The sequence below is a fragment of the Gadus macrocephalus genome, chromosome 5 (assembly GCF_031168955.1).
Source record: "Gadus macrocephalus chromosome 5, ASM3116895v1".
Taxonomy (NCBI): Eukaryota; Metazoa; Chordata; class Actinopteri; order Gadiformes; family Gadidae; genus Gadus; species Gadus macrocephalus.
Genome location: NC_082386.1, coordinates 10610496 through 10675091, shown reverse-complemented (window position 1 = coordinate 10675091; position 64596 = coordinate 10610496). Strand labels below are relative to the sequence as shown.

Genomic DNA, 64596 nt, shown 5'->3' with positions numbered 1-64596 from the left:
CACTGCATCCCCTTCTGGGTTGCATGTAGACGCCACTGTTATCGCATGTCATTTGTCTGGGGGTGAAAAAGAATCAGGAAATAAACGGAACCTTTTTTTCAGGTTTTCTTCTTCCTTTTCAGCAGACTTTCCTCTCAGAACCTGACACCTTTGTGGCCTAGCATGGCTCACCGACCTTGGGCGTTTCTCTCCAGAGCAGCGCAGAGAGCCCTGACAAGGGATGGAAGCATGAGTCAGGAAGTAGCGGCAGGAAGGTGTAGCAGAGAGGAGCACTCTGGGGACAAATGCTCTCCTGTGGTGTTTAAAAAAGGATTGCTGCTCTGGGTTAAAAAAAAAGAAGCAAAGAGGATGTGTGTGTGTGCGTGTGTGTGTGTGTGTGTGTGTGTGTGTGTGTGTGTGTGTGTGTGTGTGTGTGTGTGTGTGTGTGTGTGTGTGTGTGTGTGTGTGTGTGTGTGTGTGTGTGTGTGTGTGTGTGTGTGTGTGTGTGTTTGTGTGTGTGTGTGCGTATGTGTGTGTGCGTACCGGTAACACTTTTTACCCGAACCCTCCTGGTCGTCTCAAGTTTAGTCTCTGTGTTTGGCGAGAGGCCAAACAAGCTGTCACCCAGTGCGGTGCCTCTGCGCGTTACCTCACGTTATTGCTATCAGGCGCCCTTCCCTAATCGATTTCTGGAAGGTGAAGTCATAACAGCGGGAATGACGGCTAGACACATCCGTCACCCCGTTCCACTCCTAAATGTTCGATGGTCTTCTCCGGGGGGGGGGGAGGTCTTATACACACACAGGAAGGTTGAAAGGCGTAGGCGTAAACAATGTACCGGAATCGCCAATCGCTCACATGACACGTCTGTATCTGAAAATAGTGAAAATATTGTGCATCAAGTGTTCATGTATAATTGTAAAAAGAAAAAAGAAAAAATCGACTGATGATTTGATACAAGGCTAGGTCAGCGTACCTTGCTATTCCGGGCACAGTCCACAGTGTCCGAGTTCGGAGATGACACATCCATCAGGACCTTCTGACTCTGAGACGTCCCAGCCAACGCCCACGCTCCCCAGCTACCGGGGCGTACATCTGCCCGTGACGCACGCCTCCTAATCTTGCCTCTCCTTCATCTGACACATGGATGAATGGAGCCCCACTACAAAGACCTTCCACCGCATCACATCGTAACGTCTAGGGACCGGAGATGAAAACTGCAGACTGCTGCTGCAGCAAACATTTAGAACCCCCCTGCGCATGCCCGCTGCGTCCCCGGCCTACGTGTTCGCTTGGACGTCGCGCGGACTGGAAAGCAAAAACACAAACGTCGGGAGGTGATTGACAGAAGCTAACGACTATCACTAACTTGTTCAAATTGACTGTGGCAGTGACTGCGAGGGCCAGTGGGGCTTGTTTGGGGAGGAAGGCCGAGCTCTCTGAGTGGCCAACGACGTGCGTCGCGTCGTAGGTCGCATTGGTCGCGTCGTAGGTCGCATTGGTCGCGTCGTAGGTCGCATTGGTCGCGTCGTAGGTCGCATTGGTCGCGACGTAGGTCGCTCGTCTGGCTGCTTTCAGTCGCTGTGGTCGCTGGCTGGCTTGGTCGCTCAAAATCTATGGGCGGTCATTTATCAGTTAATTTGCATGTTAAAGTAACTTAACAGGTTTTTTGAGACAGTTGGAGTACCAGAAAGCCATGCTCTCTGGCGAAAGCTGCCTACAGCTCTTTATTGCAAATATTATTTTTATATTTTTATATTGAAGTAGGCCTACAGTTTAAAATGATGAAATCGTTTGTCTATCAGTGTCAATAAAATATATTAGTTGTAATTTGGGGCGGATTCAAATAATGTATTTTAGATATTATATAACCGATTTGTTTTGTTAAATGACAGTAAGCCTAATAAGGTATATAATACACGAAGTTCTTCGTTATAGAGTGATATATTAGTTGTAATTTGGGGCGTATTCAAATAATGTATTTTATACATTATATATAGTCTATTTGTTTTGTTAAATGTCATTAAGCCTAATAAGGTATGTTATGCACAAAGTTCGTCGTTATAGAGTGATATAGGTTAATATGAGTGCAAAATGTAGAAGAATTTGTTACAGTGGTTCAAGCGGTAGTGACGCCTGGTTAGTAATCAAGATGGCGGTTGTTCGATTCTCTCCGGGGTCAGATACATTTCTGCTCTTTTAGTCAAACTTACTGACGCAATCGGCCTCTTTCACTTTAACATTTTTGTATGATTTAGTACGATGGTATGATAATTATACGACGTAATGACGGGCTGCGACGCCTGGCTGGTAACGGCTGGCTGGCTGCGACGACAGGCCAGCCATGGCTGGCCGCTGTCTGCCGCTGGCCACTGGCCGCTGGCTGCGGCTGGCAGCTGGCTTTGGCAGGCTGACCGACTAGGTCGCGACCATAAAAGCGTCGGTATGGTATGACTGAATGAGCGACCTGTGGCAGCCAGCCATTGTCACCATGGCTGCTACCATAACAAAAAGCCTATATGTTATCAGTTAACATCTCATTGAACAGAATAAATACACGTGCGTCAGTATAATAAAAACGTACATACAATAATATATAGGCCTATTGGTCTATCCATCTATATTTAATTAATTTTAAATTAACTTTGCAATACAGTGATGTGTACAAATTTATATTGATTATATTGTATAGCCTATTGATTTGTTAAATGTCAAAGATTAATAAAATATCCTATGAAGAAAGTTATAGTGTAATATACAACACTGTCGAAATGTATCGAATAAAATATAGGGGGTAACACCAGGGACGCGGGAAGTCAGTCCCAGGGGGGGGTGCTGAGAGAGAGTCTATATAATGACGTCATAATAAATGCAGCGCAACATCCATTGTTTACAGAGACGAGATGACGGGTGACGTCACATTCAGGGCTCCGCTCTGATAAACACTCTACTGGTGTGTAAAAAGAGTTCTGCCAACTAGCCACTGTTATTCACAAACCTTAGCGAGTAAACAATGTGGAAATTATGCCTAACCCACTGGAGACCGCGGCTCAATTTCTGTGGAAAACACAATATCTTTAATTTTAAACGTAACGCTATAATGTCGTATAACCACAGACATATTTAAGTTGCAAATCTCAGTGGGAAGTGGAGAGAAAAAAAAAACGTAAAAACTGCAAAAACGTAGACAGGGGTACAACTGTAGTTTTTTATTGGTCAACATGGAAAAAACATGAGGGGTAACTCTGTCGTTTTTTTATCGGCCGTCATGAAATAAACATAAGAGGTAACACTGTCGATATTGATCAAATAAAACATAGGGGGCAACACAGTTGTTTTTCTTCGGTCGTCCTGAAAAAAAACATAAGGGTTGAAAAAAAACATAACTGTTGTTTTTTATTGGTCGTCATGAAAAAAAACATAAGGGGTAACACTGTTGTTTTTTATTGGTCATCATGAAAAAAAACATAAGGGGTAACACTGTTGTTTTTTATTGGTCGCCATGAAAAAAAACATAAGGGGTAACACTGTTGTTTTTTATTGGTCGTCATGAAAAAAAACATAAGGGGTAACACTGTCGTTTTTTGTTGGTCGTCGTGAAAAAAAACATAAGGGGTAACACTGTTGTTTTTTATTGGTCGTCATGAAAAAAAACACAAGGGGTAACACTGTTGTTTTTTGTTGGTCGTCATGAAAAAAAACATAAGGGGTAACACTGTTGTTTTTTATTGGTCGTCATGAAAAAAAACACAAGGGGTAACACTGTTGTTTTTTGTTGGTCGTCATGAAAAAAAACATAAGGGGTAATACTGTTGTTTTTTATTGGTCGTCATGAAAAAAAACATAAGGGGTAACACTGTCGTTTTTTATTGGTCGTCATGGGAAAAAAACATAAGGGGTAACACTGTTGATATGTATCAAATAAAACATAGGGGGTAACACTGTTGTTTTTCTTTGGTCGTCATGAAAATAAACATAAGGGGTAACACTGTGGTTTTTTATTGGTCGTCATGAAAAAAAACATAAGGCGTAATACTGTTGTTTATTATTGGTCGTCATGAAAAAAACCACAAGGGGTAACACTGTTGTTTTTTATTGGTCGTCATCCAAAAAAAAAAAAGGGGTAACACTGTTGATATTTATCAAATAAAACATAGGGGGTAACACTGTTGTTTTTCTTTGGTCGTCATGAAAATAAACATAAGGGGTAACACTGTTGTTTTTTATTGGTCGTCATGAAAAAAAACACAAGGGGTAACACTGTTGTTTTTTGTTGGTCGTCATGAAAAAAAACATAAGGGGTAACACTGTTGTTTTTTATTGGTCGTCATCCAAAAAAAAAAAAGGGGTAACACTGTTGATATTTATCAAATAAAACATAGGGGGTAACACTGTTGTTTTTCTTTGGTCGTCATGAAAATAAACATAAGGGGTAACACTGTTGTTTTTTATTGGTCGTCATGAAAAAAAACATAAGGGGTAACACTGTTGTTTTTTTATTGGTCGTCATGAATAAAAACATAAGGGGTAATACTTCTGTTTTTTATTGGTCGTCATGAAAAAAAACATAATGGGTAACTTTGTTGTCTTTGTCAAATAAAATATAAGGGGTAACCCTGTCGTATTTTATTGGTCGTAATGAAAAAAAACATATAAAAAAATAAATAAAATTGTCCTTCTCAAATAAAATATAAGGGGTATCACTGTTGTTTTTCTTTGGACGTCATGAAAAAAAATATAAGGGGTATCACTGTTGTTTTTCTTTGGACGTCATGAAAAAAAACATAAGGGGCAACACTGTTGTTTTTTATTGGTCGTCATGAAAAAAACCACAAGGGGTAACACTGTTGTTTTTTATTGGTCGTCATGAAAAAAAAAAAAGAGGTAACACTGTCGTTTTTATTGGTCGTCATGAAAAAAAACATAAGGGGTAACACTGTTGTTTTTTGTTGGTCGTCATGAAAAAAAACATAAGGGGTAACACGGTTGTTTTTTATTGGTCGTCATGAAAAAAAACATAAGGGGTAACACTGTTGTTTTTTTATTGGTCGTCATGAATAAAAACATAAGGGGTAATACTGTTGTTTTTTATTGGTCGTCATGAAAAAAAACATAATGGGTAACTTTGTTGTCTTTGTCAAATAAAATATAAGGGGTAACACTGTCGTATTTTATTGGTCGTAATGAAAAAAATATATAAAAAAATAAATAAAATTGTCCTTCTCAAATAAAATATAAGGGGTATCACTGTTGTTTTTCATCAGTCATCATGGGAAAAAAACATAAGGGGTAACACTGTCGATATTTATCAAATAAAACATAGGGGGTAACACTGTTGTTTTTCTTTGGTCGTCATGAAAATAAACATAAAGGGTAACACTGTGGTTTTTTATTGGTCGTCATGAAAAAAAACATAAGGGGTAACACTGTTGTTTTTCTTTGGTCGTCATGAAGAAAAATATAAGGGGTAACACTGTAATTTTTTATTGGTCGTCATGAAAAAAAACATAAGGGAAATAATAGAAATACACTGATACATTTTAATGTCATTTATATCCTCTTTATTGATGATTGATTATTGTGTAATGTCATCGCCTCAGTGGTGCAGTGGAGTACACTCTGCCTAACCCACTGGAGACCGCGGCTCAATTTCTGTGGAAAACACAATATCTTTAATTTTAAACGTAATGTTATCATGTCTATTGTCATATATAACCTAAGACATAATTAAATTACCAATCTCAGTGGGAAGTGGAGAGAGCTGTGAGCTTTCCTACTGGAGACCGGGGTTCAAGTCCGGTTGATGTCTTCTGTTGGAAGACTCTTATCTCTATTTCATGCGAGTTATAAAGTCAAGTATAACCTTTGTGATAATTTTATTACGTGTCTTGATGGTGCATTGATAAATTCGGAGGTTTACACTCTAAACAGCTCAGGTTCGGATCCCTGCAAAAACGTCGACAGGGGTACCACTGTCGGTTTTTATCGTCCGTCATGAAATAAACATAAGGGGTAACACTGTCGATATTTATCAAATAAAACATAGGGGGTGACACTGTTGTTTTTCATGAAAAAAAACATAAGGGGTAACACACTGTTGTTTTTCATTGGTCGTCATGAAAAAAAACATAATGTCATTCATATCCTCTTTATTGATCCTCACTGTTGTTCTTTATTGGTCGTCATGAAAAAAACCACAAGGGGTAACACTGTTGTTTTTCATTGGTCGTCATGAAAAAAAACCTAAGGGGTAACACTGTCATTTTTTGTTGGTCGTCATGAAAAAAAACATAATGGGCAACACTGTCGACATTTATCAATTAAAACATTGGGGGTAACACTGTTGTTTTTTTATTGGTCGTCATGAATAAAAACATAAGGGGTAATACTGTTGTTTTTTATTGGTCGTCATGAAAAAAACATAAGGGGTAACACTGTCAATATGTATCAAATAAAACATAGGGGGTAACACTGTTGTTTTTCTTTGGTCGCCATGAAAATAAACATAAGGGGTAACACTGTGGTTTTTTATTGATCGTCATGAAAAAAAACATAAGGGGTAATACTGTTGTTTATTATTGGTCGTCATGAAAAAAACCACAAGGGGTAACACTGTGGTTTTTTATTGATCGTCATGAAAAAAAACATAAGGGGTAATACTGTTGTTTATTATTGGTCGTCATGAAAAAAACCACAAGGGGTAACACTGTTGTTTTTTATTGGTCGTCATGAAAAAAAACACAAGGGGTAACACTGTTGTTTTTTCTTGGTCGTCATCCAAAAAAAAATAAGGGGTAACACTGTTGTTTTTTATTGGTCGTCATCCAAAAAAACATAAGGGGTAACACTGTTGTTTTTTTATTGGTCGTCATGAATAAAAACATAAGGGGTAACACTGTTGTTTTTTTATTGGTCGTCATGAATAAAAACATAAGGGGTAATACTTCTGTTTTTTATTGGTCGTCATGAAGAAAAACATAAGGGGTAACACTGTAATTTTTTATTGGTCGTCATGAAAAAAAACATAAAGGGTAACACTGTTGTCCTTGTCAAATAAAATATAAGGGGTAACACTGTAATTTTTTATTGGTCGTCATGAAAAAAAACATAAGGGAAATAATAGAAATACACTGATACATTTTAATGTCATTTATATCCTCTTTATTGATGATTGATTATTGTGTAATGTCATCGCCTCAGTGGTGCAGTGGAGTACACTCTGCCTAACCCACTGGAGACCGCGGCTCAATTTCTGTGGAAAAAACAATATCTTTAATTTTAAACGTAATGTTATCATGTCTATTGTCATATATAACCTAAGACATAATTATTTTAACAATCTCAGTGGGAAGTGGAGAGAGCTGTGAGCTTTCCTCCTGGAGACCGGGGTTCAAGTCCGGTTGATGTCTTCTGTTGGAAGACTCTTATCTCTATTTCATGCGAGTTATAAAGTCAAGTATAACCTTTGTGATAATTTTATTACGTGTCTTGATGGTGCATTGATAAATTCGGAGGTTTACACTCTAAACAGCTCAGGTTCGGATCCCTGCAAAAACGTCGACAGGGGTACCACTGTCGGTTTTTATCGTCCGTCATGAAATAAACATAAGGGGTAACACTGTCGATATTTATCAAATAAAACATAGGGGGTGACACTGTTGTTTTTCATGAAAAAAAACATAAGGGGTAACACACTGTTGTTTTTCATTGGTCGTCATGAAAAAAAACATAATATCATTCATATCCTCTTTATTGATCCTCACTGTTGTTCTTTATTGGTCGTCATGAAAAAAACCACAAGGGGTAACACTGTTGTTTTTCATTGGTCGTCATGAAAAAAAACCTAAGGGGTAACACTGTCATTTTTTGTTGGTCGTCATGAAAAAAAACATAATGGGCAACACTGTCGACATTTATCAATTAAAACATTGGGGGTAACACTGTTGTTTTTTTATTGGTCGTCATGAATAAAAACATAAGGGGTAATACTGTTGTTTTTTATTGGTCGTCATGAAAAAAACATAAGGGGTAACACTGTCAATATGTATCAAATAAAACATAGGGGGTAACACTGTTGTTTTTCTTTGGTCGCCATGAAAATAAACATAAGGGGTAACACTGTGGTTTTTTATTGGTCGTCATGAAAAAAAACATAAGGGGTAATACTGTTGTTTATTATTGGTCGTCATGAAAAAAAACACAAGGGGTAACACTGTTGTTTTTTATTGGTCGTCATGAAAAAAAACATAAGGGGTAACACTGTTGTTTTTTATTGGTCGTCATGAAAAAAAAACACAAGGGGTAACGCTGTTGTTTTTTATTGGTCGTCATGAAAAAAAACCCAAGGGGTAACACTATTGTTTTTTGTTGGTCGTCATGAAAAAAAACACAAGGGGTAACACTGTTGTTTTTTCTTGGTCGTCATCCAAAAAAAAATAAGGGGTAACACTGTTGTTTTTTATTGGTCGTCATCCAAAAAAACATAAGGGGTAACACTGTTGTTTTTTTATTGGTCGTCATGAATAAAAACATAAGGGGTAACACTGTTGTTTTTTTATTGGTCGTCATGAATAAAAACATAAGGGGTAATACTTCTGTTTTTTATTGGTCGTCATGAAGAAAAACATAAGGGGTAACACTGTAATTTTTTATTGGTCGTCATGAAAAAAAACATAAAGGGTAACACTGTTGTCCTTGTCAAATAAAATATAAGGGGTAACACTGTAATTTTTTATTGGTCGTCATGAAAAAAAACATAAGGGAAATAATAGAAATACACTGATACATTTTAATGTCATTTATATCCTCTTTATTGATGATTGATTATTGTGTAATGTCATCGCCTCAGTGGTGCAGTGGAGTACACTCTGCCTAACCCACTGGAGACCGCGGCTCAATTTCTGTGGAAAAAACAATATCTTTAATTTTAAACGTAATGTTATCATGTCTATTGTCATATATAACCTAAGACATAATTAATTTAACAATCTCAGTGGGAAGTGGAGAGAGCTGTGAGCTTTCCTCCTGGAGACCGGGGTTCAAGTCCGGTTGATGTCTTCTGTTGGAAGACTCTTATCTCTATTTCATGCGAGTTATAAAGTCAAGTATAACCTTTGTGATAATTTTATTACGTGTCTTGATGGTGCATTGATAAATTCGGAGGTTTACACTCTAAACAGCTCAGGTTCGGATCCCTGCAAAAACGTCGACAGGGGTACCACTGTCGGTTTTTATCGTCCGTCATGAAATAAACATAAGGGGTAACACTGTCGATATTTATCAAATAAAACATAGGGGGTGACACTGTTGTTTTTCATGAAAAAAAACATAAGGGGTAACACACTGTTGTTTTTCATTGGTCGTCATGAAAAAAAACATAATATCATTCATATCCTCTTTATTGATCCTCACTGTTGTTCTTTATTGGTCGTCATGAAAAAAACCACAAGGGGTAACACTGTTGTTTTTCATTGGTCGTCATGAAAAAAAACCTAAGGGGTAACACTGTCATTTTTTGTTGGTCGTCATGAAAAAAAACATAATGGGCAACACTGTCGACATTTATCAATTAAAACATTGGGGGTAACACTGTTGTTTTTTTATTGGTCGTCATGAATATAAACATAAGGGGTAATACTGTTGTTTTTTATTGGTCGTCATGAAAAAAACATAAGGGGTAACACTGTCAATATGTATCAAATAAAACATAGGGGGTAACACTGTTGTTTTTCTTTGGTCGCCATGAAAATAAACATAAGGGGTAACACTGTGGTTTTTTATTGGTCGTCATGAAAAAAAACATAAGGGGTAATACTGTTGTTTATTATTGGTCGTCATGAAAAAAAACACAAGGGGTAACACTGTTGTTTTTTATTGGTCGTCATGAAAAAAAACATAAGGGGTAACACTGTTGTTTTTTATTGGTCGTCATGAAAAAAAAACACAAGGGGTAACGCTGTTGTTTTTTATTGGTCGTCATGAAAAAAAACCCAAGGGGTAACACTATTGTTTTTTGTTGGTCGTCATGAAAAAAAACATAAGGGGTAACACTGTTGTTTTTTCTTGGTCGTCATCCAAAAAAAAATAAGGGGTAACACTGTCATTTTTTGTTGGTCGTCATGAAAAAAAACATAATGGGTAACACTGTCGACATTTATCAATTAAAACATTGGGGGTAACACGGTTGTTTTTTTATTGGTCGTCATGAATAAAAACATAAGGGGTAATACTGTTGTTTTTTATTGGTCGTCATGAAAAAAACATAGGGGGTAACACTGTCGATATGTATCAAATAAAACATAGGGGGTAACACTGTTGTTTTTCTTTGGTCGTCATGAAAATAAACATAGGGGGTAACACTGTGGTTTTTTATTGGTCGTCATGAAAAAAAACATGCGGGGTAATACTGTTGTTTATTATTGGTCGTCATCCAAAAAAACATAAGGGGTAACACTGTTGTTTTTTTATTGGTCGTCATGAATAAAAACATAAGGGGTAATACTTCTGTTTTTTATTGGTCATCATGAAAAAAAACATAATGGGTAACTTTGTTGTCTTTGTCAAATAAAATATAAGGGGTAACCCTGTCGTATTTTATTGGTCGTGATGAAAAAAAACATATAAAAAAATAAATAAAATTGTCCTTCTCAAATAAAATATAAGGGGTATCACTGTTGTTTTTCATCAGTCATCATGGGAAAAAGGGGTAACACTGTCGATATTTATCAAATAAAACATAGGGGGTAACACTGTTGTTTTTTTTTGGTCGTCACGAAAAAAAACGTAAGGGGTAATACTGTTGTTTTTTATTGGTCATCATGAAAAAAACCACAAGGGGTAACACTGTTGTTTTTTATTGGTCGTCATGAAAAAAAACACAAGGGGTAACACTGTCGTTTTTTATTGGTCGTCATGAAAAAAACATAAGGGGTAACACTGTTGTTTTTTGTTGGTTGTCATGAAAGAAAACATAAGGGGTAACACTGTTGTTTTTTATTGGTCATCATGAAAAAAAACGTCATTTTTTATTGGTCGATATGAAAAAAAACATAATGGGTAACACTGTCGATATTTATCAATTAAAACATAGGGGGTAACACTGTCGTTTTTATCAAATGAAACATGAGGGGTGACACGCTCATTTTTCTTTGGTCGTCATGAAAAAAACCATAAGGGGTAACACTGTTGTTTTTTATTGGTCGTCAGTGTAACAGTATTTAACATAAAAGCCACAGTGGTGTAAGTGGTCGTGATGCTATGGTAGTAATCAAGGGGTTGCGTGATTGATTCTCTCCACGGTCAGATCGATTGTTGCTCTTGTAGTCAAACTTTGGCCTTGGCAAAACGTGCGTATCTATTCATTCCACCTTCCTGAATTGTGCTCCCTGGTCCCAGGAATACATAGTGCCTATAATATGGAAAATGGTTGGATTCTATCATATGCTGTACATCAGAGTATATTACAGTTTTTGTTTTTGGTCTGTTGGCTGCAAAACATTCTGAGTTAGCATACATACTTGATGATTGGGCCACTTTACACACACTTTTTTTTATAAACTATAGATTTGTATAGTCACTGGCCCCCTTTAAATTGTGCATTTATGCTATTACTATAGCCTACTATTATCATTGACACTTTAATTTTTTTAACTTTAATTTCAATTTTCATATTTTGTTCTTTGGTTTATACATTTGAATACTTGACTATCATGATTCGTGACACATTATATATTTATTCATACTTTTTTTTTACGGTATTGGGTCTGTGAAATAGAGTTTTTATTTGTTTTGTTACACTTATATCAAAGTATATTACACTATAACTTTCTTCATAGGATATTTTATTAGTCTTTGACATTTATCAAACCAATAGGCTATACAATATAATCAATATAAATATTGTAAACATCACTGTGTTACAAAGTTAATTCAAAATTAATTGAATATAGATGGATAGACCAATAGGCCTATTTATTTATATATATTATAAAAAGGCCTATTGGTCTATCAATATCTAAGCTAGGTATATATTATTATTTTTTATTATACTGATGCACGTATATTTATTCTGTTCAATGAGATGTTAACATTTAGGCTTTTGGTTATGGTAGCTGCCACAGGTCGCTCATTCAGTCATACCTCTGGTTGGTTGCGACCTATTTGCCGCCAAAAGGGTCGCGACGCTTTTATGGTCGCGACCTAGTCGGTCAGCCTGCCAGAGCCAGCTGCCAGCCGCAGCCAGCGGCCAGCGGCTGGTCTGTCGTCGCAGCCAGCCAACCGACACCAGCCAGTGTCGCAGGCTCGCAGCCCGTCATTACGTCGTATAATATCATACCATCGTACTAAATCCTACTAAAATGTTAAAATGAAAGAGGCCAATTTGCGTCAGTAAGTTTGACTAAAAGAGCAAAGATCTATTTGACCGTGGAGAGAATCAAACACACCCCTTGATTACTAACCTAGCATTACTACCACTTACAGTGCACTGTGGCTTTTGTGTTGAGTATTGCTACACTTATATCAAAGTATATTATACTATATCTTTCTTCATAGGATATTTTATTAGTCTTGGACATTTAACAAACCAATGGGCTATACAATATAATCAATACAAATTCGTACACATCACTGTATTACAAAGTTAATTTAAAATTAATTATAGATGGATAGACCAATAGGCCTATTTATATATATTATAAAAAGGCCTATTGGTCAATCAATATCAAGCTATATATTATTGTATGTACGTTTTTATTACACTGACGCACGTACATTTATTCTGTTCAATGAGATGTTAGCAGATAACATAGGCTTCTGGTTATGGTAGCAGCCATGATGACAATGGCTGGCTGCCACAGGTCGCTCATTCAGTCATACTTCTGGTTGGTTGCGACCTATTTGCCGCCAAAAGGGTCGCGACGCTTTGTGCACAAAGCGGAACTTTGTGCATAATATACGTTATTAGGCTTAATGACTTTTAACAAAACAAATAGGCTATATATAATATATAAAATACATTATTTGAATACGCCCCAAATTACAACTAATATATTTTATTGATACTGATAGACAAACGATTTAATCATTTAAACTGTACTTCAATAGAAAAATATTAAAACAATATTAGCAATAAAGAGCTGTAGGTATAGGTTTCGCCAGAGAGCATGGCTTTCTGGTACTTCAACTGTCGCAAAAAAAAACGTTAATAATATGCAAATCAACTGATTATATAGACTTCGTCGCGACCAATGCGACCTACGTCGCGACTCACGTCGTTGGCCACTCAGAGAGCTCGGCCCCACTGTGTTTGGGGGACAGGACAACAGCAAGAGATGAGGGTGATTACCAGAGTTATATAGGCTGGTGTCTCGCGTGGTTTGCAATCTCTTGTAGCGAGGCAGAATTATGGAACTTGTGTTGCCCGTTTCCATTTGAAAGGGTCCGGTAGGTTATTGATTCAATGGATATAAAAGTGCTTTTATCTTTTTGGTCATTCCTCCCTGGAGTCAGGAGTTGTCTCATGGTTATTGGTAGAGGGGATTTGAGAGTGGAACCTTGGTGTTTGCTGCTGGAATGATATTCAGGTCTTAAGTGGGCCGTGCTATTGATAGCAGAATCTCAGATTAACTACTGGTCCATATGACTAAGACTGAGATTCTAGGCTGCGATAGAAAAATTGGATTTTCTACCGCAACCGGAACCTAAATTCATATTTTATTTCAAGATCGAAATAATGGAAAAAGTGTTGACTAATGATACAATGAAAATCCAAAAGGCAGACATCATTTGCTCAATAACAATCAATTACTAAATATCCGTTTTGTTATTCGTGTCATTTATATTTTGCTACAAGTAATATTTTCTACGCTATTCTATGCGATTGACACAGTGCTACATGAGGTCATTAAGGCCAAGTGAGGCATGACTTGGCCGGCAGTTTAATCGCTGCTGACCAGGCAGTGCCTGCGACTGTAAAGGTTCCCCTAACGGGACAAACCCCATCATCTCCCATAAGCAGCGAGGGGAAGAATCTAGGACTTTTTTATAACCAAAACATGGCCATTTAAACCCCCTGGAGCTTGACCTGCAGGATAAGCTGTGGGAAAATGGTATTCCTAGTAATTCTGAACGTAGCACACATAAAAGGGTAGATACAAAGCAGATATACAGGCAATGTCTTTGAAATAAACCAAATAACTCACATCCTTAGTGAGTGCAATGCAGCGGCGTATTAACTCATCTAATATTAGTTCAAACTGGCTGGTCAATCTTCCCTAACCATGTGCCCTGGAACAAAGTGTGTAATTCATTGTCCCAAAATGACGTTTTTGTGGTTTTGTGGTTTTGTGGTATTGTGGTATTGTGTGGTCTAGCAGGGTGATTAATTAGCATGCTAGCAGGAGAAGGCATTTCAATACGACGAGCAGGTAGGATGCTGTGCCTTCTCTACGCTGTGCCTCCTCTCCTTCTGGATCTCTCTCTCTTTCTCTCTTCCCCTCAAAGAGCAGCAGATGGAGACGGGAGGCGGGCGGTCTTGGTTTAGAGTAATTAAACGGACACAGACGCCCCTGCCCTGCCTGCCCATCGCCAGCACAAGATGGTGCCCAGACAGGGTCGTAAGCAGGGGGTAAAAAGAAAAAAGATAGTAAGGGAGGTGAAACGAGACGGCAAAACGCACACACACACACACACACACACACACACACACACACACACACACACACACACACACACACACACACACACACACACACACACACACACACACACACACACACACACACACACACACACACACACACACACACACACACACACACACACACACACACACACACACGCATGCATAGGGAGCGCAGTCAGGTGTCAGAATAATCATTATCAAGGATTTTCGCTCGATTTTCGCCCTTATCGTGTCCCACCGTGACGAGGGAGGAAGTGGAAGTTATTTAATGTGTTATCTGTACGGCCGGCTGCTGATACAATCCCCCGATGGCCGGAGCTGGCCCGCCTCATTTGAATCCGCTGAATCCCCTCTTTATTCCTCCTTACCTAGCACACCAACTGGACAGCCGGATAAGGACTCTCCACTATGGTTAGTTAAGTATGCACACCAAGTAATAAGGCATGAACATCAGTCACGCCTGCTTGGCGTTCACTCTGTCGCACTACCTGTCTCACGGTAAACACAGGAATACCTTGGCAACGATGCCATTGTTTTTCTTTGCATTTGATTGTGAAAATGAGTAGACTGGCACGCAATAAACGTGCACATGAACACGTGCATGCATGCACAAACACACACACACACACACAAACACATTGACACACACACACACACACACACACACACACACACACACACACACACACACACACACACACACACACACACACACACACACACACACACGCACACAGATACACACACACACAAACATACACACACACCGAAACAAACACACACACACATTCACCAACACACACAGACACACACTAACAAATGCACACATACGCACACACACACACACACTAAACCATACTGTGCGCCGGCAGTCCAGGCGGACAAGGTCAGCGTTGCTGACGTGCGGCTGCCCATGCAGCAACAGTGTTAGGTGTCCACACAGCGGTGTGCGCGTGATGTCAGAGCGACCTAATCTTCCTTCTGTCCAGCCAGCATTAAAGTTGCATCGATGAGGCGGGTTCATGCGCCGCACGACCACTCCTGATTGGTGCCCAGTTCTTAGAGTTCTGATGTGCGTCCTCACCTGAATATTTTAGATCAAGGTTAAGTGTTGACAGAGGAGTCAATGCTGGTCAGCCAAATGAGCTCAGAAATAGCTGTATGACCGCTTCGATTTTTGTATTAATTTATTCATGAATTATTTGTTACAAATTTTACAAAGTCCCTCCCAGTTGCAGTTGATCCATTTTAAACCTCCCACACTAGATCCGATAGAATGTACTACTTTGTGTTGCTCTTGTATTCATTATGCTTCACCATTATGGAGATTTCTAGTGCCAAGAGGGACATCGACATCTTGTGAGATAAGTGAGAAAAATACATTTTCATCGCCTGTCCTCGTGGTTTTGCTTCAATGCAATTTATTATAATAAAGCACGCTCTACATGGTCTTTTACACGTTCCTGTAAAGAAACAGAAATTGGCCTATTGAAAAATAATAACCATTAAGTTGTCGTGTGAAACACCCAGCTTTCCTGGAATGGCCTCCCTTAAATGAAAGACATGAATACGTGAGAAATGAATAAATGTTCAACCCAAACCAATAAAAGCAGCAACCTAGTCGGAGACGCTGCATCAAAACCTTGCAGGGGTCCGTCTGTTGAGACATAAACGAGCGAAGGCAGGCTGGGGGTCCGCAAAGGTGGGATTTATGAACCCACTCAAACAGTCTGCGGTGTATTGGCAAGTCAATACATCAAAGGAGAAGAAGTGTGGCTCTAGGGCAGAGGGAGGACAGAGCAGGAGCCAGGCGGGAATAGTAACGGCGGCATTATCAAAGCCCATGAGCAAAATGACAACAACATCGGAGCTAATGCTATTAGCTGGCATTCAGAGGCCGACCGGGGATCAACTAGATTAAAAAGGGCTCTACAGACCATCGATCATGGCGGCTGTGGCGAAGGATGGGTAATCGGTTTGATTTGGCTAAAATCAAATCAATGTCCCGGCGCAAAGACACCATCCGTCTCCAAATACCTCGCTCTAGCTTTCAATTACGCTCCCGAAGTTGTCCTCCTCACATCATCAGTCCCTTACCCGAACATTGGGTGGACAGTATCGTTTGACAGCACAACAGTACAGCAAAAATACATACATTTAATGCTAAGAGATGTCTAAATGACTGAGGGACGGGGCTATATGCATAGACTTTGATCACGTATCTCCTTTGTGGGGTTTGTCTAAGACTCACCCAGTGATTAGACGGTGACTGCGGAACAACAACTTCTACATCCAATCAGAGTAGAAGGAAACGGTGGGTGAAGTAGGGACGGAGAGAGGTTGTCTCCCAACCGATATCAGGGGATGATCGAATTGTCTCGAGCAATCATTTCGATTGATAGCACAAATGCGCAACCACCACTTGTGCGTGCCGCCACTATCTGTACTGATGACAAAGTGTCATACGCACCTGTGTGGAGTTGCTTTCGTCAAAGGTCTCTTTTATGCAAAGGATTATACGCTAACATCTGGAACATTGTTAGTTGTTGTTTTTGTTGTCAGAGGCAAGGGATCATTATCCTACAAATTGTGAAAGGGATATGTCGAAAGCTTTGTTTTATGCATTCATTCCCTTTCAATTTCAGCCCCATATATTCCATGAATTCCATTGATCATAGCCTTAAATATTTCCAATTGATCAATGGGAAAACCAATCAATTCAATTAAATTCAATTGCATTTCTCTAGCCCTTAATCACCATTACAGTCTCAAAGGGCTTAACAGGCCAAATATTTATGACACGGTGAATCAAAGGACCGTAATGGGAAAGTTAATAATGCATAATCTGGTCAATATTTTGAAGAAGAAATTTGTGAACAATAGATACAATATGCTGAGCAGAAAAAATCTGTCAGTAAAACCCGACCCAAGAGAACCAAGGCTGAAGAGGACTGCGAATGAGCTGTCTCTAGCCTGTCCCGCCGTCCTCCTGAAGAGGGCTGAGACCGGGCTGCCTCTAGCCTGGCCCTCCGGCCTCCAGAGGGCCGGGCTGCCTCTAGCCTGGCCCTCCGGCCTCCAGAGGGCCGGGCCGCCTCTAGCCTGGCCCGTTGGCCTCCAGAGGGCTGAGACCGGGCTGCCTCTAGCCTGGCCCTCCGGCCTCCACAGGTGGAGCCCGGGCTGCCTCCAGCCTGGTCTGGTGTCATTAGTGTGAGGCATATGGTGGAGTCTAATCCCTGGTTGATTAACCCTCCATCGGGACAGATGTGCCAGGATTTACGTGATCAGCATCAACCTTGACCTAACCACAGATAGCTCCCTGCATAATCACGCCATAGTGCCTATTGCCCCTCCATTATGGGTTTAGCACTAAGTACCGTCGTTTATCATCGCAAAAGAGCAGCTCTCTTCTCAGAACAACCAAAGGCGAAATTTCGGAAATGGCAGCATTCAGATGTAGCTGTGAAGAGATCCCTGCAGGGGGGTTTTCATTGAAGGCTGTTTCAAACAAAGTGCTGGTTTGAGATCCTGGATGCAGGGAGCACAAAGGTGGTCCCCTGGATTGAATATGGATTGAATAGAAATGTGTAAGTGAACCTATAGCAACATTGAATCCATGTCTGATTGCATCTATAGCCATCTATGTCTGAATGCACCTATAGAAACCTTAATTCATGTCTGAATTAACCTATAGCCACAATGAATCCATGTGTGAATGGACCTACAGCCACCTTTAAATCATGCCTGTATTAACCTATAGCAACCTTTAATCCATATCTGAATGAACCAATAGCCACCTTTACAGACATGCACACACACACACACACACACACACACACACACACACACACACACACACACACACACACACACACACACACACACACACAGACACAGACATGCGCACACACTCATCACGATAACACAAAGGTGTCAGGTTAAAGGTAGATAAAAAGATGTCTCTCACTTCTGCACTTTGCTTATCTAGTCAAGACAGCCAGCCCAGTTTCCATGTGAACGGGAAAGACCATGGGCAGCGCCGATGTTTTGTGTTCTCCAGATGTGTCGATGTGATAGCACACCCTGCCCCAAAACAAAAAGAGCTGTTCAAACGTCTAGGACACAGCCCTGGCTGGGGGCCGTCCAGCTCTGTCTGCTGCTGCTCTTCCATGAAGGGGTATAAAATCCTGTTGTTGTTGGAGGTCATCAATTGCCTTGCTCTGTGTGTCATTGCACTGCTCATTACTGGCCCACGAATAAACACATTCTCTTTCTCTCCCTTTCTCTCTCATACACATACACACACACCGCACACACACACACACACACGCGCGCGCGCACGCACGCACATGCACACGCACACGCACACGCACACACACACACACACACACACACACACACACACACACACACACACACACACCTCCTAAGAGTAACCTATTTCTCCTCCCCTCCTCCCTTCCCTCCAATTGTGCAAACCACCCCCAACCCTCCCAGCAGCACCACCCCTCAACCTTACCCCTCACCCCCTCCCCTCAGCTCCACCCACCTCCTCCTACTCCTCTCTAGTGGTCCATCTCTCTCTCCCTTCCTCTCTCTCTCTGACTCTCTCTGGCTCTCTCTCTCTCTCTCTTTCTCTGACTCTCTCTACCTCCCTCTCTGTCTCCCTCTCTCTCTCTCTCTCTCTCTCTCTCTCTCTCTCTCTCTCTCTCTCTCTCTCTCTCTCTCTCTCTCTCTATCTCTCTCTCTCAATCTCTCTCTTTCTCTCTCTCTCCCTCTCTCTCTGACTCTCACTCCCTCCCCTCTCTCTGACTCTCTCTCTTCCTCCCTTTCTCCTCCCTCTCCCTCCCTCTCTCTAGGTCTCTCCCCCCCCCTCTCACACTCTGTGGATGCTCACTGTCCTGAAACATGATGAACCATGCAGCCCTATGGGAATGTTTCCTCCCCGCTTAGCTAGCGTCAGCTACATCTGTGCCTGTCAGTCTGTTTATCCGCACGCGGCAGCGAGCGCGCAGCGGTGACAGCGGCGGCGGTGGACTCCAGCTCAGGGACCAGCGCCCCTCCTCACTCTCTCGCTGACACTCCTCCCCACTGGAGGGCTGCGATCGCCCAGGCACAGCGCTCTCCTCCTGCCTGCCGCTCCGGCTCACATGCTTCTCAGTGGTGGTGATGGTGCTGGTGGTGCTGGAGGTGGTCAATCTACTTCCCTGATTGAACCCGGACGCTATGGTACACAGAATTGACTGAGGGGAAGTAAACGAAAACAAAGACTTGTGGATCCTTTCGCGCCTGGATTTTATTTTAGGTTCGTAGTTCTTGTTGAGTTTTGAGCTCTTCTTCGGGGAGCGGGTCTGAAGAGTCTCCAGGGCTCCTGAGGTGCTCCTCCTCTCCTTCTCACCTCCTTCCGCGCCTCCTCTCACCCACCAACTCCTCCTGCTCCTGGGGGCCATGAACCCGCCCGGCCCCGATGCCTGTGTCTCAGGCCGGCGGGGGCTTCGTGTCGTCTCCGCCTCTCCCTGACGGAGCCCGACGGTGTGCCTCTGCTCCACCTGAAGCTGCGCCTCTTGACCTCCGGAGCCTCCCCCCCCCCCCCGGCGGGAACAAAGAAATCCGTGGATATGAACTCCGTCCTCGCTGGCGGGAGACAAACAGCATACACCCCCCCGCCACCCCCACTCCCCCCGCGCAACCCCACCCCCAAGGATACCTCCACCCACCCACCACCGCCCGAAGAGAGAAACAGAGGCTGGGTTCCTACTGGAGGTCAACTGTGAGTATTTCCCCCCTCTTTTTTTACTTTACGTACTTACTTTTTCTAATACAAATGAAAACACAGCAAAAACAAAAGTGCAGTGTTTCATTTTGAATCAAAGAACACGGAACCTGACCTGGATAGAGGGAGGGGAAAATTTGATAATGGGAGCACGCGGGCACGGGCAAGTGCATGTCTGAGAGATCTAGCCCATGCATTTTTAATAGAGAACCTTTTATACCTTAGCGCGGAACGTGTTTGAGGGGCTCCCATGGAGGTGAGGGAAGGCGGAGAGAGAATGCGTATCCCTGGGCTTTTTGTACTCTCCGACGGCGGTCGTGGTGGGGGTGAAAATGAGTCATTGATGAGCAGTTAGGGGCGGAAGTGGGCGGGCAGGGGGGGCAAAGGGGGGCCAAGGAATTTACATACCATGACATTTGGTAGCATTTTCACAACATGACATTTTCGCCTTATTCCTGGGGTATTTTGTGTCAAATTAATACTTTCCTGTTGCTTAACTTCATCGTTTACTCTGTCCCTGTTTGTCACATGACCTATGGCGCATTATTTGTCTTCATAGCCGATACCCCTAATGGACTAAACTTCATTAATAATAGCAATATTCTTTACGCCACCTTATATCTCCTATACCAGCCAGAACGCAGCAGGAGTATCAAACACATAGTCGCGATCGCTATAGCTGGCCTACATTTCATGATTACATTAATAACCTTTGTTATGGAACCAGCCCTCATAGGGGCCGGTTCCATCTCAATGGCTTCACGACGAGCGAGTTAAACAACGACGTTTGGGCTTTAGCGCGAGAATACGATCAGCATGCCCCTTGTGCATGTGTCCTGTAGTGTGTGTGTGTGTGTGTGTGTGTGTGTGTGTGTGTGTGTGTGTGTGTGTGTGTGTGTGTGTGTGTGTGTGTGTGTGTGTGTTTGTGTGAGTGTGTGTGAGAGATAGAATGAGGGGGAGGGAAAGTGAGAGAGAGAGAAGGGGGGAGAGAAAGGCAGACAGAAAGACAGACGGACAGAGACAGACAGAAAGGGAGTGCAAGAGAGAAGGGGGGACAGAGAGAGAGAGAGAGAGAGAGAGAGAGAGAGAGAGAGAGAGAGAGAGAGAGAGAGAGAGAGAGAGAGAGAGAGAGAGACTAAATGGAAACGGGAGATTTTGGCATGGGGTGTAATGTGATGAATCAGAGCTAATAACATTCTGAACCAATGGCCAGTTTAATGTCATGGACACGCTGCTATGGGTTTGCAGTAAATACATAAACAAGCAAAGAGAGAGCGGGGTGATACATGTGTGTGTGTGTGTGTGTGTGTGAGGGTGTCTACGTGCGTGTACCTGCATGCGTGCGTCCGCGTGCATGCGCAACGAGCGCACACTGTTCCACGACGATGGCTGCGGCGACGCAGGGAAGATTAACGTAATGGTAAAGATGTTTATTACAATATCCGACTCACTCGAAAACATCAACAAAGAGCTCAAATAAAAAGCATCTCCCCCCCAGCGCTGTTTACAGGAATGTCTCCTGTATTTATTATTTCAGTCCTCCATAAACACACCTGTCCAACCCATCTCCTGGCTAAGTTATGATCAACAGTGGCTCGCAGGGGAGCGTGTGCTTGTGTTTAGAGAATCACATGAGACTGGACCGGATTGCTCCTGAGGTGGTGGTGTTTTCAATTCCATTGTGTGCTTCCTCTTTGTCTCCCCTACTCCTGTGAGCCAGCCCCAGGAGGCAGGACGGCTCTGCCGGGCCTCCCTACGGAGGCCCAGATATGCAGGAGTCTTAACTATGGGTCACTGGGCCGACTGCAGTCATGCAAGACTCACCGAGCTGAACCGCCTGTGGGCTGTTGTACACAACACAGATAATCCTAGAATGACACATGTAGACACACACACACACACACACACACACACACACACACACACACACACACACACACTCACAGACGTAGACACATACGGGAAAACACACTGACACACACACACACTGACACACACACACACACACACACACACACACACACACACATACAGATGCACATACAAGTACAAGCACATACACACGGGCACACACACACACACACACACACACACGGGCACACACACACACACACACACACACACACACGGGCACACACACACACACACACACACACACACACACACACACACACACACACACACACACACACACACACACACACACACACACACACACACACACACACACACACATACACACTAACAGGCACACAGAAGTACAAGCTATCACACACACACAAACATAAATAATCAGCGTTTGGTTACATTAGTCCTCTTCCCATCATAACTCTGTGATTTTCTCCAACTAATACACACTGCATAAAGGTCATTCACCTCACACATACACTCCCCCCCCACCCCCTTCCGGGCCCCTTCACTCCAGGGCTCAGCTGTAGTTTTAGAGAATACAAGAGCGGAAGTGAACAAAAAGAAAAACCCACTGTGAGACAACCTCTCGCAGGAAACCTGCCGCCAGACCCAGTGCACGCACTACGAAGTTTATGGGGATGAATCTCGGGCCACGACTCAGCGGCTGGACGCCGTCCGTCAGCGGGCCGGCGCGTTGATCATCAATCCCGTATATTGAAGATAACACGACGTTTTCACAGCGCGTGGTGTGGGGGGCCGGGGGGGGGGAGGAGAGCCATAAGTCAATTACGCCATGTTTACATCCTGGAGCAGACTCAAATGGCTTCGCAGGGAGTTCAGCCCCCCCGTACGCAGGTCCCCCAACAGGTTGAACAGGGGTCACGCCGCTGTGACCCCCATGTGAGTGGCCATTCCCTCACTCACATCTGCTGCCGGGCTCTAAGGGGGGGAGACGAGTGAGGATGGATGGTGGATGATGCTTTAGACGGGCTGGAGGGGAGGAAGGGATGGGAAGTTCATGGAATGGTTGGCTTTTTTTCTTACAACCAGACCAGACAGCGTCATGTCATTACAGATGCGCGGCATCTTTTCCGCCCCCCCCCCTTCGTGACATATGATTATCTAATGCTTCAGTGCATCTGTGGACCCCCCCCCCCCCCCACACCACACACACACACACACACACACACACACCACCCATCCCCACAAGAAGAACAGATTGTACTTTGTGCATTCCCTACACGAGGAGAGCCGATTTATTCGATGTCATCTGTATACCCTAAGAGCATCTCTTGCTTCTCTTGAAGCTATTAGCCATCTTGCTGTTTCCGTCAAGAGTTTAAGTAACAAAGCTGTGTGTGTGCGTTTCGTGAGTCTTTTTGTACACTTGATACACAACGCATCATTAGAGAGTCAAGGCAAAGCACGACAGCTCCCCTTGATTCAAACATTTATGTGAAGCTGCCATCATTAATTCATGATTTTAACTGCCACTGAATACACTTACTGTAAAGTCCCACCCAATGAGTCACTCTTAGCAAATGAACGCTTACAAGCCTAGCATACTTTTTTCTTGTGTGCAGCTAAAGCTCAGCACAGACTTCCCAGAAACGATCCTATGGTCTTATCCGTCAACACCAGTATTCCTTAGAGCCTACAAAGTGAAGAAAAGGATGAGGAGATTCTCCTTCCTGTCAAAGGCATCCATGGTTTCCTGGCGGAAACTCTTATTAATCGTGGAAAATGATAGATCAGTCCATCTAAGCTGGTCCAATCTGCAACAGTTTGAGAAGAAATTAGACAATTTGTCTAAAATCTCAAGGAAAAGGATTGAAGACACGATAAAGACTCATCGTGCTTACTAATGAGGGGCATGGCAATACTGTTTGAAGCACTGTAATATAAAATGCAAGCCAGTTTTTAGCAAGGTGGTTTTGGGGTGGTAGAAGGGACATTGACACCTGTGGTTGAGGCCCCAGACTTCAGCTGAACGTGATAAAATGTAATTGTATAACACCAAGCTAATTTTCTTGTTTACGCAAATTACCCAGCAATAATTTTTAATTGGGGTAAAATTGATTTACTTTCACACTCTTAAGGTTGTAATTTACCATTAAGCCTACATTACATAACACAATTAAATTGTATTTCCACAGAGATATATCTTGATGGCCATCTTCGGGTCCATAAAGAGACGTTACACGGTGGGAAATCAGCACTCAGCTTGCCCTGGAGTTTCTTTTAAACGATAATGAGCCATTCGTTAACCCCCCTCGCTCTGCAACTGGTTTCCACAGTGGTTCCCCGCTTTGGAGCTAAATATACAGTGTGGAGAAACCTCGGTAATCTTCGTGAACAATAATGTTTCGAAAAAATCTCCAAAAACCTTCAAAGCACTTTGGCGCCCAGGCCCTCTCCAAATGGTTTCCCCCGTTATAAATGTCGGAGTATAAGCGGCGCATTCTTGGCTGGTGCTCGTTTATATCTTGGCACTGCCATGGTCGGTGGTGTGCAGCTTTCAGACTGATTCAATTGTTTGCATTTTGCGAGAAAAAAGAAAGAAAGATGATACAATGAGAAAATTTAAGGGACTACAACTGTGATCATGGAAACTTGTAGTATATTATTGTCTGTCTCTGTTCATTCAAATATATAGGCTAGATTGATGTTATTGACGATTTGATAATGTAAAACGCATGAACTAATTCCTTTTAAATCCCTCTTAGTTTCCAATAAATTAAAAAAGGTAAGCAGCTTAACAGCAGATATTTTGTCAGAGGCACGATATGTGCTCAAGTCTATTTCCAGTGAAGTTATCATGCTGTTCTCGAGCCACAGTGCAGGGTTTGTACGGCTGGGTAAACACTGAGGTACCGAGCACATCACACCAGGGACCATAAATAACGATGCAATTGCATTTAGGCCTACCTGCTCCTGCGGTATTATAAGCCTACACAAAAAGCTACGACCCGATACTTAGAAAGTCATTCACAAATATATTCTCCTTTCCACACTATTTTGAGATAAACCACTAACGTGATGCAATGAAGCAAATTATTCGCTGACCTATTTTTAAAAATGTAGCACAGATGTTCGCTAAAGCTCACAAAATAATGCATGTGTGCTTGTATGTGTATGATCGAAAAAGCTACAATTTTTATTTTTTAAGAAGGCTACTAGTAACTTTACCCAGTAACCACTGAATGATAATCCAACCACAAGAACACACACACACACGCACACGCGCACGCACGCACGCACAGTTGAAATCTGAACGCTCCCAGATTGTTCACCTATTTGATGTCAATGCTGCTCCCTGGTGGTCATTTAGGGTACTTAGGGCAAATGTGTTACTTGCGTGATCGATGTACATTGTTACAATGTTGACTCTTTGAACTCTTCTCATTTCAGAATACCTCGCTCACCATGACGAAGATGAACTCCCTGATCTTTCTCAAGGAAGAATAAATACATCGAGACAATGGAGCCAGCAGTGAAAATACTGAACGCTACCATTAATGAGAGCGCCACTGGCCAGCCCTTCCACCTGGTCACGCACAGTCTGTGGGAGGTGATCACCATCGCCACCCTCTCCGCGATAGTGAGCCTCATCACTGTGGTTGGCAACGTGCTGGTGATGCTGTCCTTCAAAGTCAACAGCCAGCTCAAAACGGTGAACAACTACTACCTGCTGAGTCTGGCGGCGGCGGACCTAATCATCGGGGTGTTTTCCATGAACCTGTACACCTCTTATATCCTGATGGGCTACTGGGCTCTGGGCAACCTGGCCTGTGACCTGTGGTTAGCCCTGGACTACGTTGCCAGCAACGCCTCAGTCATGAACCTCCTGGTGATCAGCTTCGACAGGTACTTCTCCATCACCAGGCCCCTCACCTATAGGGCCAAACGGACGCCCAAGAGGGCCGGCGTCATGATAGGCTTGGCCTGGACGGTGTCCCTGGTTCTCTGGGCCCCGCCCATTCTCTGCTGGCAGTACTTTGTGGGCAAGCGGACCGTGCCGGAGATGCAGTGCCAGATCCAGTTCTTCTCGGAGCCTGTGATCACCTTCGGCACGGCCATCGCGGCGTTCTACGTCCCCGTGTCGGTGATGACCATCCTCTACTGCCGGATCTACAAGGAGACGGAGAAGAGGACCAAGGACCTGGCCGAGCTCCAGGGCATCCACTACTCTGCGGACCCGGCACTGGCGCAGCCCCAGAAGGCCATCATCAGGTCTTGCTTCAGCTGCAAGCGGAGCTCCAAGACCCAGGACAGGAACCAGGCGTCGTGGTCCTCGTCCAGCCGCAGCAACGCGGCCCGAGCCGCTGCCGCCGCCGCCACCAACAACGACGACGAGTGGTCCAAGGCGGACCAGCTGACCACCTTCAACAGCTACGCCTCGTCCGAGGACGAGGAGAGGCCCGTGTCCCCGGTGGCCTTCCAGCCCGACTTCCAGGACCAGGCGGCCCACGGCGGGGGGACCCGCAGGAGTGTGGCATGCAGCGAGACCGAGCGGATGAGCGGGGGCCGCGGCGAGGAGGACAGCTTCTTCGGCACGCCGCCCAAGAGCAACCCGCAGAAGAGCAAGAAGTGCGTGTCATACAAGTTCAAACCCGTAGTGAAGGACGCGGGCGGGCAGCAGCAGCAGCTGCAGCAGCAGCACGGCAAGAACGGGGACAGCAAGATGTTCTCGTCGGCAGAGTCCATCGCCGCACCATCCACGTCGGCGGCGGCCAAGCCCATGGACGCCACGCTGAAGAGCCAGATCACCAAGAGGAAGCGCATGGTGCTGATCAAGGAGAGGAAGGCGGCGCAGACGCTCAGCGCCATCCTGCTGGCCTTCATCCTCACGTGGACCCCGTACAACATCATGGTGCTTATCTCCACCTTCTGCTCCGACTGCATCCCCATGCCCCTCTGGCACCTGGGTTACTGGCTGTGCTACGTCAACAGCACCGTCAACCCCATGTGCTACGCCCTCTGTAATAAGACCTTCCAGAAGACGTTCCGCATGCTGCTGCTGTGCCAGTGGAAGAAGAGGGTGGATGAGAAACTTTACTGGTACGGACAGAACCCTGTGGTGACCGCCAAACTCACATGACCCGGCGCGCCGATCTCACTCCACTGCTGTTTTGCGGCGAGAGCTGGATTTTTACATGTACGTTTTTCATGCTAATTTGAGTTCATGTTGGTATGATATAAAAGGTGTAAGTCTAATCATTAGGTGTAGTGTATGCTGAGTATTTCTCCAACCAAAAATGGGATCATTTTGTGAAATTGCTCCACTATTTATATTGTTAATTGGTAAAAAAAAAAAAAAGACTGCAAAACTGCAAATGTATGCGTCCGGGACCAATGTAAGTATGCACATAACCTCATTGTATCACAGACACACGCATATACACAGTCAAATACACGTGCGAGCATGGACACACACACACACACACACACACACAGCCTCATACATGTGCACACACACACACACACACACACACACACGGAAACACATACACAAACCAACACACACAATCGCGCACCACAAGCGATTCACTGCACACAAATATACAATGTTTTGTACTGTTGATGTTGTGTCAGTATTGATATGCAAAACATGGATTTGATATTGCTCTGTAGCTTTAAAGGGCTAATGGGATGTGTTTTGATGTCAGAATCTGCCTGCTATGTAAAGATTGTAACTGAGGAAGTTCCAAGCCTTCTCACACGTGCCATTTGCATTTAGGAAGAAAAAATGATCTAAGCTTTTACTGCACTTTCAGCTTTTGCAATTTAAACATTAAACATTTACATACACCAGAAAACATCTTGAAATGTGACACATGACAGAATCCTACGGCACATACGAGTTGAGCCTACAGGTATTTATAGTAAGCATGATCAACTAAATTACAAACTCTTACAAAATATTTTTACATTTTGTCAGTATCTTTATTTTCACTGGGTCACAAAAACAAACAAAGAAACAGCAAAAACAAGGAGTGTTTGTATGTGGCTGGATGGGAGAGTAGTCATTACAATAACTAACATCTCTCTTTACGTATCCCTCCCTTCTCAGGATAAGATCAATGTTTGATGATGAAAACGTAATTTGTATTTACCCTGGGGACAAATCAATAGGTGACCAAATTACCAACTAGCCCCCCTTAACACAATTGCCAACTCTGTTGTAATGCAGTCAGAAATATCACTATGAGTCATGCATTAATGAAACAGTTGCAATAATACATGCCTCTTATACTGCTTAGTGCTAACTGTGTTCCAATGTTGAAAACAGCCCTCTCTTAAGGATTCAATTAATGAAGAAATCTTTTATTTTTTCCTTGCAGTCCAAATCCATTTTTAAAGAAACTGTTTTTTATTAAAATTACAGTCTTAAAAACATAGCAAAGGAAGTACTGGCCAAGTAATTTTATTTTATAAATGTTGTACATTTAAGGATTTAAAGCTTCCGTAAGCATTAAATGGGATTGCCTAATTATCTGCAAAGTATGTCTATTTGTGTAATAAGCTGCAAAGTCAAGGTATGCTTTAATATTAACTGTGATGAACCACAAATCTGAGTGAAAGAGGTAAAATATTTTTTGATGGATGAAATTATCCTTTGTTCCCTTTCGGGTATTCGGTGATCATGTTATTTGGTATTTGAATAAAATGTAAAAGATAGTTAGCATTGTTCCTTTATAAAGGAGGCCTTACAATAGCCAAAATGCAAACTCCTTCACCTCTTCCTTCTCCTCATCATAAAAAAACAATTTTAATTATGGTTCCTGCTGCATTTACATCTTCATCCGTTTGCTAATCAATTAGCTGCAAGAGTAATTTGGAATAATGAGTTAGATGACACAACCATCTCAAATTATTGAAACCGCTGATCTGGTCAGGGTTAGGATAAGATAATTTGGGATGTGCTAACATCAGAGCCCCCCAAACCCTCTTGGGATACATCATCGGATACAGTATTGCTAGGTTATGGACAGATATTTTGTTGGCAATACTCTCGATGCCTCGAGAGAGTTGTGGTAATGACAAATCCAAAATAAACATAAATATAGTGTAACCTAGGCTCATCAAAACGTTGCTTTGCATGAGTAACTCTGTGGGAGTTTCAAACACAAAAATGTCACAGACATAACATTTCTATGCTCCTATTCTTCGCAAAATGGGGGCCGTCATTGCGACGTGACTTACCGATGTTCCAGCCCTACGAAGGGGTCAGCCGCCCATCCTCTTCCTCTACAGCTCGTCCTTCCGGCACTCTCCGGTGTGCACGAGCTTCAACGTCTCCGAGGGCTTCACCATCATCCAGGCGTACTTGCACAGGTGCTCCTTGTGGCAGTCCTTCTGCCAGTAGATGACGTTCCTGCGGTTGAGGTTGGCGCCGGCGCAGGCGTCGTACCACCAGCCCCCCCCCGCCACGCCCTGAAACTCCAGCTTGGCGCAGTTCTGGAAGTAGTTGTCGTTGTCCCGGTCCTTGGTGGTGAACCTCTGGTTGTCGTGCAGGTAGTTCTCCGTGTCCTGCGTGAGGGCGTCCAGCGCCGTGCCCTGGTACAGCCCCAGCCTCAGCCGGAAGCCCGCCGCCTCGTCCTCGATCAGGAACGGGTCGTACTCCCCGGCTTTGGTGACGCCGTCTTTATCCACCAGGTTGATCCCCAGCGTGTAGCGCCCGGGCCCCCGGGTCAGGTCGTGGAGGTGCTGGTTCCCCAGCCAGTGGTCCCCCGTCAGGGAGCCGAAGCCCTGCCGGTACTCGGCCCAGGTGCGGTCGAAGCTCACGCTGCTGTTGACGGTGATGTGCTGCACCACGGTCCAGCCGCCCTCCTGCATGGCGCAGGACGCCAGGACAGGGAACCGCCCCGGCTGGATCAGGTAGAGGCCGTCTCTGGCCTGGCCCGATGAGGCCATCAGCATCTCATGGCAGTCCCTGGGCAGCACTCCTAGGGGGAAGGATAATGGTCTTATTGATAAGATCTGAAAAGTCTGATAACTGTCACACAAATTGTGTGCACTGTTAATATACCAGTTAATGAGTCACACTGTAACAATGAGTATTATGTGGTTTGATTAGATTGAAGAATACCAGAACACTGATTTAGGACGTGATAAAAGTGTATAACATTCTCAATTATAATTTAAGTAACTGTGGCAGTTAAACTGGTTTACAGCCAATGGGAAGAGTTTATAATTAGAGTGTGTTGAATCATACCTTTCATTTGGCGGTTGAGCACTAGTTTGTGCTCCTCCGTGGTTAACAGGTGGAGGTTCCCGGCCTGGATGGGCTGACACCCTGCTCCTCTTCCACCAAGCAGTGTAGCCAGCAACGCTAGCAGGCAACATCTCAGACCCCTCATCCTTCACCTCTGTCCAAAACCAACAACCACATCCACCGTTATCACGCACACTATTGTGTCACAAACCAATGCACATACAAACCAGACCATTCATTCCCTATGAGGAACACCTTCACAATCTTTATGATCAGGTGATGGATTATACTAGATGAACAAGGGCAGAGAGGGTTTTACATGTGAAATGCATATTCAAAGTACTCACCTTCAGGTGCAGCCAGCAGGGTATCAAAAACCAAATCAACTCCTCAGTCCCGAACACAAATATACACTTCAACTGAAGGAATGACAAGCGCGGTTGGGCAAACCAGGCTGAGCATGATGTCATTGTCTGGCTCCAGAGTCCATGGAGGTGACACACGCCAGGACTTTAGCCCCCCTCCCATGTTCATGTCTCAACTGGAGACACTACACCCACGCATGCATAGCCACACCAGATTGTAAAATCCATTATCATTCTCACAGTAATTCACCTACAGTAGGAGTCCAAGGTCCACCTGTGGCTTACTTGTTTAAGGACTGCAAAGGGAGGGATGTTGGTGGCGGGGGTCATGCTATGGGATAGTATTTTTGTTTTGAGGTGGATTCCAGGAGAGTATCATGATAACCAATGCACACAATGTTGTAGGCAGACACACACACACACACACACACACACACACACACACACACACACACACACACACACACACACACACACACACACACACACACACACACACACACACACACACACACACACACACAAAAAAAAGTCATAAATAAAAATACATTTCTTTATTCAGTTACATTATACCACATGACGTTTGGTTACAGACCAAACTTATTTTTTATGCTTTGACCTTTTTTTTTTTTTACAGAACTTGAGAAATGGTAAATAAACAAGTTCACCATCATCCAGGCGTACTTGCACAGGTGCTCCTTGTGGCAGTCCTTCTGCCAGTAGATGACGTTCCTGCGGTTGAGGTTGGCGCCGGCGCAGGCGTCGTACCACCAGCCCCCCCCCCGCCACGCCCTGAAACTCCAGCTTGGCGCAGTTCTGGAAGTAGTTGTCGTTGTCCCGGTCCTTGGTGGTGAACCTCTGGTTGTCGTGCAGGTAGTTCTCCGTGTCCTGCGTGAGGGCGTCCAGCGCCGTGCCCTGGTACAGCCCCAGCCTCAGCCAGAAGCCCGCCGCCTCGTCCTCGATCAGGAACGGGTCGTACTCCCCGGCTTTGCTGACGCCGTCTTTATCCACCAGGTTGATCCCCAGCGTGTAGCGCCCGGGCCCCCGGGTCAGGTCGTGGAGGTGCTGGTTCCCCAGCCAGTGGTCCCCCGTCAGGGAGCCGAAGCCCTGCCGGTACTCGGCCCAGGTGCGGTCGAAGCTCACGCTGCTGTTGACGGTGATGTGCTGCACCACGGTCCAGCCGCCCTCCTGCATGGCGCAGGACGCCAGGACAGGGAACCGCCCCGGCTGGATCAGGTAGAGGCCGTCTCTGGCCTGGCCCGATGAGGCCATCAGCATCTCATGGCAGTCCCTGGGCAGCACTCCTAGGGGGAAGGATAATGGTCTTATTGATAAGATCTGAAAAGTCTGATAACTGTCACACAAATTGTGTGCACTGTTAATATACCAGTTAATGAGTCACACTGTAACAATGAGTATTATGTGGTTTGATTAGATTGAAGAATACCAGAACACTGATTTAGGACGTGATAAAAGTGTATAACATTCTCAATTATAATTTAAGTAACTGTGGCAGTTAAACTGGTTTACAGCCAATGGGAAGAGTTTATAATTAGAGTGTGTTGAATCATACCTTTCATTTGGCGGTTGAGCACTAGTTTGTGCTCCTCCGTGGTTAACAGGTGGAGGTTCCCGGCCTGGATGGGCTGACACCCTGCTCCTCTTCCACCAAGCAGTGTAGCCAGCAACGCTAGCAGGCAACATCTCAGACCCCTCATCCTTCACCTCTGTCCAAAACCAACAACCACATCCACCGTTATCACGCACACTATTGTGTCACAAACCAATGCACATACAAACCAGACCATTCATTCCCTATGAGGAACACCTTCACAATCTTTATGATCAGGTGATGGATTATACTAGATGAACAAGGGCAGAGAGGGTTTTACATGTGAAATGCATATTCAAAGTACTCACCTTCAGGTGCAGCCAGCAGGGTATCAAAAACCAAATCAACTCCTCAGTCCCGAACACAAATATACACTTCAACTGAAGGAATGACAAGCGCGGTTGGGCAAACCAGGCTGAGCATGATGTCATTGTCTGGCTCCAGAGTCCATGGAGGTGACACACGCCAGGACTTTAGCCCCCCTCCCATGTTCATGTCTCAACTGGAGACACTACACCCACGCATGCATAGCCACACCAGATTGTAAAATCCATTATCATTCTCACAGTAATTCACCTACAGTAGGAGTCCAAGGTCCACCTGTGGCTTACTTGTTTAAGGACTGCAAAGGGAGGGATGTTGGTGGCGGGGGTCATGCTATGGGATAGTATTTTTGTTTTGAGGTGGATTCCAGGAGAGTATCATGATAACCAATGCACACAATGTTGTAGGCAGACACACACACACACACACACACACACACACACACACACACACACACACACACACACACACACACACACACACACACACACACACACACACACACACACACACACACACACACACACACACACACACACACACACAAAAAAAAGTCATAAATAAAAATACATTTCTTTATTCAGTTACATTATACCACATGACGTTTGGTTACAGACCAAACTTATTTTTTATGCTTTGACCTTTTTTTTTTTTTACAGAACTTGAGAAATGGTAAATAATCAATGCTACATGCTCTGCTCTTCAATACAATAATTACATTTAACATGACATAAATAAAACCACATCCTTCTACCGTGACAACAACACAACACGCTGAACATGATGGGGAAGACCATCTGGAGCTTTTAATGAGGCTGACAACATCAGGTGAGTTGGGAGAGATATGAATCTATGACCTACAAGGGGAACAAACAAAACAACCACATTTGCATAACACAGAGAGAGCAGAGAGTGGCTTAGCTGAGCCAGGGATTTAGGAACAATCTGCTCACCTTTGCCAAGGTAGGGGGCATCTTCAGGACTAAGCTCGAGCCCGGGTCGTGATGCCACAAGTTCACAAGTTGCTGGTTGAACACTTGGAAATTTCTAGAATACAAATATAAAAATAGGGAAACAATCCTTAGTTAAATTGTAGCAAATATCTATAGTGCGAAAATGAATCTCTAATAACTAGCTGATTCTTACTTATCCAAATGATTGTTAGTCCTTCCAGTAAGGCCACTTGCTAGGAGTTGTTCAAACCATTTTTTCAAAACGGACTGAATCCATTTTAAGCCGACAGCGACGTACCTGTAGAAGCAAGACAAAAGATGAAGCTCCTCTTATTTCTATTATCCTACCACATTGTGTTTTCAGCACACTGCTTGCAATCTGTGTGGTTGTGGTCATAATTCCTGCTGCTGTACATGTCATCACAATAACAAACTCAGGAGAACACTCACTCTTCATATGGACTAGAAAGGACTTTCTTGACGAAGGGGAAAAGGTCCACACAACAGCCGATAGTGAAGCCGGAAGAGTCCTCGTGAATGCTGAGGACACACACACACACACACACACACACACACACACACACACACACACACACACACACACACACACACACACACACACACACACACACACACACACACACACACACACACACACACACACACACACACACACACACACACACACACACACACACACCTCTGGAGTTTGATGTGATTTTGATATTATTTGATACTTCTGAAGTATCAAAGAAGAAGAATTAAAGAAGAATGAAACATTACCTTTGGGTTATGATGGGAAGAAAGTCGACAATCACACCAGTGTCTTCCATCCTGGGAAAAAGAGATTAATTTGTGTATTAAAAAATGGAAGGTAACATGCAGACGAGTGCTAACTACTAGCAATAATTACCTTAGGAAGTATGTCAACAGCTCTCCAACATTTCTCTGCCACAGAGTCAACGCCACTTTCAATCGCAGGTTTCTCCCAAAGAGCACATTGACCATGGAGTTATGATCTCTAGTGAGCTGAAAGTAAACCCCAAAAAGTCCCATTCAGATATATATTCTTTCTTAACTCATCCATCTAATCCTCATACAGCATCCCTCTACAGCTCATCGTATCTGTACCTGCTCATGCAGATCACCATCCCGGGACATGTTTTCTCCCAGAGTACTTCATGCATCAAACATTTAGCGGAAAACAAATAAAACCGCAACAGCGAAATATCCTATTTCAAACCTCGCCAAGGGTGAAGCAGTCTGTGTGCTTAGAACCTGTTCCTCCACCCTGATGCTTGTTGACATTTAAAGGGAACTCCCAGGGATCCACGTGGAACATCTCCTGGTCCGTGTCGTCGTCGTCCATGCATGTGCGCGGGTCCTCCGTGCGCGCCTCCTCCGTGCGCGCCCGTTCGTTCTCCTTGTTGCCCGTGCCGCAAGGCCTCCCAGCCGTGGCCGGTTTCCTGCGCACCACGACCAGGTGGTGGGTCTTCCTTTTACACGACACCACCCGCTTCGCTCGGCCCGTGCTGCTGGTGCCGGGCCTGGTCGCCGGAAATCTAAACGCCGATGGTCACGGTTGCAAATGTTTTATCAAATATCCTAAAACGCATGGACGACAATGAGGGCAACAAGCAACGAAAAGTTAATACCTCTTTCTAGTGAAATCATCCCTTTTGGCATACACCACCTGAAGAAAGGAATAAATCGTTATGAGGTTAATATTGCACGGATATTTGCACAAGAATATTAAAGATAGATTTAGGTCACGGCACGCCATTGAAATGCCGCTTGTTCACCTGCATTGGGTTCTCCTCACTGTAGTGGACCTCATCCTGGGGCAGGCCTTCACCCATGTAGTGCTCATCTCCAAGTTTAGAATCCATCACAGAACTGGGAAAAAAATAAAATTAATTATATAGGAATTTTTCCCCAAAAAGGGAAAGGCATTTTTGTAATGCCTCGAGAGAGTTGTAATGTAAAATCCAAAATAAATTATATAACTTATCCTAGGCTCATCAAAACTTTGTTTTACAACGTCAGCTAATCAGGCAGTTTCAAACAAGACAGCGTCTCCCCATAGTGATAATAACTTTCAAGATTATAACTTAACAATGACCAAAACACCATTACTTACCATTACCAATAATATTACTGCGTTTCAACTCCGGTCATTGCGATGTGACGTCGCGATGTGCATGCCCTATAAGACGCTATGACGTCAACCTCACTTTCCCTGAAGGCCTAAATGTCTAAATAATATATAGATGCGTGCAAATGTAGATAGAAAACACATTTGAAACAATATGACATTATTTTAATGTTCTTGCCAAACGTTAACCCTTATATTGAACCCTTATACAGGAGGCAACCCATCTACTACACACCATTACCCACAATTCAGCTGCACATTGTTATGACTTGGCCAATGACGTAGTCAGGAACTATTTTCCATCCACTGCTGAAGTTCTTGTGAGTATTTGACAACAACATTTAAGATCATTAATATCATTAAAAATCAATCTAGCGAGGCTTTGAAACAATCTCGTGTTCGTCCTCCTCATTTTCAACAGTAGCGGTGCTCAGACAATACGTACTTCAGCACTCACTAAAAGGACGCTTTACAACCCTGCTCAAGCTTAGCTTACCTTCCTACCCAGTTGTGGCCAAAGACAATCGGACACTAAGAAGGTCGCCTTTCTCCTCTGTTCTTGGTAATCTGGGATGAACGCTGGGAGTTAAACAAATAATTTCCAATGATCGCCCAGATGATCCAACTCCCAGTGTGCACAGACTGGGTTAAGTGCTCCCCCTAGTGTCTTTTATTGCTTTGGCTGGTGGGGATGATTTCAAATCCAAACACATCCTTAAGCGATGACCGAGACAAACGCTCTAGTGTCCAGGCAGCGACCTTTAACTGTGAGCCGTTGTATATGTCTGCTGATATCAGCTGCTGCATGGGACTTGGAGCCAGTTTCTCAGTCTATTTGATGGTACATGCATTGAATTTCCCGATGTGTTTACAAGGGAAAAACAACGGCTGACCATGATTAGTTTCACTTCACTGTGTAATCATTCTGGCTCACTGAATTATGGAGAACATCTGCAACCAAGCAACCTCTTTCTTGCCAATTCGAAAATTTTCTCTTAAATATTCTGTTTCCAAAAGTTATTTGGTAGTCCACTTCATCAAATCACTGTCATGTGGAATGTAATTGTCGTTAGAAATCATGTGACTGTAGATGGGAATTCCTCATTATATTTCCTGTCATGTCCACAACTTTTTTTTGCATAAGGACACTCGGGCTGTGTGCTTCAGCTCCATGGTCAAGATGGTGACTGTATATGCTGCCTGTGCCCTGCTGTGCTTTGCGCCACTATTGGTGGTCACTGATCCTCCTGTATTGACCCAGCCGGAGCAGGTGCACCTCTCCTATCCAGGTAGGATCTGAAGGGTTTTTTCTCGTGTGTGGGTGCCGAGATCTAGTGCTTTTGTTGTCTGATTTGTCTGTTTTAATCCTTTGAGTCACTTGCACATGAAAGTGTTATTTAAATTAACACTTTTTTAAGTGTATTTAAATTAAATTGAAACTAAATGTGAAACGAGCGGCTCAAATTTGTACCTGGGAGATCCTCAGCCTAACTCTGCCTCCCAATAGGTGAGTGTTGTGCAAAAGTCTAGGTGATCGAAACATTCAATGATCAAATCATCAAGTGACTCATGCCTCACAGGGGAGTCCATCGTTGAGGGATACACTCCAGTGGATCCATGCCAGGCTGGTAGTAACCACTGTGTTCCCTCCCAGGGATCCCTGGATCCATGGTGGTCACGTGGACAACCTTCAACCGTACCGACAGCCTGGTGGAGTACAGCCCCTGGGGGGACATTCTCTTTCACAAGAGCGCCAAGGGAAGCGTGACGCCGTTTGTGGACTCAGGAAACGAGAAGAGGAAGATGTTCATCCACAGAGTCACGCTCAGCGACCTCAAGCCAGGTTCCCATTATGGTGGGTGCTGGGACAACAACACAGGGTTTCAGAGCCGTCTACAGAAAGTATGGTTTACTTTTTGTTTGGGCGCTGCTGGGTGGTTCACCCGAAAGGACCTCTTCACCCAGGAGGGGGGGTTATAGGTCTGTGTACTGGAGGCTTGCTTGGTCGAGTTTCAGCTCAGCCCCTGTTGTCCAGCAACTGTGTGTGTGTGTGTGTGTGTGTGTGTGTGTGTGTGTGTGTGTGTGTGTGTGTGTGTGTGTGTGTGTGTGTGTGTGTGTGTGTGTGTGTGTGTGTGTGTGTGTGTGTGTGTGTGTGTGTGTGTGTGTGTTCATGTGTGCAAACCATAATGCCCTTCCTCTCCTCTCTTTCATAAGACAGAGAGCGTGTGTGAGTGCATATGAGTGTAAGTTTCAAGTTTAGTAACAACGATTCATAAAGCACCTTAAAAGCAAACCCAACATAAAAACTAACCGATTAAAAAAGTGCCTTTTACATACCTTGGCACAAAGCAAATCTCTACATTAACCTAGTTTGGGGTTGATTTAGGTCATAGAGTACCTGTCTTTGTATTGTTTTTTTTGCTAGTGTACCACTGTGGCAGCGACATGGGCTGGAGCGACATGTTCTGGTTCAGACCAATCGACGAAACCATCATCCAGCCCGCGTTCGCCCTGTATGGAGACCTGGGCAACGAGAACCCCCAGTCCCTGGCCCGGCTGCAGAAGGAGACCCAGCTAGGAATCCTTGACGCCATCTTGCACATAGGTACCGGTTGTCGGCGGCAACAACCTCCTAGAATAACTGTTTAGTATTTAGTCATGTGTCGATGATTTTTTATCATCGGTGAGTTTATTTGCAGGATGCTTACAGCTAGGCTGTGGACATGGGGATTGAACGCCCGGACCTCAATATACTATGACATTGTTGAAAATACGTTGACTTTACATTTAGATGGGTTTTTTATCATCCTCTTCAGAGGAAATGAGCTGCCGAAGCCTGTACCCTCTGCGTACAGGCTTCTGCATAAAAAGAAAATGTTATGTAAAGAAAATTTATAACAAACAACATTTCAACCCTACAATTACATTTAAATCTCTCAAAACAATTCGAAGTATTTCTTCTACTTTCTTGTACTTTTATTCATAAATGTGTGTGTTGTGTGTTTTGCAGGGGACTTTGCCTATGATATGCATGAGGTAAGTAGATCACTTCTGCTTTTCTCGGTCACTGTTTTAAATATTCTAGGGCTATTTGTCTATATAATTTCTTTGAATTGAGTTTGATCAGAACTGTTCTTCCAGTATGCTTGTCCTCAAATAGTAGTTGCAGAATATATAAATATTAAATTAATATTGCTGATATTGCTTCCAGTCAAAGTCTCCACAAAGTATAATATCAAAAGTTGAAATAGAAAAACAGCATGAATGTTTTCTTGCGGAAGGACCACCATGTGTGCCTGATATTGAAAACCCTAAGTTTGCCTTAGAGAAATGTAAACTTGGTTTTTAACTGTCACTTTTCTCCAAAATGTGACATGTTACTTCCCAGTAGAAACACATTTTAAGTGTTGGCAGTCGGCTTAACGCCATTTTCATATTATGTTGTACAATTATCTGATGCCAACTAGCTAAGTAGGCATTATTTCTCAGGACAATGCGAGGGTCGGCGATGAGTTCATGAGACAGATCCAGTCCATCGCCGCCTACGTTCCCTACATGACCTGTCCTGGCAACCACGAATCTGCCTAGTGAGTAGGCCCTCGCATGACCTCCCTGTTGTTCCTCCACTCTGTTCAACCCTTCATGTGTTGATCAACACGAGTGCCATTTTCGCTGCATCTGTCCACATATCGTCGGTTTACACTCAACCACGTGTGGCAGTCACGATACGTGTGTGTGTGTGTGTGTGTGTGTTTGTGTACGCCATGTGTGGGGTAGCCATACCAAGTGCTTCCCAGCGCTGTGACTCAGCGTTGAAGCAATCCGTCTGTCAACCACCCCTCCGCCCCATCTACCAATGTTTTTTCCCCCCTCTCACTGTTTACATGTTACGCCACATCCCAGCCAGGCCCCGTACCCATCACTGATTGCTGTTATTAATGTGTTTTGGTGTACACTCTGTATTTTATATATCGGCCAGCGGAGATTTGCCAGATCCCGGACGAAATGAAATGAAATACCCCGTGACTGGGCGACTGGTTAACTGTGGGGTTGGTAATGGTGGGGGAGTAACACTCGGGGAGAAAAAAACAAAAACATAAATAAAACCGCTTGTGGTCAACCACAGGTTTTCCACTGCACAGAACACTTTGGTTCTGTGGATGGCTGTTTGGTGCAGAGAGGCTGCAGATGGGGCTCTATTTAAGGCTCGGAAGGAGTGGAGACACATAAGTCACCACCAGCATCTAAACAGGTCTAAAGAAAGGTCTGCCAAAACCAATACACAAGCAGGCTAGTCCGTCTCTCTCGTATCGCTGGTGGTGTTGTGATGTTTTGGTCGGTGATCTGTGTCTTACATGCTTTCTTGAATGCATCATACAATACGCGAAATAAACATTTACCCTGCAATTAACTATTTATTTGGAATGTTTTTTTTGTTTTTATCCACTGGAGTTAGCATTCGGAGATGGGGAAAGGAAAGGAAATGCGTGAACCACGTTAATCTGCTTCTCAATAGAATAGAAGGGATCTCTCCCCTCTTTGTGCTTTTTCGACCTGGCTCATTGTCTCGTTCCTACCACCTCTCCCTGGACTATTTTCAGCCTCTTACGTCGGATATGGAAATCAGGTTGGCCAATTAATCCCTTGAGGCCCGGGCATCATCCCCCCCCCCCCCCCCCCCCCCCCTGATGAATGGCTTCCACTGACAAAACAAAGATGTAATTCCACAGCCGCGAGCCAATCAGATGGCTTTGATGCCGGGTATGAGAAGCTAACTGTTTGTTTTTGTTTGAGCCCGCTCTCTCGTCAACCAGATGCTGTCTGCATGTGTGCGTGTGTGTGTGTCTGTTTGTGTTGGTACATATTGTGTTCCATGGCTGCCTCAGACGTTAGAGGGAACACTAAGCCCCTGATGATCTGTAATGGCTGTGTGCCCCTTGGTCTCCATCGACGAGCCTTCATCGTGCCTGGGCTGCCGGTCATGTGACTACCGCCTGGTCTTAATCTAGAAGATTCTCCAACAGTAGTCTGTTTCTCTTGGCTTTCCTCTGGCATTAAAAAAAAATGAAAGATAACCCCAAAAAGAAGGAACTGACATTGGATGAAGAACGCACGCTCGCACGCTTTACCTAATGCACGCCAGTAGAAGCCAAGCTACTCATTCCTCGCTGCTATTATATTTGTCTTGTTAGTCCTGAGCACTGGTTTGAAATGTACAAACCTTCCAGCTGAGCGCCTCTGACTTCTTCGCTCCAGCAGCCTTTCCAACCTCAAACACGGGGGGGGGGGGGGGAAAGGGAAGCGACGTCTAAGGACGAAGAAGAGGGCCCAGACCACAGGGGTAGGCAGCATTCCACCACGATGAGACCGACGGCGCTGCGTGCGACACATAAAGCTCCTAATCAAGAGCATCTTTGTCCCGTTGGGCACAATGTGCGGCTCACTGACTGTGCTGTCAGTGGGAATGGGAAGTGACCGTTTGCCATTTGAAACAAAGGCTGGTGATGAGAGTCAGAGATAGACTTCTTCCAGACCGCACTTCTCTCTGACCAGACTGGATTCAGGCGGAGGTTTTGTGGACTCACGGCTCATCAGTCATTGGAAAGGGCAGATTTGATAACTCTCATCGTCGGTGTGTCTTTGGATTGGTCCAAGTGACTTAATACAAAGTTAATTCATTGGAATTAGTTATTCTCCCATTATCACTCCCCATCCTAGTCTGGGATTTATGAGCAAAGCTCTGCCAAAAGATTGGTTGCCTTAAAGCTCAATAAAAAAAATGAATGTTAGCATTTCTGTGCCTTTCATAAATTCTAGGTCGTTCAAGTGTGATGACGTGGTGCGCTTGTCAGGTGCCCTCAGCTGTTTCAGTGTCATTAGGTAACCTCCCGTGTTAGTTTCACCTTGTCACCACAAGGTGTCAGTGTAAACACATCCACACAGTCTCGTTCAAGTTCATAACTCTGGCTCTCTGGTCAAGCCAGAAAACCGTTTTTTATTTCTCTCTCCACAGCATCTATCTGACAATAGGCAGTGTATTTAGGGGAATAAAATAGAAACCCAGATTAAAGATTTGTACAAATTTTCCAATTGCAATATAATCAATACAGTATTATTATTACTGGATTAGATCCTATATTTATGAATATCAAATGTCATACAATCATTAAACATTGCAGTTATTACATAAAGTTTAGGAACAGACCAGGCTAATTACCAGGCTTTGGCCGTTTGAACAATCAAGGTCCGTCAATTAAAGGTCCGTCCATCGCTGTCTCCCCTTGACCCCTCGTTCTAAGGCTTTGAACCCTGAACCCGTTGAACTCAAGTCTCTCCCCCCCATACATGATATTAACCTTTCAAGACATAGCCTTTTATTAAGCGTGTGTGTGTGTGTGTGTGTGTGTGTGTGTGTGTGTGTGTGTGTGTGTGTGTGTGTGTGTGTGTGTGTGTGTGTGTGTGTGTGTGTGTGTGTGTGTGTGTGTGTGCATATCCCCTTAGGCCCTGACTCCTCCCTGTCTGCACTCTCTTACATAAGATAGGACAGCTATCATTCCACGCATTCAGGGTTAATGGACCGAGGATTGGCCCAAACATTGTGTGTGTGACTTTCTAAGCTGTAAAAAGATACAGATTGGAGGGACAGTCTCCTTCTTTTTTATTTTTTCCTTTTTTGAATGTGCAGGATGGCAACAAAGAACTTGCCAATCGTGATATTTGGATATTGGTGTGATAATGCCTTAGGTATATAACACCCATGCATTTTTATTTTAGTTATGTGTTTAACGACACATAACCCAGACTATGGTTGACAAGAAAGATTGGTATTTCTACATTTGGTATGTACTTTTATATATATGAAGTCATGTCTGATTCATAAAACAACATAAGTCAATTGAGTGTGCTTTCTTTTTCATCGTCGTCTGCACTTTGTGTCCCTAACCCTCGTCCTACTTAAAGCTACCTGGCAGAACTAGCAGAAAACACGCGCACCGCAACGAAGAAGTGTCTTCACAAATAGACAGACTCACAGGTTCATAATGAGAATACATCTGGGGTAATGAGTGCATCCTATCGTGCCATGTCCTAAAGTCTAGCTCCGCAAAGCTTGAAAGGCAGACAGACGTCTTGGTATTTTTTGATATCCAAGGAATGCTGACTACAGGACATGCTGATCGCAGCTCCATGATTGTCCAATCCCCTTCTTTTGTTTGTTCTGCAGTAACTTCTCAAACTACAGGAACCGCTTCAGCATGCCAGGCCGGACGGAAAGCCTGTGGTACAGGTAGGAACCAAGGAAACAATACATAATGCCAACACTGTATGGCCCCGTTCAGCATTCCCCCTTGTAAACATATCAATTATGACCACAGTATATTCCAGGGAACCCCCAAGGAGGGAGAGGGAGGGGGAGGGAGAGAGAGAGGGGGAGAGAGAGAGGGAGAGAGAGAGGGAGAGGGAGAGAGAGAGGGAGGGAGAGGGAGAGGGAGAGACTAACTTCCTTCCTTCTCAGATGAATTTCTTTCCATACGGTGGAGGGCCACGTGCGGTATCACGTGTTGCTCTCACACACCTCCTGCTGAACCTAAGTAGCTATTAATGAGCTGTAAGTCAGCGAGACAGAAGGGGATTTGGCAGCAGAGGAGCCTCCAGCCCCCCCCCCCCCCCCATTTATTCGTATCACAGGGCGTCCACAGGAACCGCACAAAGGAGCTTTACATCGGGGGGCTGCTCCCTCTCTCCGTCGGTAAGATAATACCCTTTGGAAGATCTGAGGTCCAGCTGCCCACGCCTCAATCTGCCTCCCCAAGCCCCAGACCCAGACCGGCCTGCCCAGGAGCTGAGAGGGGCTTCCCTGGCCCGTGCCCCATCCTCCCCCCTTTACATTCAAAACAGACGGGAGGGACCACTGGGGAATTGATAATGGAAATACTTTTTTTTTTCTCTCTTTCTTTGTCTCTGTCTCTCTCTCTGTCTCTTTTTCCTTTTCTCTCCCTGTCACTCTCAGTCTCTCTCTAGCTCTCCTCTCTCTCTCTCTCTCCCCCTCTTTTTCTATCTCTCCGTCTCCCTCGCTCTAGCTCTCTTCTCGCTCACCCCCCCCTCTCTGTCTTTCTATCTCTCCATCTCTCTCTCTAGGTCTCTTTTTCCTTTTCTCTCTCTGTCACTCTCACTCTCACTCTCGCTCTCTGAAAACGATAGCCGTCAGAGGTATTCCAACGTCCTGACTCATCATTCCTGGCTCCGTCTCAGCTGCTCATCCACTCCTTGATAGCAATGTGTTTAGGCCCCATAGTAGCTATGGTGATATGTGTTTTTCTCTTTCTTTCTTTGACCCTTGCACTATAGCAGCTTTAACATTTTCCTCGGAACCCACCAAAATAAGACTGTGTATATATAAACACATTGGCATAGCAGCCTTGACATGAGTTTTTAAGATGTTTCTGTCCCCATACACTGGGACAAAGTCTTCTCCCATCCATAACTGTGTTTGGGGGCAGGGCCATGTAGCATTGTTGTTGTGTAACAACTTAACATACACACTTATTGTATGCTGTAAGTCCTTGCACTTAAAATAGTACTTAGCATTGTGTAGCGTCTTATCATAGCTAGCCTTGTTGTTTACGGGGAAGGGGTTAACCTAACAATTGTTAGTACCTGGCACTTGATTCTATGAACATCCTTACTGCACCGACGCCGACATATTGTTTATTTTTCTTCGGTCAAAAACGTAAGTGGCTTTGGATAAGCGCGTCTGCCTAATGCCCTAAATGTGAATGTGTGTCCTCAGCTGGAACGTAGGGCCCGTCCACATCATCTCCCTGTCCACCGAGGTCTACTTTTACCTCGAGTTTGGCCAGGAGCTTCTCTTCAGGCAGTACGACTGGCTGAAACAGGACCTGGAGGTCAGTGACCATACACTAATTCGTCCTTCTGCTAGTGTTTATCTTTGTCATTTTCTTTCCTAATGCAATCAGCAACCGATTCTCTTTGTCCTTCCCGGTGTTCGTTGCTCGTTGTGTACGGTAAAAGGCACGCCCACTGCAGCGTTTCGTGATGTCATGCCCAAATCCGAGCCTTCTGAATAAGTCTTCTTTACCACCACTGTGAATACTTTTGAGTGTTCACTTGATACCTTTATGTTATTAATATATATATACATATATATATACATACATGGAATTTAAACAATGCAACTCACAAATCACATGTTAGGGTTAGGACATTTCAAAGCAGTTGAACGAACGGCGCTATATAAATAAAGATTTGAGTTAATAAGTTACTTATAGGGGTCCCAAGGGGGGGGGGGGAATTAAACCCCCAACACTGGTAAATGCAGTGCTAATTTCCCCAGGACCCTCCCCCCCCCCCCCCCCCCTATCTCCTAGTTTATCTGAACATCGCTGTGTATATTATACAGCCCACCAGTAGCGTCACCTAACGCTCTGCCCTGGCTCCTCTGTGCTTTAGGAGGCCAACAGGCCAGAGAACCGGGCAGCCCGTCCCTGGATCATCACCATGGGACACCGGCCCATGTACTGCTCCGACGACGACCAGGACGACTGCACCACGTTTGACTCCTTCGTAGGTCCCCCCCCGCACCACCCAAAACACGGCCCGCCCCGCACCGCGAACGCACGGCCCGATGTGTGGCTTACACAAGCTTGAAGGTAGCACTTTCACCAAGGTGTAATCCTTCCAAACGCTCCTTGTGAGGTGACCTAGGAGGCTCGGGTCGGAGTGCCACTGCAGCGGCCTTTCACTCGGCGCGGTATCTCCACACACGTAGCCGAAATACGTTTTGATTCAGTAGAACTAAGTTTCACACTGTGCTGTTGTACTGTGTCTAGTGCAGCAGAGCCATCGTACAGTGCAGAATGTATCCTGTTACAACTGTCTTCTGTGCGGCAGTTACAGCACGGTGTGCATGCTAGACAATACATCCCCAGTGCCTCCTAATTGTAGATGTAATAGGAGTTACTTATGGGAAAGTCCTTGGGAGAAAGTGGGTAATATGTAATTGCAAACACCAGTCCTGGCGGTGCTGCACTTTTGCTTGGCCCAAGTATGACGTAAATGACTATTATGTGTCATTATGCGAGACACGACAATAAAACACATGCTAATTATGATTATTGTATTTAACCTAACGGGTTTGCACAGGAAAAGCGGACATGTTGAATAAATAGCTCATGTAATAAAGGGTTCTGCAAACTATGTAGCTACCAGCTACGTTTGGAGCGCTGTGTCCCGGCTGTAAAAGGCTTAACTCGATTTACGTGCAAAAATTATGAGGGGATTTGTTTTGTGGAATTTTGCTCGACACTTTAATTGCCCCCTTCGTAGTTTGGGGACGACGACTTCGTACCAGTCTAATGCATGGCGAGCCAGCACGCTATCGTAACGTAAGACAGCCAGTTTCCATAGAAAGCCTTGTGCCTTATGTTGCTGAGTGATACTGGTGTTGATGTGGTCTGTCTGTCTGTCTGTCTGTCTGTCTGTCTGTCTGTCTGTCTGTCTGTCTGTCTGTCTGTCTGTCTGTCTCTCTGTCTGCGTTCAGGTAAGACGAGGACGCAGCGACACTACACCAGCAGCACCGGGCTTGGAGGATCTATTTTACCTCCACGGTAAAGCCTCTGAGTGATCCTCCAAAAACACCTACACACACACAGCTGCCAGCCTCCTTAATGGCTGTGTTATTTTCTTCTTCCTTTTTGGCTTTTTACATTCCTGCATGCTCAGACATGCTAATGCCCCAGCGCTCGCTGGTAGCACACGGAGCGATCCAAACACACATCATTATGACCAAAGCAGACCTGGGACTGGCAGTCGTCCCGGGACAGCGGCCTTTGCTTCAAATCCTATTCCCCCCCCCCCCCCTTTGTATTGCATTTCATTTCCCCTCACCCAGACCCCACTCTGTTTGTCGCAGATCAACCACTCTTGAATATCCTCCACAGCACACACCGTCCCATAAGCCATCACGTTATTTCGTCAGAGAAATGGGACATAGACGGGAGGGGAGGGCAGGGCAGGTGAGGCAGCGGGTTAGAGCGTCTTTCACTGTCAGAGGATAAGGGGGTCCTGACCGATGCTTTCCCTCCCCAGGTGTGGACCTGGAGCTGTGGGCGCATGAGCACACCTACGAGAGACTCTGGCCGGTCTACGGGGACAAGGTTCGGTCCTGATTACCCATAACTACCCATAAGGCCCGTGTCTGTTTCTACCTGGATGAGGATGCTAACCGGCACTTTTTGGAATCCCTTCTCTGAAGGTGTTCAACGGTAGCGTTGCAGAGCCCTACACCAACCCCAAGGCCCCCGTGCACATCATCACCGGCTCTGCTGTGAGTGCCCTGCTGTGTTCCACGTCTATGGTCTTCTGGGGAGGGAACCCCGGGCATTCACCTTTTATACAGGACACAAATAGAACCACTCTCATGCCACATATCCCACACACACACACACGCACTCCACCCTCTCTGGCTAGCCAGCTGTTCTGCACGGTTGATGTGTTTATGGGGTTGTGGAGGTGCAGCCGGCAACAAAGGACAGGTTTCCCCTGACACACACACACACACACACACACACACACACACACACACACACACACACACACACACACAAGAAGGAGAGTGAGTAATGTGCATGCTGTGGTGCGGTCTGGCTCACACCAAGGCAAGACCGAATTGCCTGGGCACCCATTGGGCGGGATCCCCAGGGGGCGGGACCCCCGGGAGAGGCACACCACAGCAATGTAAACAATGTTTTGTTTAGTGATCTGTTTGGATGCTGCACTCCAGGGCTGCAAAGAGAAGACGGATAGATTCAACCCCAACCCCAAAGACTGGAGCGCATTCCGCAGCACAGACTACGGCTACACCCACATGCAAGTGGTCAACCACACCCACCTCTACCTCGGCCAGGTGTCCGACGATCAGGTGAGAGAGAGAGTGTGGGAGTGAGAGAGTATGGGATAGAGGGAGTACGGAAGAAAGAGAGTATGGAAGAGAGTGAGTATGGGAGAGAGTGAGTATGGGAGAGAGAAAGTGGTAGAGGGGGAGAGAGAGAGTGGGAGAGAGAGAGGGAAGGAGGGAGAAGAGAGAGGGAGAGAGAGAGATAGCTATCTGAAGTTATAAGGCTAACTCCTCCACTTCCTTTCCAGGAGAGACTTGGGTGAATTACTTTCCATCCGCGTGTTAAGGGGTCTTGGAGACTGCCTGTTCACAAACCAAATTAAAGGGTCAAAGGTGAATATTAATCAAAACACACCTTTTCTGTTTTTACTCCAGGCCGGCAAGACGATTGACAGCATATGGATTATAAAGGACAAGCATGGCTATGATGCCTGGTTTTGAGTCCTGCTCGGAGACGGGCCGCCCTCTCAGGTACCGAGGGGCTGAAGCACTCTCTCTGCACTCTGTGGACCAATCTATAATGCTGTTTTCAGGCGGTGAGGTTCTAGAGGAACCTCGAATGATCTCAGAACCCGTCTATGCACTACTGTCACTTTGTATGTTTGAACTGTCAGATTCTACTTCTCTGGATTTTTCTGTGGCTTTTTTATTGAAATTGACTAACTAACTAACTAACTTTTAAATATTTCAGCCAAACCAAACAATTGTATTCATTTTTAGTTACTAATATATGTATGTGATGATGTATGTTATGTTTAAGTGAAATGTGTTCCCCTAAAATAATAATAAAGAAATATATGATTTCAAATTAATATTTTGGGACTTTGTCATGCATCCTACTTTTTCAGAGTCTTTAGAAAGACCCTAATGCACCAACCAAATACACAGAAAAGACAGACCGAACGGTCTCCTTCACATCCACGTCGACAGACGAAAGGTAGGCACTAGGGAAAACCAGACCATACGGCTGAGATCGCAGGCCAGCTGCAGTGAACTGTTGTGTAACCTTAGCGATACTGGCCTGGCATGGGCATATCCAGACGAGTAAAAGGCACAGTTCCCAGAAAGTTTTGCAAATCTCATGACGCACACTACTATGGTAGTGTGTATTCCTTAACGTCAGAGTGCTGTTTCAGATGGATCTTGGCTTGTTCACCAAGATCCATACGCATATTTGTGTGCGTGTGCGTATGTGTGTGTGTGCGTGCGCGTGTGTCATTCATTAAGTATCGGCTCCAATTTGTTTCGAAGAAGGCTCCTTGTCTAATTTGTTACTGCAGCATTTTGGCCAAAAGTTATATACCTAGCTCATTAAATCGAGTAAACACAGCAACTATAGGACCATTATTAACAATTAAAAGTGTAAAAAACAGTTTATTTAATAGACCGTAGCAGTCTCACAGTTCCTAAAACAGTTATGACTGCACCACAGGTATAATTATATACATAATTTTTTTGGCCTTAGTTTCTACATCCGTCCATCCCCATGGCGAACGGTCCGGGGCCCGGTACTAGTTCGCATCCCGGTGGTTTAGAACCACCGCTTGAGAAGGATGGATCACTTGCCAAGCAACAGCAAGATGTACATCATTTAAAGGAGCAACAAGGTACACTTTCTGACCCTGCTGTTTAGTGTCAGATAAAACACCGTTCAGCAAGCGGAACTACACCTCATAATGCTCTAGTCTCCTTGTACTTCTTTATGATAGTGCTGTTGAAATGGAGGAGTCATATGGACATTTTCCAAGGTTCGAACCGTAGAGACTAGTTAGAAGTTCTGGAAAGAACGATCCAGGATGTAATAAAACATTTCTTTATGAAAAATAAAGAATCTATCCTTTAAGGGATTGACATTACAACGTTAACCATATTTACGATTCAATAAATCGTTTTATGAACCTATGTATGGATAAAGCATGGTTCTGATGGTGGTCAGCAATGTTTTCCACAGAGGATAAAAAGGTTCTTATCTATGGAACAAGCGTATCAAAGGTAATAGCCTTGAGTCGACATGTTTTTGTCATCTACAATTACTCCTCCAAGCAAGAAGAGGAAAAAGATTCATGGTGATCCAGGAAAAAGGAAAGCAGAAAGGAAAATTAAGCACGTGTCTCTTCAGATCCAAGGGCTGATGCCGAAGTATGGAGTTCGTTTTACTGACGCGGTGGAGGCAGAGCGGAACTGCGGTGTCGCACTGAGGGTCCTTGTCGACAGAAATAGTTTCATGTCGTTAGACTCACGGTTAATCCGTGCTCCCCCTTCAAACCAACGCCCTGTACAAATCCTCTGGGCCCCTTATGTGGACACCACCTCTGGTCGCTTTAAGTGGACCAACCTCTGGCCCCCTTATGCGGACCAATCTAATGGCCCCATTATGTGGACCAATCCTCTGCCACCCTTAAGTGGACCCATCCCCTGGCCCGCTTATGCAGACTAATCTGTTGGCTCCCCTAAGTCTCCTGCTAATTAGGAGAAGCCAAGGATTTCTTCACACAGTGATGCACAAATGTGCTGATGAAAACCAGCTCAGGTCTGTTTGTCCAGGAAGGATGACAGTGGGAGGAAGAGGGCCGTGTGGCGCGACGTTGCCTCAGCACTTATTCCCAGTTCTGTTATTGGCAGAGTGTTGGGCTCGAGTCCCCACCTCCCTCTGTTTGATCTGTCTGAGGTCAGAGCTCTGACACTGCCCCATTCCCAGCAGTGCGATTCCTTCCATATCTATGTCCATATGTTGCCTCTTCCCATCCGTAAAGACAAGCTTCAAAGAACCCATGTGAGGCGTTTGGAAGAAGGATTCATCTCCTCTTTTAAGGACTTGTGACACTGTTCCAGTGAAGAACAACATGTTCTTCTAGTCAGCTACCGCATCCCAACCCACACCCTAGATATATAATCAAATGTGTTCTCTGGCGCTCCCTCCCACCAAAACTCAGGAGACGGCTTCAGCATATTGCTATTACTCAACACATATGTTCAAGGTGGAGGGCTGGAGCACTAGAGTTAACCTCCAGAGACTTGAGGGGGGTCCTTGTGTAATGAATTCAGATGCCTCAGAAGTTGCTCCTGGGGTGGGGGGGGGGTCCATCAATCCAGAAGCCCAGTGTGCATCCAAAACCCCAGAAAGTGCCGCTGTTCAGCAGCCTCAGACCACCGAGACCAACAGCTAAGCGGACCCCACAGTACATCATCATCTCTCCTTACATTCTCTGAATAGCTCCCAGAGTCAACGCTGGTGTGGCGATGACTTCCAGGACTCCGCGACGCGGGCATGAACAACAGGACAGGCTCAGCAGGCGATACAGGCCGTACTCACATTGATATATTTTTTTCAATTTAGTTTACTCAACAAAGTTTGTAGAGATTATCAAGAGCACATTTTCCGCTGTCAAAGAAAATTTCAAACCTGATGTATTAAACTGAAAGGAGCGGGGGGTGGGAGAATATTATTTTGGTGGATGTGGGGAAGCGAGTAGGCCGGGGGTCAGAATAACAGAGAGGGATATAAGCTCGGGGTTTGAGGACTATCGCAAGGAGACTGCGAGGAAGCTGGAAGCTGGCACGAGTCCTGTGGTTTTCCGTGTGTAAATCACAATAATGTAAGAGGCAGACACGGCACTGCTTTGTTTGCTTGTCTTAAAACGTATGTTAGACGAGCATAGGGGCTGCACAGACCATAACAATGTGTCATGTGTGGTTCTTCCCTGCGCTCGTATTTTCCATAAAGAACACGTGCGCGACTGCTCCAATACACATGGGTCCTTGAGCATCTGCTGCACCCATCCTGGGAGCATTTACCTCGGGCCAATGATCCGTCACTGAATCAGTGCAACTTTTGATTGATTCTTTAATTGATGATCAATTGGCAAGGAACCAATTAGGTTGGCCGGATTCCCATTCTCATCTGGTCTGCACAATTTAATGGTAAAAGGTGTCCCGCTTATACATGATTTCCCTCTGCCTTTTATTGTGCATTCCTGTTCTCTTACTAGTACTTTCCATTTGTCCAGAATAGATTGCATCATATATTGAACCTGCTGTTTTCTGTGTGTTTTGAATTAGACCTTGAGTAGTGTGCATACAAGATGGTAGCACAGCTGAGTCATTGCTGCAGAAAGCAGTCCCTGTGTCAGAGGTTAGGGAGTGAACCTTGCCTGGTGGTTTTCCAAGAGAGAACTAGAAGAGACGTCTTCCCTGAGGAGGGGGGGGGGGGGGCAGATTCAACAGCTCCAAAACTTTGAACCTTTGCACTTGAGGGTCCTTGTGAGGGTAACAGTGTTGTGCTACCAAGTCCACCTCTGTGGGGAGAGGGAGCACCAGACCATGTCTCTTGGCCCCGTTTTGCATCATAAAGTCCTCATCGAGCGACCTGTGGTCAACCCTAGAGAAAATTCTAGTTGCGCTCCTCTTAGTAACACTAAATCCTGCAGCAAAAGTCGTTTCATGACATGAACACGTATAGACAGGGCATCATCATTATGTTGTTATATGAAGTTGAGTCAAGAGTGACACTTCTTCACCTTTTGAATACTTCTGATGTCAAACAGATGATTTGGTCTGCAATATAAATCATGCAGGCCTATTCATCATCTTAAATATTTTTCTCCTGCACACAGGGGTATAATAACTCTCCAGACATTCTCCTTGTGCTCCTTCATTTCTGTGTTAGGGACATGGGGATGACAAAAGGCTTGGCCATTGGCCGGTTGGCACATCGACCATGTCTTTCCCATAATACAGGATATCACCTAGAGTGTGACTCCAGCGGCTTGTAATGCCTAGTTTCTGACCAATTATCACTCATGTCTCTTAACTTTGGGGATGTTCTCACATTTGGCTCTAAAGACATCTTGGAGCTTTTGTTTCTGTGAAATGTCCTTTCCTGTCCATGCTGATGGTTTGATGCAACTGTTGATCCATTTCAACTGTCTTTCCTTACATTTGTGCGGAAAACGGCACTGAATTTAGCTAAATGGCCCACGCTTGGGGTTGCTGAAACAGTGATCTTTAGATCTGGCAATGAAAAAGTCAAGGGAGATCTACTGGATGTTGCAGATTGCAAATATCCTGTGCATTTAAAAAAGAAAAAGCCATTCTAGATAGGAATGACGTGATGCACATTTGGACGCACCCTCCTTTATGCCGGATACCACCCTTTTTAAAAACATTACGTTTGTGATCACCTCAAAACTCCACACACATATTGAGAAAATGGCAAGTTACTTTATTTTTCTCACTTGGGGAAAGATATAAAGAGGGGTGGGAATCTTGATCCATTAAGTCAATTTAAACAGCTTTCTGAGTCCTGGTTTGACACGGCACAATGTTGGACTGAGTGCAACTCTATGATGTCTTGACGAGATCATTCAGCTCTTCCATAGTGATATGACAGGGTCATAACCTTGTTCCAGACATCCAGTGGTCATTTCAACACCTTATGTGCCAAGGGAAATGGTTTTGGAATCTCTCTGTCATCCTCTGACACGGCAGGGCTTACCGGACTGGAATTTTCAGCACCCTCCCAAAAAGATAACACTACGGTACTGTGGAGACAATCACTGCCATTCAGAACCTGCTGATTGATACGTCTGACGTGGTCGAGTCCCACATTCAGCTCCACCTCGTTTCCAGTGGTCAACAGAAGGGACCTTGACTGATGAGCACTCCGGCAGCCCACCCGATCGTCGTGTGTGTGAGTGTGTGAGCGTGAGACATGCATGAAAACAATTAAGAAAAGAGAGGAATGTTGAAGGGAAACCGGGAAGAAAAACAAATCATGCTGAGCGTGATCGCTCGCCTCGTAACCACGTATCGGGCTGTGAAGGTAATCATCTGCAGGAGAGCATATCTGGTAGCTTGGTTTTGAAGGAGAGCCAGCTGAGTAGACGGCCGCACTGCGGGGCTGATGAAAACTTTACACAGAGTTCAGAGATCACAGACGATTTCTAGTGGACGGTCGGTCTGTCCGTCCGTCTGTCTGTCTTGTTTGTCTGTTCATACGTCCCTCCTATTCCTCTGCCCAAAAGCAGCAGCTAGGACAGTGACTGACTGGCCGTCTTGCAGACAGAAAAACACAGATGTCTGAGATTTATGAATGGTGAACTATTCACAGAATCCGTCCAGAAAAAGCGGCGGCGATGGCGGAGGGCTCTCTGATCATAACAACACCTTGATGACTTCACCGCCATCAGACGGTGCGCAGACCAGATGGTCTGATCGAATTTGAGAAGCGTCTGTGTTAGACTACCAGACTAACCATTGAAGAACTGAAATTGAGATGGCAATGTCTAAATGCTCGAAGGAGACTTCAGTGACCCTGAGTAATATTACACCATCCTACAATGACAGGATGAGGAATCACACCGGAGGAGAAATACTTGAATAACTCGTTATCATACAGCTATGCCACTATTGGTCGAGGATCGACAAAAAGCACTCAAAAACACAGGTATAAATCACACAACTTTTATTCTGATCGGCAAACCAGATGTTTCTGCTCTCCGAGAGCAGTATCTAGCAAGCAGATGAGAAAGCTAACCAAAAGAGTTGGTCTAGATTACGATGAGAACATCTGACTCCATCATGGACGGAAATGGACGTGAGACTGAGAGCACGACCGATTCCTAAGCCGTCCAATTTTTTTACGAGCACATTACAACCGACCCAGACTGAACCGAGGCACACGGTCGGACAGCAGTCCTGTGAGCTGTCTAGCGTCTAGTGCGAGGCCAGTGCAGTGGGCCTGCGGTCGGTTTGTGGGAGGCCTAAAGCAGGAGGCACGGGTTGTTGTGGCTGACCACCAACCCCTCACCCCCCCAACCTTGGTTTTATTTGTCCTGTATTTAAGCTCCAGGGAGATCCGAGGCCCACATGGAAGAGTGGTGCTTTCCAAGTATTTGTTCTAACAGCAGAGCCTAACCGAGCAGTTTAGAGACTCTGGCACGAGGACGCCCCGTACCAAGTGTTCCCCCTTGCCACCTCAGACCTGTTCTGGTGTTTGCTCCCCTGTCACCCCAATTAGGCGTCGGGCAGGGGAGGAGGCCCAGCACAGGGCTGGGGCTAATGGAACGCAGCTCGTGTTTTTGTAAGGTGGTGAGTTTGAATTACACGGTTTTATAATCATATTAGCAGAGATGCCTTTTTATGGTCGTGCTTTTCCATTAAAAAAATTGGCTATAATCAAGACCATACTTGGTTTTTGCAGTTGTCAAAATAAAGCATTTACCAAAAATCGATTGTGGTGCTCCTCGGAAATGAAGTCCAACAGTTAGGAGAGTACATTTGCTGCTGTAGAGTATTTAAAACTCCAATTAGCAAGGTAACACAGTATATAACTAATACAGCCTAAAATTTCTGTTTTGAGAAATTGACAGTAAGTATGAAAGGGCTCTTTATTCTAATCTCTAGACGGACGTGATGTAAGATTCTGACCGGACAGGGATTGTTACTTCCCGCCAAAATATTCCCAGTGATTTTGGTTTTCCATTCAGGCATAAATCCACATGGTGATCCTAAGCATCTGGAATGTACCCCAGAACTCTTTTTTATGAGAGCATATCTGCTGTGTGCTTCACAGCACAGCGCTTCAGATCGCAATCAGTATTTTCACTGCAACCCCCTTGATTTCTGATCTAAAACTAGCACAGTGATGATTCACTTGAGAAACTGAATGATGACTTGAAGTCTCATGTCTAATAGCGGAAGGTGGGTTTTTCAGGGCTATAGTTAGAAAAATGGGCTATATTTGGAAGTCGACAGTATTATTCCCATCATGCCTTGTTACTATCAGCGTTAGAGTTTGGCAGAAAAATAACTTGAAAGTTGTAAACCTTGAAATTATTTTACCGTGACCTAAAATTGGACGTGGGGGGGGGGGGGGGGGGGAGAAGAAAAATGACCATAGAATAATATAAAGATTTAATATAATGTAAAATATTTCTATAATAATGTGGAATAACACTTCTTCAAGGGGAGATGGGGGATAGAAGAAAAACAAATGGGAAGGGATGGAAAAACAAAAAAGAAATACGTTGTTGAATAATACAGAGGAATACTCCCTTATGTGATTTAAGACTCCCTGTTGGCATGGGTGGGTTATCTCCTATAATTTTGAAGCGGCCACCAGAAAAAGAATACAACATTTTGGACAGGTTCACTTCTCCCAGCTTTGATAAAGCTCAGTTCTCCCAAACTGGGTTCTCTATGTTTGTTGAACATGATTATCAGTTTGCCCTTATTCCAGACTTTAATCAACGCTTGTGCTCAGGGAAATATGAACCCCTTGGTATACCTTAGAAATCAGCAATCATCAGCAAAACCACATCATGGTTCTCTTTGAGAGAGTTGTCACACAGACAGGTCTCTGAGACAGGGGGTCAGTGTCTTATTTTAGCATGGTGTGTTCAACCGAGGAACGGCCATCGGGTCAGTTTCAAGCCTGGCACTATGGTGAGATATTTCGGTCATGTTTGGTTTCGTTCTTCCTGTCTGTGGTACAAGGGTCCATATAATCTGTCTTGTCAGTCCTGCCTGTGGTATGTAAACTGTTAAGATCTAAACTTAACATCTATACTCCCAGAAACACCAAACTAGAACCCCGGCACGTTCACAGTTTTGACTTCAAGTTGACCGATAGAAGAACGGATATTAAAACAGATGGATAATATATTGTTAAAACATATTATCCATCTGTTCCTCTCAGCGCACTGCAATAAAAAAATCTTTTCAGACAATCCGAATCGATTTATCAGAAGATAACCAAGGGGACTACTTATCTACTTTGAAAGTCGATGAACTATACAGTATAGAATACCTTATCAGGTGCCAATCAAACCTTTCCGCACCAGAACATCCCCTCTTGACAATCATAGGCATTCAATGTTACCCCACTCACACACCGCCTATGATGCTGCTTACAGGCAGCCCATCTTCCCTTACTTTCCTCCTGTATACAAACGCTGCAGCGCCGCATGCTTTTCCAGCCACGGCTCAAGATCCCCGGCGCGGTCTGCACGGCTGCGACCGATCCAAACATCAGTCAGTCACCCGGGGCCTGCAGAGGCATGATTCACTCCTAAGTGCTGCCGGATCCAAAAGCCCCCTCCAACCTCATGCTGCCTCCCCCACGCTGACTCCCCCACTGTCCCCCTGTGGAGCAGCGCCTGCCATCTGAACCCGGGCCAGCTTGGACGCCGCTTCTCAGTTCTGTTGCACTACTGTGAGAGAATCCTTTGGTGTTGGGCGGTTGTCTAGCAACGCTGTGTTGACACAAAACTCGTCACTCGAATGTATATGCGCTGTCAAAGTGGGCGGAGGGGGTCTGATTGTAACGATGAGGACGATTGTCTTCCCCAAAATGGATTTGTCGTGTCGCGTTATGATCCATTTCTTAGTTCCCTATACATGGAATGAATCAAGAAAATGTCTTCCCTGTCTCTGTCGCAGGGACACAGACGTTGGCCCTCTGCTCTGGGGAGCATCCCAACATGCTGATTGTTGTTGCCCTTGGAAGACAAAGAATGAACTCTTTCATAAGGTGGCACGATTAAAAGTGGAAGAAAACCACAGTCAAATTCCTCCACAAATTAGGCCCTCATTGGAGATTGACTCTCGCCAAGTGCAGTTAAAGTATCACACGAGGTCGCGGCCCAACGGCGTGCGTTAAAAGAGACCAGATGACGGGGGCGAGGTGTTTTTCGTCCACTGGGTTTCCGATCCTGCCATATTTTCTGGGAAGAAGGAGAGTTGCTGGTGCAGATGTTTGGGGCTTGTTCTGCGGCCAGCAGGTCTCAAATGTGTTGGTCTGGAACCCGACCGAGCGCTAACTGACTGATTTATGGAACCAAAGCCCTCCTCCTCACACTGCACACACACTCAGAGTGTCTCTGCCGCTGTCACAGACCTCGCTGTCGCATCGACACAAACCTTGAGTGTGTAGGTCTGCTGAACCGGGCATTTTCAAACTATGGGCCTGAAAACGTGGTCCATCGCTGATCTTCCAAAGAGACACTTTAAGCTAAGCTTATGCGATAGAAAAACCTTTTTTCATTCTCTTTTCCTCACAAACGCCCCGTTTTTTCCTACAGGCGTTCACCCTTCATTACCAGTCCACAAGGTGGGTTATAAAACCTTAATGAAAGCAGTCGCCCAAATTCAAATGAGAAGGAAAGTTAGTCTGGCCAAGTCACATAGGCATGGTGTCATGTGGGCTTGCGGGCCAAACGCTACAGAGTAACAAAAATGTCCCAGAGTCGCTCCATCATTCCTTTAAAAAAAACAAACCCTCCAAAGCCCTTTAAAAGCCATTTAGAATTTTCCACTGAGTCTGCAAGGAGAGTAATGTCATCATTATCAGAAACTGTTATTTGTGATCTGAATACAAGATCGCCCTTCCAAGAATGAAAATGATGGATAATTGTTAATTATGTGTTAATGGACCAGGGAGTAAATTTGATGATAATCGGCTATTACTTACAACTCTGTTGTTTATCTGAAGCAGATCCAGACACAATGATTATCCAAAGCACGGCGACGCCCATTGGAAATGAGGGTTTAAGCCTTGCTCTCAGTTGTAATGGATTAAATAGCTTGTAACACAAATGGCAGTGAAGTACTGTAGTGAAACGCTAAGAGCTTGTCTAATATCTGTTTATGGATGTGAAGTTCTTTCTGCAGAATTACACTGTGCACTTGATCTAAAAGTGTTAAACACTTCGGTGGGAACTCTTGTTTCCACCAAACAGTTGTTTGATTGGTGGTTTGGAGTATTTATAGTGTATATATAGTGTATACTCATTAAAGGAGAAATATTATGATGTTTTCTCAACATAGTATATGAGTTCAAGAAAACATGTTGTTGAAGCTGTTTGCTGAAAATAGCTTTTAGGAAAAAAAAAACTATTCCCCTCCGTTTCAGTCCCTTCAGAATGCATGGTTTCTGGTGTCTGTAGCTTTAATGCAAATGAGCTGCTGCCCATTGACCAATGAGCTGTCAGAGTGAACCACAGCATGGAGGAGAAGTGATTGATGCCGTTTGCGGACTCCTGGAACTCTATATATATACAATATAATATAATAATAATAATAATAATAATAATAATAATAATATTATACGATATATAGGTATTTTTATAATATTATATCTAATATCACGGCCAAAAGCTATGTGCCGTCTCGGCTGATATTTTGAATCATAAAGACTGCGTCTGACGTCTCTGGTACTTCCCCAACAAGTAAAGACTCGTAGTGGGGGTTATCTCGGCCATGGTTGAAAAGAATTTGGGGAAAGGAACTTTGGCCTTGACTCTCTGAATTCCATATTGAACTGCGACATGGAGGAGAAAGGGATTGTACGGCAGTTCAGCTCCCGGAGTACACCCGCCGGAGCTGCCGGACTGCCGCTGAAGCTTCTGCGGCAGTCCGGCAGCTCAGCTCCGGGAGTACATTCGCTTTCCCTCCTAATTCGCTCGAGTAGAAATATTTAAACTTTGCCGTGATATTCGCGTGATGACAGCCAATCAGTGTTGAACAGCGTGGCCACTGAGCGACATGTGTAATATAACAGCCAATCAGCATTCAACCGGCCAACCGTTCCCTGCAGTACAGTCCAGGGTGAACCGCAGCAAATTCGCCTGACAAAACTTGCACAGCGACAGTTTATGATTTGTTGCGCGACAAAACTTGGGGGACAACGCGAACGGGAGACGAATGTGTATTTCAGTGTGAACGCACCTGACACTGCAATGCAATGCAACACCTTGTTTGTTGAATGGATGGAATGGACCTTCTCACACCGATCTGAAAAGCGTCTTCAGCTGAAACGGCTCATGTCCTTCACTCTATGATGCTCTCCTTTTGCCAAGCTTTCCCCGATCTCCGAGGAATAACTTTTCACTAATTTGTGCACTGCGCTCAGCGTGAACAAGATCCACCTTAATCTACACGGAGAGCTTCAGCAGCAATGCGCACTAGAGAGCCAACCAATCTGTTTCTCGTTATTCTGCAGTATGCCCAATAAATTGTCGAAATTAGATCTTTGGCACGTGGTTAACGTCTTCCCATTTAGTGATTCATTCAACATGCGATTTAGGGAAAAAAAGAGGTTCTGAATGCAGAGGTTCGGTGTCGGAACAAAGAGAACACAATGAGGCTCTTTTAAAACCACCTTGGCTCCCGACTCACGAAAAGAGATAGGTTGGAAAGACAAACTGGCTGCAAGAACATTTGGAAAGAGGGCGTTCGATGGGAAACCCTGCAGCGTTTCCTCTACAAACTGTGTGGTGAAGGTGAAGGCCATGGAGAGACAGACAGACAGGCAGGCAGGCAGGCAGACAGACAGACAGACAGACAGACAGACAGACAGACAGACAGACAGACAGACAGGCAGGCAGGCAGGCAGGCAGGCAGGCAGGCAGGCAGACAGACAGACAGACAGACAGACAGACAGACAGAGGGAGTGAGGGAGAGGGAGAGAGGGAGAGGGAGAGAGGGAGAGGGAGAGGGAGAGGGAGAGAGGGAGAGGGAGAGGGAGAGGGAGAGAGGGAGAGGGAGAGAGAGAGAGGGATTCCTTTCCTAGGAGTCTCCAAGAACAACTGTGGAAGCCTTATTTTCCAGCAGGTACATCAGAACAAACAACCAGTTCAAACCACCCTGAACCACCCCTGTCAGCGGGCAGCGAGCGGTCTCAGCGTGGCATCCCACCAACGTGCCTGGACATCATCAAGGGGGAAGATATCCATGGTGGCTTTCTCAAATAAAAAGCGCTGTGGGGCTGTGGTACTCGGCCCTCCCCCTCGCAGCCACCAGAGGAACGCTAGGGAAGTGGCGAGGAGGTGGCGCTAGACTGAGTCGTCTGTTCTGTCAGCCTCTGGAATGGGAAAACTAAACATGGCGGTTTCAAACATTGAATAACGGAATCCACCAGTCCGGAAAACAACAGCTCTTTGCCACAATGAAAACGTTTATTTTTTATTTTTTATGTTGTTCATCTGAGACTAATCCAGTAAAACATAAGAAGGAATTCCCTTTGAAAGCCAAGTGTCATTTTGATAGAAATCAAAGTCAAGATGTTTAATGCTGCACTGGTAAGAGGATTAAGGCATCGTGTTTGGCTGTCTTATTTACATGCCAGATGTGCGGATGTTGTTTATTAGTGCATCATTTATTAGCGACAAACCATCAGCAAACGTGTTTCACTATCAGAGGTATTCAGTATCTCCGACAGTACCTTGCTGTTCCACCCGTATAAAATAAAAAAGACGGTGAAAAAAGAGTGATTACTTTGATATGGAGTTGGCAGTTAAACGCCATGGCAACTCTCTGGCCAAAATAACCACTTTATTATTTTCTAGCACTGTTTGTTTTCTCACAACAGCCACTGACCATGTCGAGCACGCCACTGGTCATTCATCAAAGATAAGTTTTAGATAGCAGTGGTCAACTTTCTGCCCATACTTGGAATAAGAGGAAGCGATGTCGTCAGAGTGCGTAGCCCCTTCGGATTCTCCAAGCGGTGGGCGGAGTCAGGGCTGGAATCCTGGGAGAGTGGTGGGATGACGTAGAGCAGCTGCTGACTCAATGACTCACTCTAACCTCCGCGGGGAGAAGGAGTGAGAGCAGGGCGGGAAGTGGGAGAGACCAGTGGCTATCGGCGCAGACAAAGAACAGACGCCAGCGGGCCCAGAGATCAGCCCCTAGACACTGGGGGGGGACAGGGCCGGGATGGGGCCAGACTAAAGCACTTGAAGCTGGTTCATCAGTTTTATCGTGATTCTTTTATAATGAATTGGCTTACGGTGTGGCCATTTTAGGGAGTTGTATCAGTAAATGATAAGGTGATAGGGAAGGAGTGTGTGTTTACAAGCGGCAAATGGGTCTTGACAAAGTAAATGTTTGATTTATATTCTTGGTGTCATGGATACGTGGTTGGTTTTGTCCCTGTCTGTCTCTTGCCACTGTCCATTGTCTTCACAGGAGGCTTTATGGATTATTATAGGAATATTATAGAATAGGATGTTTTTTTCCCTCTACGTTCCCATTTGTCGTTACATAATTGTGTAAACACACCTCATTCACATTCCGCCAGCTTTTCCTTCTTCTTAATCAGAAAATCCCATCATTAAACCTTCATACGTAGAGTAATCCCTGGGTCGACAGTCGAGACCTTGAAACTGATTATAAACAAACTAAGCTCTCAAACGTTCCTACACGTTGGGGGGGGGGGTTTTATTAAACATGCAAAATCCTATCGGGGAATAATTATACAATTACACAGGGTTGGCAGTGAACTCGATCCCCCCCTGAGAGAGAAAGGAGCAGCTGCTCCTTGCAGATCTCTGAAACCATATGTAAAACAAAAAAGGGATTGTTTGGAAGATGGCTGATGCTGTCTAGGCTCCCAGGAGTTCACTGCGCTGTTGGCCCAACACGACCACAATAAAGCCTGACTTGAGCCCATGAGCCCATGATACCGGGCCCGGGCTGTGAAGGGATCCACAGCCCCCCAGAACTGCCGGGGCTGACTCACGCATCCAGACTAAATAAAACGTGTGTAGCAGTCTAAGACACGGGCAAGGCAGTAGCACTGCACTCCCCCTGTTCCCCTGCTCAGTAATCAAGCATTCGTTCTATCAACAGATCTCACCCAGTCAGTAAGCACTAAATCTGATGATCCCATGGTGATATCACCGCTGGGGAATAAGACAGCCAATGATAAACAAATTACACACTGGAGTGTTTTCACTGAATACTCACCCCCCCCAACCTGTGAGACCCACCCAAACACACACACAGACACTATTGTTTACTCCGAAACACCTGGAAGCCCACTGATGTAAACACTAATATTCAGGGAGGAGGCAGTGGACACACACGGCGAGAAGACAAAAACACACACATACACAACCACACACACACACAAGATACACGCATGTATGCTCTCACACATACATACACGCACACACACACACACACACACACGCACGCACACACGCACACACACACACACGCACACACGCACACACGCACACACGCACACACACACACTGACCCAAACACATAGCAGGCAGACATACAGATACATGCGGATACAGAGGAAGAATGCGACAAAGACAACCATTCCCTAGGTACATACCGTTTCTGCTACTGGTTGTCTCGACGGAGGGATGGTGGGCCAGATGGATACACTGGCAGTGTCCATATATGGACCGCCCGCTTTTCCTTCCTGCTCCCAGTGTGGCAGCTACTGTTAGTGACTGAGCGACTACCAATGACAGGACTACCGGAGTACAGAGCAATAGCAGTACAGTGAGTACAGTGAAAGCTAGAGTTATGACGTAAGACTTAAGACTGAGCAGAAGCAAGCATCTGCATGTGTAAGGCACCGCTCTGACCCTTGACCCCCTGCCGTAGGATTTAGCACTGGGGACAAACTGACGGAATGTCTGGCATGTCTGGGACGCCCCCACCCGCTCACGGGATCACATGTACAAGCTGCATTTTGTTAATCCTGGAAAGAACAAACTGGCTTCTATTGTAGTCCGCGGTCAGGCTAGTGACTGCTATGTACAGGTAGAGATAAGAGTTATTGACTTAAATGGGTCAACACCATGGTAAAGAGTGGTTAATGCAATGTTATATTTCCTACTGTTTTGGGAGTGATGCATTTTAAACAAAAACTATCCTTTTTGATCTTGTCTGTGTTTTATTCGGTTTGATACATCCGGTTATTCGGGCTGTTGGTGTCGTTGCCACATTGAGACGATAACACAAGGATGAGTCACTTTCGGTTAATGAAACGCAAGCTTTTATCGCACATTGATTTTATTATTGCGTTTTTCTTTATTTGAAACAGAGCTTAGTTTGCTTGGAAACCTGAATCATTATTTACTTCAGCTGTGGTTAAATCAATGTTTAGTCATGAAATGATTGAAATGAGTTTTACGGACAATGCTAAGCGAACTAGTTTCATCATACTTGTCTTTAATGATGTCGTTTTAAAGTCCCATAATTGTCCACGACTTTTACTGACAAATAATTTTTGTCAAACAATTAATGTAACAAAACAACTTTTTGTCATATACTGCTGCTGCTACTCGTTAGTGATTAAGAAACCAAGCCATAATGCATTGGTGTAATCAATTATTCTTTAAATCTGTTACTAGTGATTTGGAATGCTGAGTGAGGGTGTTCAACCACAATATAGGAAAGTATGTCGATTGTTCTTATTTAGCATGCCTCTCATGAATTCAACATCTGACACATATTTATCAAAAGACTATAAGATACAGTATGTTCTCGTGGTAGCATTGCATTTCTTTCATAATACATATCTTTTGTCATTTAAATACTGGAAACAATATGTTTAGCAAACATTTGAAAGTTTTGCATCTTGTGTTGGACTGTGATAAAAATGGTTAGTAGGCAAGAATATACAGTATATACAAATAACGTGTAGGGCAGCTATAAGGAATTATAGGGGGTCAGGGGTCCATAGGTGCAAAACTATAAACTATATCATCGAAAGTGTGCTTGTGTCATGCACATCTTCATTACAAAATCAAATGATACACATAATTTTGCAGCTAATATGGCAGCTTTGTATGGAACAGAGTAGTTCCCAGACAGGGTAAAACATTAACAGCTTTTTATTCCTGGTTTTATCGCTTACTGGAACCGCTTTTCACTCAAGTCTGGGCGACCAGACATTTTGGCAAACC

General features: G+C 44.6%; 5 protein-coding genes across 10 annotated transcripts; 2 read left to right on the top strand and 3 right to left on the bottom strand.

Moving 5' to 3' along the window:
- Window positions 1–19259: 19259 nt before the first annotated feature.
- Window positions 19260–28749, top strand: chrm5a (cholinergic receptor, muscarinic 5a). Its single transcript, XM_060052203.1, has 2 exons — window positions 19260–20429; window positions 25755–28749. The coding sequence occupies exon 2, from the start codon at window positions 25825–25827 to the stop codon at window positions 27442–27444; it is 1620 nt and encodes a 539-aa protein (XP_059908186.1). The 5' UTR covers window positions 19260–20429; window positions 25755–25824; the 3' UTR covers window positions 27445–28749.
- Window positions 28750–29342: 593 nt separating this feature from the next.
- Window positions 29343–31487, bottom strand: zgc:194887 (uncharacterized protein LOC571819 homolog). Its single transcript, XM_060052204.1, has 3 exons — window positions 30909–31487; window positions 30562–30715; window positions 29343–30292 (listed from the first exon to the last, which is right to left on the bottom strand). Exons 2-3 carry the CDS (start codon window positions 30704–30706, stop codon window positions 29595–29597), a joined length of 843 nt encoding a protein of 280 aa, XP_059908187.1. The 5' UTR covers window positions 30707–30715; window positions 30909–31487; the 3' UTR covers window positions 29343–29594.
- LOC132457966 (fibrinogen-like protein 1-like protein) lies at window positions 30710–33277 on the bottom strand. The gene is given in 5 exon segments (XM_060052386.1): window positions 30710–30715; window positions 31595–31708; window positions 31710–32230; window positions 32500–32653; window positions 32847–33277. Coding segments are annotated over 4 exon segments (786 nt in total). The 5' UTR covers window positions 32645–32653; window positions 32847–33277.
- A 146-nt stretch (window positions 33278–33423) lies between these two features.
- On the bottom strand, window positions 33424–63171 carry LOC132457843 (KATNB1-like protein 1). Of its 5 annotated transcripts, XM_060052201.1 has the most exons (11): window positions 36475–37096; window positions 35965–36021; window positions 35618–35713; window positions 35471–35508; window positions 35059–35377; window positions 34729–34844; window positions 34599–34649; window positions 34266–34355; window positions 34009–34113; window positions 33816–33909; window positions 33424–33719 (listed from the first exon to the last, which is right to left on the bottom strand). In XM_060052201.1, the coding sequence occupies exons 3-11, from the start codon at window positions 35702–35704 to the stop codon at window positions 33687–33689; spliced, it is 933 nt and encodes a 310-aa protein (XP_059908184.1). In that variant the 5' UTR covers window positions 35705–35713; window positions 35965–36021; window positions 36475–37096; the 3' UTR covers window positions 33424–33686. The 5 variants fall into 5 exon arrangements, with proteins under 5 accessions (XP_059908184.1, XP_059908183.1, XP_059908182.1 ...); XM_060052200.1 differs by lacking the exons at window positions 35965–36021; window positions 36475–37096 and adding an exon at window positions 63012–63171 and having other exon boundaries at window positions 35618–35711; XM_060052199.1 differs by lacking the exon at window positions 35965–36021 and having other exon boundaries at window positions 35618–35711; window positions 36467–37096.
- On the top strand, window positions 36169–48692 carry acp7 (acid phosphatase 7, tartrate resistant (putative)). Of its 2 annotated transcripts, XM_060052196.1 has the most exons (14): window positions 36169–36290; window positions 37138–37259; window positions 37625–37825; window positions 38396–38575; window positions 38981–39006; window positions 39460–39557; window positions 43193–43255; window positions 44759–44873; window positions 45439–45552; window positions 46529–46595; window positions 47077–47144; window positions 47243–47314; window positions 47771–47908; window positions 48260–48692. In XM_060052196.1, the coding sequence occupies exons 2-14, from the start codon at window positions 37142–37144 to the stop codon at window positions 48323–48325; spliced, it is 1326 nt and encodes a 441-aa protein (XP_059908179.1). In that variant the 5' UTR covers window positions 36169–36290; window positions 37138–37141; the 3' UTR covers window positions 48326–48692. The 2 variants fall into 2 exon arrangements, with proteins under 2 accessions (XP_059908179.1, XP_059908180.1); XM_060052197.1 differs by lacking the exon at window positions 36169–36290 and having other exon boundaries at window positions 37115–37259.
- Window positions 63172–64596: the final 1425 nt, after the last annotated feature.

Bases quoted from the DNA above. Each gene is read 5' to 3' on its own strand.
- chrm5a (XM_060052203.1), top strand. From the start codon at position 25,825: ATGGAGCCAGCAGTGAAAATACTGAACGCTACCATTAATGAGAGCGCC.
- zgc:194887 (XM_060052204.1), bottom strand. From the start codon at position 30,706: ATGAGGGGTCTGAGATGTTGCCTGCTAGCGTTGCTGGCTACACTGCTT. The intron at 30,293-30,561 runs GTATGATTCAAC...CCTTCCCCCTAG, and splicing joins GCTCAACCGCCAAATGAAAG to GAGTGCTGCCCAGGGACTGC.
- LOC132457843 (XM_060052200.1), bottom strand. From the start codon at position 35,704: ATGGATTCTAAACTTGGAGATGAGCACTACATGGGTGAAGGCCTGCCC. The intron at 34,650-34,728 runs GTAATTATTGCT...TCTTTTTCCCAG, and splicing joins CTGTTGACATACTTCCTAAG to GATGGAAGACACTGGTGTGA. The intron at 34,114-34,265 runs GTGAGTGTTCTC...TTGCTTCTACAG, and splicing joins CTTTCTAGTCCATATGAAGA to GTACGTCGCTGTCGGCTTAA.
- acp7 (XM_060052196.1), top strand. From the start codon at position 37,142: ATGGTCAAGATGGTGACTGTATATGCTGCCTGTGCCCTGCTGTGCTTT. The intron at 39,007-39,459 runs GTAAGTAGATCA...ATTATTTCTCAG, and splicing joins TTGCCTATGATATGCATGAG to GACAATGCGAGGGTCGGCGA. The intron at 46,596-47,076 runs GTAAAGCCTCTG...TTCCCTCCCCAG, and splicing joins GGATCTATTTTACCTCCACG to GTGTGGACCTGGAGCTGTGG.